This window comes from Tachysurus vachellii, chromosome 5 (assembly GCF_030014155.1).
Source record: "Tachysurus vachellii isolate PV-2020 chromosome 5, HZAU_Pvac_v1, whole genome shotgun sequence".
Classification (NCBI taxonomy): domain Eukaryota; kingdom Metazoa; phylum Chordata; class Actinopteri; order Siluriformes; family Bagridae; genus Tachysurus; species Tachysurus vachellii.
This window is the reverse complement of record NC_083464.1, coordinates 28,015,265-28,086,322: the sequence shown is the minus strand read 5'-3', so window position 1 is coordinate 28,086,322 and position 71,058 is coordinate 28,015,265. Positions and strand designations below refer to the sequence as shown.

The 71,058-nt window shown below is 42.6% G+C and overlaps 5 protein-coding genes across 12 annotated transcripts; all 5 read right to left on the bottom strand.

The window, feature by feature from the left end:
• Positions 1 to 823: 823 nt before the first annotated feature.
• On the bottom strand, positions 824 to 9,153 carry LOC132846292 (complement C1r subcomponent-like). Its single transcript, XM_060870957.1, has 13 exons — positions 8,996 to 9,153; positions 8,237 to 8,438; positions 7,652 to 7,832; positions 7,266 to 7,403; positions 6,246 to 6,448; positions 4,947 to 5,094; positions 4,623 to 4,741; positions 4,398 to 4,476; positions 4,041 to 4,175; positions 3,866 to 3,937; positions 1,722 to 1,918; positions 1,406 to 1,629; positions 824 to 1,315 (listed from the first exon to the last, which is right to left on the bottom strand). The coding sequence occupies exons 1-13, from the start codon at positions 9,019 to 9,021 to the stop codon at positions 958 to 960; spliced, it is 2,082 nt and encodes a 693-aa protein (XP_060726940.1). The 5' UTR covers positions 9,022 to 9,153; the 3' UTR covers positions 824 to 957.
• A 2,025-nt stretch (positions 9,154 to 11,178) lies between these two features.
• On the bottom strand, positions 11,179 to 13,016 carry rbp5 (retinol binding protein 1a, cellular). The gene is made up of 4 exons (XM_060871006.1): positions 12,826 to 13,016; positions 12,205 to 12,389; positions 11,940 to 12,041; positions 11,179 to 11,580 (listed from the first exon to the last, which is right to left on the bottom strand). Exons 1-4 carry the CDS (start codon positions 12,899 to 12,901, stop codon positions 11,527 to 11,529), a joined length of 417 nt encoding a protein of 138 aa, XP_060726989.1. The 5' UTR covers positions 12,902 to 13,016; the 3' UTR covers positions 11,179 to 11,526.
• A 2,553-nt stretch (positions 13,017 to 15,569) lies between these two features.
• ptpn6 (protein tyrosine phosphatase non-receptor type 6) lies at positions 15,570 to 39,487 on the bottom strand. Of its 4 annotated transcripts, none has more exons than XM_060870969.1 (17): positions 39,472 to 39,487; positions 39,163 to 39,237; positions 37,258 to 37,288; positions 36,114 to 36,236; positions 35,523 to 35,720; positions 26,773 to 26,953; positions 25,059 to 25,175; positions 24,611 to 24,742; positions 23,329 to 23,425; positions 23,161 to 23,240; positions 22,932 to 23,078; positions 22,544 to 22,675; positions 22,217 to 22,371; positions 20,935 to 21,002; positions 20,373 to 20,524; positions 18,398 to 18,468; positions 15,570 to 15,898 (listed from the first exon to the last, which is right to left on the bottom strand). In XM_060870969.1, the coding sequence occupies exons 3-17, from the start codon at positions 37,263 to 37,265 to the stop codon at positions 15,796 to 15,798; spliced, it is 1,764 nt and encodes a 587-aa protein (XP_060726952.1). In that variant the 5' UTR covers positions 37,266 to 37,288; positions 39,163 to 39,237; positions 39,472 to 39,487; the 3' UTR covers positions 15,570 to 15,795. The 4 variants fall into 4 exon arrangements, with proteins under 4 accessions (XP_060726952.1, XP_060726950.1, XP_060726953.1 ...); XM_060870967.1 differs by lacking the exon at positions 39,472 to 39,487 and adding an exon at positions 39,326 to 39,404; XM_060870970.1 differs by lacking the exon at positions 39,472 to 39,487 and adding an exon at positions 39,330 to 39,348.
• A 182-nt stretch (positions 39,488 to 39,669) lies between these two features.
• On the bottom strand, positions 39,670 to 60,054 carry chd4b (chromodomain helicase DNA binding protein 4b). 5 transcript variants are annotated; one of them, XM_060870938.1, is made up of 41 exons: positions 59,894 to 60,052; positions 59,671 to 59,714; positions 59,044 to 59,123; positions 58,806 to 58,921; positions 58,352 to 58,615; positions 58,016 to 58,134; positions 57,582 to 57,859; positions 57,318 to 57,430; positions 56,613 to 56,733; positions 56,267 to 56,436; positions 55,833 to 56,087; positions 55,515 to 55,718; positions 55,093 to 55,301; positions 53,912 to 54,043; positions 53,604 to 53,700; positions 53,330 to 53,521; positions 52,933 to 53,133; positions 52,542 to 52,679; positions 52,202 to 52,323; positions 51,875 to 52,048; positions 51,614 to 51,755; positions 51,373 to 51,504; positions 51,179 to 51,296; positions 50,936 to 51,060; positions 50,769 to 50,861; positions 50,497 to 50,638; positions 50,172 to 50,341; positions 49,832 to 50,006; positions 49,569 to 49,658; positions 49,343 to 49,434; positions 49,096 to 49,229; positions 48,738 to 48,882; positions 48,306 to 48,462; positions 47,967 to 48,067; positions 47,632 to 47,881; positions 47,393 to 47,455; positions 46,993 to 47,130; positions 46,808 to 46,916; positions 46,353 to 46,485; positions 46,031 to 46,226; positions 39,670 to 41,948 (listed from the first exon to the last, which is right to left on the bottom strand). In XM_060870938.1, exons 3-41 carry the CDS (start codon positions 59,096 to 59,098, stop codon positions 41,773 to 41,775), a joined length of 5,841 nt encoding a protein of 1,946 aa, XP_060726921.1. In that variant the 5' UTR covers positions 59,099 to 59,123; positions 59,671 to 59,714; positions 59,894 to 60,052; the 3' UTR covers positions 39,670 to 41,772. The 5 variants fall into 5 exon arrangements, with proteins under 5 accessions (XP_060726921.1, XP_060726920.1, XP_060726919.1 ...); XM_060870937.1 differs by lacking the exon at positions 59,671 to 59,714 and having other exon boundaries at positions 59,044 to 59,126; positions 59,770 to 60,054; XM_060870936.1 differs by lacking the exon at positions 59,671 to 59,714 and having other exon boundaries at positions 59,770 to 60,054.
• Positions 60,055 to 63,138: 3,084 nt separating this feature from the next.
• On the bottom strand, positions 63,139 to 68,510 carry wnt4b (wingless-type MMTV integration site family, member 4b). The gene is made up of 8 exons (XM_060870992.1): positions 67,890 to 68,510; positions 67,493 to 67,646; positions 67,004 to 67,088; positions 66,623 to 66,754; positions 64,209 to 64,351; positions 63,923 to 64,063; positions 63,598 to 63,760; positions 63,139 to 63,413 (listed from the first exon to the last, which is right to left on the bottom strand). The coding sequence occupies exons 1-8, from the start codon at positions 67,976 to 67,978 to the stop codon at positions 63,244 to 63,246; spliced, it is 1,077 nt and encodes a 358-aa protein (XP_060726975.1). The 5' UTR covers positions 67,979 to 68,510; the 3' UTR covers positions 63,139 to 63,243.
• Between the last annotated feature and the right edge of the window lie 2,548 nt (positions 68,511 to 71,058).

The window sequence follows — 71,058 nt, the reverse complement described above, 5'->3', positions numbered from 1 at the left end:
CACTCACAACTAAACACTCACATCTATACACTCACATCTCAACACTCACAACTAAACACTCACATCTATACACTCACAACTAAACACTCACATCTATGCACTCACATCTCAACACTCACATCTATATACTCACATCTATACACTCAAATCTCAACACTCACAACTAAACACTCATCTCAACACTCTAAACTAAACACTCACAGCTAAAGAAACACTCACATCTCAACATTCACAACTAAACACACATCTGATCAGACACTGAAATCTCTGATCTAACCCTGAAATCTCTGAACACTGAAATATCTGATCTAACACTGAAATATCTGATCTAACCCCACTGTTCTCAGAACTGTTCCGGTTTTTAAACTGAAATCTGACCAAGTGTGTGAAACATCAGTATTTTTGGGTGTGTGTATGTTTTTGGGTGCATGCATGTGCATGTTTGTGTTGGCACTTCTCTGTATGTGTGTGTGTGCATGTGTGCACACATGCGTGTGTACACGTGTGTGCTTGGGTTCTTGCATTTGCATGTGTGTTTGTGCGTTTATGTAGATGTGTGTGTGTTTGTGTGTGAGTGTGCATGTTTGTGTTGGTGCATGTCTGTATGTGTGTGCATGTGTGCGCACGTGTGTGCACATGCATGTGTGTATATGTGTGTGCTTGTGTTTTTTCATGTGCATATGTAGTGTGAGTGTGTGTTTGTGCATTTATGCAGATGTGTGTGTATGTGTGTGTGTGCCTCCTCAGAAGAGAACACTTTATTATCATGAAAACAGTTAAACAGTAAAAGCTGTTCTATTGATGACACGGAAACTAAACCAGCTTCTGGTGGTAAAATATTCATCTTTATTTTTCCATGAATCGATCACACAAAACTACCACAGATTATAAATGGAAGCTTTTGAAGCCGTCACTTGAGCATCTCATCTCGTTTCTATTCCATCTTCTCCTCAGCAGCTAGTTTTCCTCCATTATTTTCTTGATCCAGTTGGAGTATCGAGCTATGCGAGTGTACACGCCGTACCTTCCCGGTTTTCCACAGTCGACTCCCCAGCTAACGATCCCAGCTGCGTAAAACGCATCCTTGTTTTTCATGACAAAACCAGAGCCACTGTCTCCTTGACACGTGTCCTTCCCTCCTTCAGGAAGTCCAGCACAGAACATGTTCTCCGTCAGAGTAGACAAGTCTCTGTTGTTCTTTCTCAGCGCCTCGATGGACGAGTGACATGTCTTATGATCCACGATGGGAAGACGGATGTACCTGAGATAATTGGAAGTGTCAAACGTCTCTGTCACTCCAAATCCGGAAACCCACCTGCAGCAGAAACATTTTACACCATCAGGTTTCTCTCTGAAAAAACAAAACAAAAAACAAACAGCCATGGACGTGTTGAGACGTTCTTACCCAAAACTCTCCAGGTTGGTGTCCTGTGCAGGAATACACACCGGCATTACATGGGCATTAAAGGTGATGGGTGAAGCCAGCTTGATTAAAGCTATATCGTTGTTATAATTTGGGCTTTTATATCCCGGGTGAATGTGTAGAGACTTGACAGGAAGTGGGTGAATTACCACATGCGTACCATCTGGAGAAAGATAGCTGCTTACTTTGTTGCTTCCAACATACACCTAAAAACACCAATAATAAAATGTGTTAAAGATTAAAATTATAATCATACATCAGCATTAAGACACATTTATGCCGCAGGACACAAGGCCACCTTCACTTCAACTGTCGGCTCTTTTATTTTCTCCAGGTTGTGAGCCGCGGTGAGGAGCCATTTTTCTCCAATCACAATTGCTCCTCCTCTTCCTCCAGTGAGAAGAAAAACCTGCCAGGGAAACGAGTTGTTTGTCGCTTTGGTACCTCCTAAAACCCGCCCGAAACCTTCGATATCCACAACAGGACGCCCACACACTGAAATATTCAGAATAAGAATTAAAATATGTTTATCTTATTTCTTTACCATTTGCCTCATTGTTTTAAACATACTGTAATAAAGTCTTTCTTCTGCCCTTGTCTGGTTCTCTGCTGTGGGGACGCCGACATGTTATCTAACTCTTTAATGAGTCTATCAAAAGGCTTAAGAGGTTGTTTCAGTAAGTTTCTTTCTGGTTCCTGCTTTACAAAAACAAATGTCCTGCTTTTTTTATTGATGTCAAACCCCTTCCAATGTAAACTGCATAAACAGGAGTTTAATAAAGTGACTAAATAACAGTCCAGGAGTTGGAGCACCTCCAAGTCCGAGGCCATGGTTCTCAACCGGAAAAGGGTGGCTTGCCCCCTTCAGGTTGGTGGAGAGCTCCTGCCTCAAGTGGAGGAGTTTAAGTATCTTGGGGTCTTGTTCACGAGTGAGGGAAGGATGGAGCGGGAGATCGACAGGCGGATCGGTGCATCTTCTGCAGTGATGCGGTCGATATACCGGTCTGTTGTGGTGAAGAAAGAGCTGAGCCGCAAGGCGAAGCTCTCTATTTACCAGTCGATCTACGTTCCTACCCTCACCTATGGTCATGAGCTTTGGATCATGACCGAAAGGACAAGATCCCGGATACAGGCGGCCGAAATGAGTTTCCTCCGCAGGGTGGCTGGGCGCTCCCTTAGAGACAGGGTGAGGAGCTCGGTCACCCGGGAGGAGCTCAGAGTAGAGCCGCTGCTCCTCCACATCGAGAGGAGTCAGCTAAGGTGGCTCGGGCATCTGTTCCAGATGCCTCCTGGACGCCTCCCTGGGGAGGTGTTCCCGGGCATGCCCAACTGGGAGGAGGCCCCGGGGAAGACCTAGGACACGCTGGAGGGACTATGTCTCTCGGCTGGCCTGGGAACGCCTTGGTATTCCCCCGGAAGAGCTGGAGGAAGTGTCTGGGGAGAGGGAAGTCTGGGCTTCCCTGCTTAGACTGCTGCCCCCGCGACCCGGCCCCGGATAAGCGGTAGAAAATGGATGGATGGAGTTGGAGCCTGTTTTAGCGGTGTACGAGTCTCACTGGTCCTTTGTCAGGGTTTAGATGAGGACCATTCTCCTGTTTGACTGGTCAGAAGGAACTAAAAGACTTCAAGCTAATTTCACATTTAAATTAAATTAGCGTCCTCTATCCAGAGCACTTATGCCCCTTTTCCACCAGAAAGAACCGAGTACTGGTTCAGAGCTAGTGCTGGTGCTGGTTCAAGGTCGCTTCTAAGAACCGGTTTGTCTTTCCATGGGCTAGAGAGCCATCACAGTGCCAAGTGTTACATCACTGTATACGTCTCATCTTTCCCAGCAACGTTAGCGCAGCAGCGGCAAACACAAACACAACATCAACAATGGTGGATGTTGCTTTACTGTTAATACTCATAGCTTTGCAAACCTACATTGGCATTCAAACGCGGTGAATCCAGCGTATACATGCAGCTCCATGTAATCTGTATACACGAAGGTTGCAATCGAGAATAACGGAAAGTACATAACATTATTTTATCATTAACACAGAAAAAAAGTTAGCCTTAGTATGTAGCTACCTACTATCATGTGTGCTGATAATTTATCATATTGCTGTAAAGTAAAAGTGTATTAAACATTAGTATACTTAAGATACATTATCAAATGTGCTAACAGTAGCCCCGTCCACAGCCCCAGACACAAGCTGTTCTTATATCTAGACCAGCAACATTTTGGTGCTACTTAAGAACCACTTTTCCAGGTTCAGAACCGGTGCTTTGGGTTTCGAAAAAGAAAGAACTGATTTTAAATTAGGCTCTGGCTCAGAACCAGCACTCAAACTGCCTCGGTGGAGAAGGGGCAATAGAAACCCTTCCTGCACTTTCAGAAACTTCCTGTTAAAGCTTTTGGCTATGAATCTGGATGCGGTGGCTGCTGTGGGTTTATGTTACCTGGGAAACAAGGAGGTACTATGGCGTTTTCTTCTCCTCTCCATTTGCGATCAGCTCCACAGGTGAAATTCACTACAAATTAGATCGATTATTATTATTATTATTATTATTATTATTATTATTATTATTATTACTATTATTAATCATCAGAAGCTTCTTCCCTACACGGATGTACCTTCGTTCTTTTCGGTGAAAGAGTAAAAGGGTTGGTGACATTTATACTGGACCACAGACATGTACTGGTTGTTGGAACCAGACAGAAAATTAAATTCACCATTCAGTAAATTCTCCGGTTCTCCACAATCAATAACTGCAACGATAAAGAGACAAATTTACAAAAACACCAAGAGAGTATTCTTTATTGTTTTATTTCGATTAAAACATTTAACCTGAATAGTTTTCTTTGATGCTAAATAAACCCCATTTAATTTAAATGAAATCTTGTGTTGTCATGGACTTGAATCTCCTGTGCTAATAGAACTATAAAAAATAGAACTAATAAAACTCAATAATACGATTTGTTCTGACTCACTCCTGCACTCAGGTAAGGGTAAATGCCACCTCCCGTTCTCCTGACACATGGATTTGTAACTTTTTATTTCCTTTTCTCCCTAAAACACAAACAGAAATGAAGACAGAAACAACCTCAGGAGACAAACTACAGGTGACGGAAGAAACAGCAGAAATCTGGTCCTGTATTGTAATAAAATAAAGATTTAATGCATATACACGCGCACACACACACATGAAACCTCACCATCATGATCTTGTATCCCGTGTCACAGCGCACTTGAATGTAATCTCTGTAGAAATATTTCGGGAAATCGGGAGTGATTCTGCCATTTGGGATTGTTCCATCAATTTTACACTCCACTCCTTCAGACATGTTCACGTTCACACACACACACACACACACACACACACACACACACACACACACACACACACACACACACACACACACACACACACACGTACACTTGTGGGTTAGGAAACACATTTCAGATGCATATGCAATTTAAACAGTGTGTAAGGAAGTTCTGTCTAACTTCTACAGGAGCAGGTTGTGTTTCCCGCTTACTCTGGGTTGTGTAGCGAAGGCTAAATCCTCCACTTTGTCCATGTCCATCAGTGTGAAACTCCAGATCTACAGTGTGTGAGCCAGTGTGTATGATCCCAGGACTCTGATCTCCACAAAGCTTCTTTGGAGCTTCACCGGGGACAGACAGCTGAGAAAGAAAATAACTTCCATTAGCCATTAGCATTACATATGATTATATGACAGTAGCTCAGGTTTATATTAATGCACTCGCTATGATATGATAATGTTGCCATAGTTACAGCTCGTTCACATTGATGTGTTCAGTGTTAGATTATAGATTGCAGAATTTTCTGTTGATCTGTTTTTGCTAAATCAGAGGTAGCTATAACTTGAAGCTCTACTTCACTCCTCCTAAACACCAGAGGCAGTTTTCCAACACCTGTATATCATCTTGAGCATGTGCGGACTTTTATATTGTACTGGTGTTGACATCAGTCTGACCAGACAGCATGGTGGAGGACAGACATCAACCTGAAAGGTCAGAGGGGTCCTCCAGGAGATAAATGCCCTCATACACAACCAGCCTGACTGAAGGCATCTCACCACAATATCAAGACAATGAATATGCCCCAGGTGATGACCCCCATCTCCAGAAGTAGTGTTACAGATTTGGCAGAAATGAGGCAAAGTGCAGGTTGACGATGCAGCAACAATTTCATGTCTTCCGAAATGGACAGCGAGACCCTGGTTTCCTTGTTACAATGGGGTGTAAGGGAAGTCCTTCCAGACAATCTAGGAGTTGGTTCCTCATGAGCCACTCCAACGTGACCCATTTTTAAGGATTTAAGAACAATTGCCCCTGGTGGTTTGATGGGGTGAAACAGAATGTGAGGGTATGGGTGTAAGGCTGTTTTTTAAACACCAGATAATGGCTCCTGACAGTTTCCCTTGTTCATGAACGGGATTATATCCTCAACCCTGTGTTTTCCAATGGGTTTTCTCAATAACATGACAAACTGTGATTATTTTTTCTTCTTGTTGATTAAAATGACAACATGTAACTAAAGTAACTATACATGGATAAAATGTAAGAAGTGCTGATCTTAATTCAATTCAAAACTGAAATTATTGGTAAATTGCTGGGGAAAAAAGGAATAAAACACTTGAAGGTTTTCTGAAATAGTTTTGAGGTATTAACAGTAACTTCACCTATTTTCCTGTTATTTTCCTATACCCTCATGGAGCAAGAGTTTCATTCCTTACTTAGCCAATACGATTTCCTCATAATGCATTTGGAATAAATGTAAACTGGGACACACCCACAGTGTAATAATGTACCTGGAGCCAGTGGAACAAGCAGGACTGTCCCTGTGCATCAATCTGCTCAATCTGAAAGTTGTCGCTGAAGTTGAGAGTTATCTGGAACCCAGGCTGAACAGAGATACTGTACAAGCAGGTCACTCTAAGAGGAGCTGCATTCGGGTATCCAGGACTCAACAGAACTCCCTCAGGTTCTGTGAAAGCACCTCCACCGCAGTCCACTATGGAACCACGAGGAAACAACACCACAGAATAAAAACAGATATCCAGAAAGACTAGTATACATAACTATGCCAACAGTCTTAAAACATTTAAAAAAAAACACTTAAGGGTATGTGTGTGTGTTACATTTATATTTATGGCATTTAGCAGACACACTTGTCCAAAGTGATTTACAAAAGTGCTTAGAAGTCTCCATCGATAAATATATCCTCATGCTGGTTCACAAGAACAGGGACTGTGAACACCATCAGTCTTAAAGCTCTGTTGGGGATTTTATTTAGGGAAGAGCCTAAAATTACAGACTGCCTCAACAAAGATTCCACTCCAAGATACACCTTAGAAAGATGAACACAATCTACTTGATTTATTTTGTTACTGGAATAAATTTCTTCTTCATTAAGATTTTAGACGAACTCATCCTTTTATTTTCTTACAAGGCAGGTCGCTTGAAGACAGTGACTCAGTTGTTCAGACATCTAAGGGAAGTTCTTTCCACTAGCTCGGCACCAGAACAGAGAAGAGCCTTGATGCAGTTCTTCTTTGTACCCTGAGAGATGGTGGAGCAGTGCTGGCAGTCAGGGGGAGTGTGGTGCAGTGTGGTAAGAGCTTTGAGGTCATTAAGTGCTGGTCTGTTTGTTTCTCCTGGGATCCCTGACCCTGACATGGAGATGCATCTCCAGAGATGTATTACCAGGACTTAAGGTGCCATCCGTGATGAGATGTCTGTCAGAAATGTTGAAGTGTTGATAGCAGGGGAAACAAGAGGTGTGAAGCACAAGTGTGTGTATTGTCTGTATTGTTGGTGTGTACACTCACACACACAGGAATGCTGATCTGCCCGCAGCTTGTAGCCATGGTAACAGGCACACAGGTATGAGCCCAGAGTGTTGAGGCAGATCTGAGCACAATGTGGTTCTGAATCATCTGAATCAGGAGACGCGCATTCATCTATGTCTGAGAACCAAACCACAAACACATAGGAGTCAGTACATGTGAGTCACTAGAGGTGTTAATCAATAAAGTCAGTAGAGTAGCATCACTCAGTAAAGGTGCGATTCACCAGAGGTGCGAATCAGTAGAGTCAGTAGAGGCATGAGGCAGTAAAGTCAGTAGAGGTGCGAATCAGTAGAGTCAGAATATCTGTTAATACATCATCTCTCTCTGTCTATTATTACTGTGAAGAGATTGTTTATTTATCGTACCAACAGCCTGGTAAAAGGCGGAGAACCCGAGATGCTGATGTGTTTCTGTATTTGATTCATCCGTCAAAAACACCAGTTTGAGACTGTTGCTAGGAGACAAAATGGGCTTGTTGCCAGGGTGATGGGGATCTGTGGAATTCTGGCCACAGAACTTTCCCAAAATCTTCTTACCATGAAGAACCTGACAATCAGACAAATAAATCAAAATAATGAATAAAACATGACAAAATCTCCTACTAATGACCTGTTTTTAATATCCTGTGGCTTCACATATATCTGGTATAAAAAACAAGATATATAAATGACATATAATAAAAGAAATAAACTATATATAAATAAAATAACTGGATTCGTAAATATTAACAAAACCTTTGGACTTACAGCTCACAGAATTTTGAGGTAAAAAAAAAATTATTTTAATTATAAAAAATTAATAAAGTAATTATTACATAATAATAATAAAATATTTTATTATTTTAAACAGCTGCTCATTCCAGAACGCACTGACATGTAAATTTCATTAAGTGATATTACAGTATAGCAGAGATAATGATGATGATGATGATGATGAAGCTCCGCACTAACCGTCAGAGAGTCGTAGTAGCAGTTAAATGATGGTTCTATGTCCAGGTAATTGAAGGTGATCTGAAGTTGGTAACCTGGAGGAACTTCCAGATTCCACTGCTGATGGACGTTAGAGGGGTAGGGCTTTGGATACAGAGGAGACTTAACCTGACCGAACCTCTCCATGCCACACACACACACACTCACACACACACACAACAGACTGCAGAGACAAAAAGACCAAATTGTCAGCACAGAAATAATTATAATATTTTATTATGTTTTATTCTATTTTATTACCTAAAATGATTATGTGGCACGTGAGTCAAAATGAGCTCTTCTGTTTTTATTCTGCTCTGCACACATCTTAATCATCATGATCAATCTTCGCCTGTGTCTTTAATTTTTGTGATTTTACTCTACAGTGTGTTTGTCTTTACTTAAACACTCTTAGGACTGAGGAGAAGTGTGACTTTTCCCCAACCAGTGACATGCTATTACACGTTTCTACCAATAGGGGTTCATGTATTTGTATGATAAGGAGAAACACAAACGTTCACCCAAATGTGTTGAGGCAGACGAACGCTCACTTCACTGTGCGATATTTTATTATATCAACTGGAAGGATTCTTCCACAATAGAGAGCTAAGCCGTGGGGATTCACTGTTAGTCAGTTTAAACCATAAAGAAATGATTTCATCGTTTTATACATCTTATATATTTACGAAGCTTTCGTATGAGACAAAGTAAAATAGGAAAAAAATAAGTTTCTCCACGTACCTCAGTATTAGCTGTAATCTGACCATCGTTCTTCCAGCTACATGAGTAGAAATGAGCCGAGAGGAAAGACGAGGGTTTAAAAGTCAAAGAATATCAGGTGTGTTTGATTTGGCAGGAATAAAAGAGGGACCGATATAAAGAGAGACAGACAGACAGGCAGACAGACAGGCATGCAGACAGACAAGCGATGCCAATGTTTCTCGTAAATCATGTTGTGTTTAAGGTCAAACTCCAGTTTAATCAGATCAATACGTTATTATAAAACATTAATCATAAATATTCTTCAAAAGCATTCATATTATTCCAGAAAGAAAAGGTCAGTTACATACGATGAATAAATACACGGCTAATCTGTTAAATAACAAAATACAAGTCAATATTTTAAAAGGTAAAACAAATGAAAAGCAGCTACTGATTATAAAAAACTTTCATTTAATTAGAGATTTATACATTCAAAAGTTCCAATCGGCTTCATTTTGTGTGACACAAAATGAAATCTCAGAATTTTTAAGTAAGGAACAAAATATTTTGAAGAATTATGTTAAATAAACATAAAAAGGTTACACATTTGTGTGCGCGCATGCGTGTGTGTGTGTGTGTGTGTGTAAACAAGGGTAAATAATTAATCAATTTAATCAAATTCTTACTGTGCAAAACTCTTAAACAGTTTAGAATTCTCAGAAACATTCAAATAAAATTATATCGACATATATAGTATATCGACATGCTGATATAACAATAATACAAAAAAAACAAATAGGTCATAAAACAACACAATAATATTATAATAGCATATCGTGTCAAGCTGTAAATAAAAAATATGAAATCATTTAATTGTTTTGTGAAGTTCTGTGAAGTCTGCTTCAGGTGAGACTCATGTGAGACACAGGTGAAAGGTGAGGGTCATGTGAAACACACATGAGAGGTGAGACTCATGTGAGACACATGAGAAAGGTGAGACACAGATGAGAGGAGAGAAACAGCTGAGAAACAGGTGAGACAGGTGATAGTGAGACACAGGTGAGAGGTGAGACACAGGTGAGAGGTGAGAGACAGCTGAGAAACAGGTGAGAGGTGAGACACAGGTGAGAGGTAAGACACAGATGAGAGGTGAGACACAGATGAGAAACAGGTGGGACACAGATGAGAGGTGAGAGACAGCTGAGAAACAGGTAAGAGGTGAGACACAGGTGAGAGACAGGTAACATACTGGATATTGTGGTGTACATGTGAGCAGCTTCAAACGAGGTTCTGAACCTAAAAGGCATCTGAGATCTGCTCCTTCCACACAAACCTCTGCGGAATCAGTCAAGAACAGATCAGCGTTTCAGATCAGTCCGTGACTGTGGACCAGGACATTTCTCAGGTCATGACAGACTGAAGATTCGTCCGGTCCTTAACACAAAACACAAAGAGACTAAACACCACAATAATCACCATGGACACAACTGTCACCTCCTTTCTACAGCCAAGATGCTGCTGCTGGTGAAAAGGTTGCAGTCGAGTACAGTGTGTCAGGGGAACGATGTAAATCTATTCTTCCATTTATATTACATAAATAAACAGAACCAGTTAAATGTATTACAAATACCAATTCTCTCTTGCTCTCTCTCTCTCACACACACACTCTCATTCACACACACATTATGTGGAGATTGATATAGATGATGTAAATGTTTTACTTACAGTTCAGCACAAGCTCATGAACATCAGGAGCATCAAAACACCTCTGTAAGCTTCACTTCTTCACTCACCCCATCACAACAGCTCAACACCTTACACTGCCCCAAGTGGTGATTAGTAATTTAATACCTACCTACCTACATGCTTTTATAACTTCTGACCCCTTGCCTACATCCTGTCCAGATAAGTTTCTCTGCAGCATGATATTCTGTGTCTCTTTAGTCTATTAAGTGTGTCAGTAAGAGCTTAAAGCAGTTACATCTGCACCTGTATCCCTACCTGAGTGATGCCATCACCTGTTACTAAACAACCACGCATTGCTGTTCCAAGGGAAACCTTCAGCAGATTATTACCTTTAAAACGTGATTGGTCCAAAGCTGAGGAATCTATTAAGTGACGTCACAGTGTTTGTACATAGCCCCACCCCCAAACTACATTAATCCGAAAACTGCTTTAGCCAAATCAGTATATAAACATCAAATAAACATACAAAACAAAAAGAACTTGACAAAAAGATTTAATGGCCATGTAAATCTCATCAGTTTATTCTTTTAGTACATCAAAGTATTAAAACTTTCTAATGCACTGTGAAAGAGAACACACACACACACACACACACACACACACACACAAAAACAGCACTCTTCTGCCCTCCAGTGGACAAGCTAGAGACCTACAGCTCTGATGAAAATGTACTCATATTTATCCTTATTGTTAGCATGTTATATTGAAATAAACTCATTAAAATAACCTTTAGAAAAAAGAGTTAATAGCATCTGCTGATTGGCTGGTTGGCTCTCCCAGTTTTCCCACAGTGCTTTGGGCTCATTGTCCCAGGAACCAGCTGCTCATTCTGCTTTCTTGAAGACCTGCTTAGCCACAACATTATTCACACGCAGCTCCTAGAGAGGGAGGGAGGTGTGTGAGAGAAGGGATGGGGGGTGGGAAGAGAGGGGGGAGTGAGGGAGAGAGAAGTGTCGAGAGAGGGCAAGAGGGAGAGAGGGGAGGTTGAGAGAGAGATTTTCTTGTTTTAGACTTTTTCTCCTGAAAATGTTTCATTTTTATGGTTCTTTCTCTCGCTCTCTCACACTCACAAACACACACACTCACAATTTGTTTATTCAACTTTCATTCAGTTTTTGATCATCTTTTATACTGTTCTTTAAATGGATCAGTTTCCCTGTTAAACGTGTATTGTTTCTATAAATAATAAGTATTTTCTGAATAATTCTGAGTTTATAGTAAATGTTTTATTTTTTACCAGGTGAAGTAAGTTTCCTTCAAGCCAATGTGTCCATCCTCGTCCTTCTTTCTCTCCTTTCTGTACGCACAACAGTTTATCACCGTCCCAGTCCACTGTGGTCTACACACACACACACACACACACACACACACATTTTTAGTTTGTAGTTCGCTTGAACGTGTGAATATGATGTGATCAGGACACATGAGTATGATGTGAACCTTTAAGGTGTCCTTTATGATCTGTGTTCAGGTGTTGTGATGTGAATGCAGAAGTACCTCACCTGGCACTTCCTGCCGTCGACGGGTCCCAGGTCCTCAGTGAACTCCTGTCCCAGAGTGAAGTCCATGTCAAAGTTCTTAAACGTCGTGACGGTTTTAATCTTCATGTTTCCGGAATTATCATCGTGTTCAATGTGTTTACTGGGTCTCAGCATACACACCACCTTCCTCAACGCTATATTAATGTCTAACACACACACCCACACACATAGATACATAGATAGATACATACATACATACATACACATGCATACACACACATGCACATGCACATACACATACATATAAATACATACATACACACACACACATACACATGCACACACATACATATAAATACATACATACATACATACACACACACAGACACACACATATATATATATATATATATATATATATATATATATATATATATATATATATATACACATACACACATGCACACACATACAGTACATATAAATACATACACACACATACACACGAGTGATACAGAATTAATGAGCATCACAGATTTGTGTTGATTAATGAGTACACGATGTTAATGTTAACTTAACTTAAGTACAGTGATGAATTCGAACAGTCACCGTTAAAAGGAAAAGTTATGACGTCACACTCACCTAAAGCAGCCAGATAGGCTTCAAAGTTGTCCTGAGAGACCCAGTGATAAACTCCAGTGTAATTGGGTTTAGACATGATCACATCTATTTCCTGAAGAATCCACACTGTTAAGTTTATTTATTAGTAGAAAGTGAGTTTCCGTTCCTTCTCTCACTGACACACACACCGCTCACAATGACTGGGGCGGCGCGAGCGCGTGCCCGACCGCTAAAGCCACTCCGAGCGCGTGCACGAGACGAAAAAAGACAAAGTTCAAAAGTTCATCTTCTGTAGCTCGCGTTCAAAGTTCCTCCTGCTGCAGAGGCGGGTGGTGTTGGGGTATGATGTGGTGGAACATATCCACAGATAAGTTTCACTTCCAGCTCATTCAAATCACATTCCTGTGGGGATCATTTCCTTTTCCATCTTACTGAATGAATGCAGCCTTGTTGTGCTGGCCAACAGATCATTAGAGCTAACTTTCACCCAAATAACGTTACAAAAGGATAAGTCAGAAATATAAATGTGTGGAACTTTAGTGAAAAACCTGGTGAGGCCTGGTGCTGGTTCTGCACAGGTTCCTGTTCTAGTACTCCAGAGTTCACTCATCTAGGCACTCAAACACACATCTATACACTCACATCTATAAAATCACATCTCAACACTCGCAACTACACACTCACATCTCAACACTCGCATCTCAACACAACTAAACACTCACAACTATACACTCACATCTATACACTCACAAATAAACAATCACATCTATACACTCACATCTCAACACTCACAACTAAACACTCACAACTAAACACTCACATCCCAACACTCACATCTCAACACTCACATCTCAACACTCACATCTCAACACTCACAACTAAACACTCCCATCTCATCACTCACAACTAAACACTCACATCTATACACACAATTAAACACTCACATCTCAACACTCACATCTGTACACTCACATCTCAACACTCACAACTAAACACTCACAACTAAACACTTACAACTAAACACTCACATCTCAACACTCACAACTAAACACTCACATCTCAACACTCACAACTAAACACTCACATCTCAACACTCACAACTAAACACTCACAACTAAACACTCACATCTCAACACTCACAACTAAACACTCACAACTAAACACTCAACTAAACACTCAACTAAACACGCACAACTAAACACTCACAACTAAACACTCACATCTCAACACTCACATCTATACACTCAACTAAACACTCACATCTATACACTCACATCTCAACACTCACAAGTAAACACTCACAACTAAACACTCACATCTATACACTCAACTAAATACCCACATCTATACACTCACATCTCAACACTCACAACTAAACACCCACATCTATACACTCACATCTCAACACTCACAACTAAACACTCACATCTCAACACTCACATCTCAACACTCACAACTAAACACTCACATCTATACACTCAACTAAACACTCACAACTAAACACTCAACTAAACACTCAACTAAACACACATCTATACACTCACATCTATACACTCACAACTAAACACTCACATCCATACACTCACATCTATACACTCACATCTATACACTCAACTAAACACTCACATCTATACACTCACATCTCAACACTCAACTAAACACTTAACTAAACACTTAACTAAACACTCACATCGAAACACACATCTATATACTCACAACTAAACACTCACAACTAAACACTCACAACTAAACACTCACATCTATACACTCACAACTAAACACACATCTCAACACTCACAACTAAACACTCACATCTATACACTCATATCTATACACTCACATCTCAACACTCACAACTAAACACTCACATCTGTACACTCACATCTATATACTCACATCTATACACTCACATCTATACACTCAACTAAACACTCACATCTATACACTCACATCTCAACACTCACAACTAAACACTCACATCTATATACTCACATCTATACACTCACATCTATACACTCACAACTAAACACTCACAACTAAACACTCTCATCTATACACTCACATCTCAACACTCACAAGTAAACACTCACAACTAAACACTCACATCTCAACACTCATAACTAAACACTCACAACTAAACACTTACAACTAAACACTCACATCTCAACACTCACAACTAAACACTCACATCTATACACTCACAACTAAACACTCACATCTATACACTCACATCTCAACACTCAACTAAACACTTAACTAAACACTTAACTAAACACTCACATCGAAACACACATCTATATACTCACAACTAAACACTCACAACTAAACACACAACTAAACACTCACATCTATACACTCTCATCTATACACTCACATCTCAACACTCACAACTAAACACACATCTCAACACTCACAACTAAACACTCACATCTAAACACACAAGTGGTGTGTCTTGGAACTATGAACTATCAGGAGTTTGCATGGTTATACATCTAAACACCCAATCTGAGTCTCCTGTTAGTTTGTGTGTTCATTATAACTCAATTTCTTTTCATTTAATGTTAAAGTGTGCAGTGTGTTCAGTTCTTCATATAGAATCAATACTAGACTGAGATGTTCAACACACACACAAACACACACACCAGTGAATAACTCACTGTGTCCTGATTAGTCACAGCTCTGTCTGTGTGTGTGTGTGTGTGTGTGTGTGTGTGTGTGTGTGTGTTAGAGTGAATGTTATTGTATATTACAGTGTCACAGCATAATTTGAGAGAAAAACACTTTATTGTAAAAGCATTTGTATTAAAATCACAGTTTACAAAATAATTACTAAATCATGTAGTAAATCATGAATTATTTTCCTCTGTTAAATCTGACATAGTAACTTGAACAATAATTATAATAATAATAATAATAATAATAATAATAATAATAATAATAATAATAATAATGAGAACACGGTGAGAGCCTCATATTATTCCACTCTCGGTCTTATCGTTTCCTCACAGAGCCACTCTTCTTCTCCTCTGATTTCTGCTTTTTCACGTCTTTCTTCCCCTTTGCTCCCAGATTCTCATATACATCCTCTTTATTCCTGCAACACAGTTATCATCATCATCATCATCATCATCATCATCATCATCATAGGTCTGTGAAGGGTTTGTTTTTGTTAGGATTTTTATCTTCCTCATTAATTTTCTAACCCTTGTTGTCCTTTCTGTACAGAGTGGGTGGAGCTTGTTTACTCACAGCTGGATTTGCCTTTATAGATTTACAAAAAACCCTCAAATGCATGTATGGGAAAAGATGTGTAAAGTTTACGTGCGGTCACGTAAATTTATTAGTAAGTTTATTAGTGTTGGTCAGTGTATATTAGTGGTGGTTAGTGTATATTAGTGTTTATTAGTGTCGGGCAGTGTTTATTAGTGTGGGTCAGTGTTTATAGTGTTTATTAGTGCTAGTTAGTGTTCATGTGTGTTTATTAGTGCTAGTCAGTGTTCATGTGTGTTTATTAGTGCTTTTCAGTGTATATTAGTGTTTATTAGTGTTGGTCAATTAGTGCTCATTTGTGTTTATTAGTGCTGGTCAGTCTTCATTTGTGTTTTAGTGTGGTCAGTGTTTATTAGTGTTGGTCAGTGTTCATAGTGTTTATTACTCTTAGTCAATGTTTATAAGTGTTGGTCAGTGTTCATAGTGTTTATTAGTGCTGGTCAGTGTTCATTTGTGTTTTAGTGTAGTCAGTGTTTATTAGTGTGGTCAGTGTTCATTAGTGTTGGTCAGTGTTTATAGTGTTTATTACTGTTAGTCAATGTTTATAAGTGTTGGTCAGTGTTCATAGTGTTTATTAGTGCTGGTCAGTCTTCATTTGTGTTTTAGTGTAGTCAGTGTTTATTAGTGTGGTCAGTGTTCATTAGTGTTGGTTAGTGTTTATAGTGTTTATTACTGTTAGTCAATGTTTATAAGTGTTGGTCAGTGTTCATAGTGTTTATTAGTGCTGGTCAGTCTTCATTTGTGTTTTAGTGTAGTCAGTGTTTATTAGTGTGGTCAGTGTTCATTAGTGTTGGTTAGTGTTTATAGTGTTTATTACTGTTAGTCAATGTTTATAAGTGTTGGTCAGTGTTCATAGTGTTTATTAGTGCTGGTCATTCTTCATTTGTGTTTTAGCGTGGCCAGTGTTCATAGTGTTCATTAGAGTTGGTCAATGTTTATTAGTGTTGGTCAGTGCTGTTGGCTTGTTGTGCAGATGTTAAGGCTGTAAACGTTACTGTGAGCACTGGAAGATGATTGTTCTGCAGATAAAGCGTTTTATTTCTTTTTCTTCTGACCCAGTGACCATACACTTCCACCTACTGAGTGTGTGTGTGTGTGTGTGTGTGTGTGTGTGTGTGTGTGTGTGATGTGAAATGTCAGTTAAAATGTCACTTAATTTTTCAGTTAGATGAGATTTAAAACAGCATGGGAAGATATTTATATCTTGTGTGCTTTAACTCTCTTTATTTGAATATATTGTCTTCTGGTAAGGTAGGATTCTGACTTTTGTGTACTATCTGCTTAAACTACTGTTCTAGAGTAGTGTGATTTAAATGTTGTTATATTCTATAGCATTGTTCATCTTATATTTTTGGTCTTTGCTTAGTTGTTCTCTTGGCTTATAAATCAGGAGTAGTTTCAGTCTCCGTTAAGGTGTGAATTGTGGGCAGGGCTTTACTCATTTGACTTGAAGGTTCACCGCTACAGACACTACAGACCTCTATGTATCCCTCTTACCCTTTTTCTGTAGCTTCTGGAGCTTCATGTTCTGGGAACTTTTCTGTAGCTTCCTAGTGAACCAGAGTTCATACATTCAATGATAGCACTTTGTACCTGTACCACTTTTTTTTGTTTTGTCGGTTAAATGATGTAAAAGTAAATGTAAATACTACAAATATTATGTTAACCACAAATATTACAAACATGCAGCTCAGTGCAAAGGTTTACACCCCTTTAGGAGAAAATAAGGGAGACAGCTGATTTACAGCAGTAAGATATTGGGTGTGATTCATTTCACAGCCATACCTTAATAATCCTGTTCATGTCATGAGGCTGTAATCTTTTGTACATAGCTGTTATGAATGTATGGAACTTTACTGAGACTAGAAGCTGATGAGAACTCTGTGAAACTGTGTGTTTTAGTTTACAGAACAGAGCTGTTACTTAAAACAAACTGGAGTTAAAGGTCAGAGGTCACTGATTGCGAAAAAGGCACATGCAAACATTTTTATCTTCTATACACACACACAAGCTCAGTGAGAAATGAGTGCAATTTAATCCTCTCTAATCCAGTTCCTCACGCTTACCCACAATGCACTTTCTAACCACTAATTAGCCCACCAGCTAGCAGATTCTAATAACATAGACCACTAATCAATCTCTCTCTCTCTCTCTCTCTCTCTCTCTCTCTCTCTCTCTCTCGCACTCAGTGGGACATTGAACTGTCAGATAACTGTGTGTGTGTGTGTGTGTGTGTGTGTGTGTGTGTGTGTGTGTGCGTGTGTGTTCATGTGTGTGTGTGTGCATTTGGAACCATCCCCTCCCCTGCTCCCCTGTCACTTACTTGGACACTTTACGAGAAGCTTTAACATGTTTGGGTTGCAGAGACAGGTTTCCATACTCTGTCTCTGTGGCCTGAAAACACACACACACACACACACACACACACACACACACAGATGATAAACACAATTCTTTACTCCTATAAAGTGCTGAAATGGACTTCACAATAAACATCCCATAATAATGACGTTGAGCAAATCAATATAGAAAAATATTTACACTACACACAGCATGAACACTACACACAGCACCTGAACACTACACACAGCACCTGAGCACTGCACATAGCCCGAACACTACACATAGCCTGAACACTACACACAGCACCTGAACACTACACACAGCACCTCAACACCACATATAGCACCTGAACACTGCATATAGCCTGAACACTGCACATAGCCAGAACACTACACACAGCACCTGAACACTACACACGGCACCTGAATACCACATATAGCACCTGAACACTGCATATAGCCTGAACACTACACATAGCCTGAACACTACACATAGCCCAAACACCACACACAGCACCTGAACACTACACACAGCACCTGAATACCACATATAGCACCTGAACACTACACATAGACTGAACACTACACATAGACTGAACACTACACATAGCCTGAACACTACACACAGCACCTGAACACTACACACAGCACCTAAACACCACATATAGCACCTGAACACTGCATATAGCCTGAACACTACACATAGCCTGAACACTGCACATAGCCTGAACACTACACATAGCCCAAACACCAAACACAGCACCTGAACACTACACATAGCCAGAACACTACACACAGCACCTGAACACTACACATAGACTGAACACTACACACAGCACCTAAACACTACACATAGCCAGAACACTACACACATCACCTGAACACTACACACAGCACCTGAACACTACACACAGCACCTGAATACCACATATAGCACCTCAACACTACACATAGCCTGAACACTACACACAGCACATAAACACTACACACAACACCTAAACACTACACATAGTCAGAACACTACACACAGCACCTGAACACTACACATAGCCAGAACACTACTCACAGCACCTGAACACTACACACAGCACCTGAATACCACATATAGCACCTGAACACTGCATATAGCCTGAACACTGCACATAGCCTGAACACTACACATAGCCCAAACACCACACACAGCACCTGAATACCACATATAGCACCTGAACACTACACATAGACTGAACACTACACAGCACCTAAACACTACACATAGCCTGAACACTACACATAGCACCTGAACACTACACACAGCACCAGAACACCACATATAGAACCTGAACACTACACACAGCCTGAACACTACATGCAGTCTGAACACTACACACCGTCTGAGCACTACACACCGTCTGAACACTCTACAGTTCACACTGTATGGAGTATGGTCTTAGTAAACATGTGGAACAGGTTCTCTGATCTGATGAGACTCACACCTTATTTCAGGCCACAACTAATGTGCAATATGTAGAAGAACCCCAATGTTGCTCCTCAACCTAAGAACACCCTCCTCACTGTGTAGCACAGTGGTGGTAGTATCATGTTGTGAGGATGCTTAAAAGAAAGAAGACCGTGTCACGGTTAAAGATGTGATAAATAAAGACAAACACATGACAATTCTATTTGAAAATATTTGTTCAGGCTGTGAGACAATTCACTTGGAGTTGGATCTTCTAATGACCCTGAGCATACTGATGATGCCACACTGGAGTGGTTTAGTACAAAGACCCTGAAAGTGCTAGAACATGAACATGAATCTAATGAGAGACAAACTGTTTTATAATGTTTTGTACAGATAATAATGTTCCAGTTGAGAGAGTGTTTATATCATTTATTCCACCATCCCCTTTTCCCTCTACATCCCTCCCTCTATCCCTCCATCACCCAACCATATCTCCCTCCCTCGCTCCTCCTCACCATTCTAGCATGTTGTATGTCTTTCTGAGACTCGATGTACTTCAGCATGGCGAGGTAAATGAACCGGTACTGTGCCTCAGTCTGTACCATGCCCGACCTCTGTTCTCTCACCATCTGAATACACTTCTGTATGTCGATATCGCAGTCCACACCTGTATACACACACACACACACACACACACACACACACACACAGAGTGTGTTCACTCTGAATCTCTGTCATGTCTGTAATATTAGTGTGAACTCTCTCTCTTCCACAACACTCCAGAGGACTTAGACAAAACACTTTTCTCACTATAGGTAGTTTATATTAAATGACTTCTCCTCAAACTGTTTATTATTATTATTATTATTATTATTATTATTATTATTATTTCTGTTATTATTATTATTTCTGTTATTATTATTATTTACAGTGTTTATCTAATCAAATACATTAACTGAGAGAGGGAGACAGAGCCAGAGAGACAGACGGTTTGAGTGAGACAAGAGAGAGAGACACACAAGAGATAGACAAGAGATAGACAGAGAGTGAGACAGAGCGAGAGATAGACTGTTCCACCTTTATTGTCGATTGTCTCTATCAGCATGTCGATGACAATAATGGTTCCTGTTCTCCCGATTCCAGCACTAAAAATTTAAGAAAAATCAATATATGCACATTATTATTATTATTATTATTATTATTATTTCTGTTATTAGTAGTATGTTTGCAGTTGCAGTTAAATGAATGCTGAAAGTATCTCAGCACATCTTTTTCCTTCACCTGAAGGATTTTGTGTCTAGTTCTTTCATGCATAATCAACGCCTGACATTCATATGTAACGTCTGATGTTCCTGTGCCCCACCTGTAATTAACATATAACTGTAAAGGGGGAACCAAATGGCTGATTACATTGTGCTTGTGCCCCACTCATAGTTAACATAATGGCCTGTCTGTAAAGCAAATCAATACACAGGATGGCCCTTCTGTCCTGTCCAGTGAAAGTATTCCAGTAGGAGGTCCTCACTGTATCTGTCTATTGTTTGAAGGCCATTTGTTACCAGGTATAAAGTCTGGTCACACAGACAGTACCTTTGGGTTAAGTTCCAGAAGATTGCTATGCTACATGAACATCTTCAGTAAACACTTTTCTCCTGAACTTGGTCCAGCTAACTTTTCTTTTACGTACATTATTAGAAGCATTCTTGTATGTTAGCGAGCCACCCAAGGACCATGGAGCCAAATTCAAGGAAAATTTAACACACCCCTTATGAAATGAGTATAAATATCCTACTATCTTGCACTGTGAATAGTTTTCTTAATCTTCTTCTGCTTCTCTTCCTTCTCTGACTCTCTTCTCCTTCTGCTCTTCCCAGTGTCTCCATTCAGACAGGTTAATTGCATATCTGAATTTTCTGCAGGAATCATCATGTCCACCAAGTCCTCATGCCCACCAAGTCACCATGTCATCATGTCCACCAGGCTGTGGTAGGTTTTGGACTACCAATCAGAAGGCTGTGAGTTTCCGTGTGAGTTTGTGAGATGTGGCTGTCGTGGGAGGCTGCTACTGCTGGGCCCCTGAGCAAGGCCCTTAACCCACAATTGCTTAGTTGTATAAAAAAATAAATAAAATGTAAGTCGCTCTGGATAAGGGCGTCTGCTAAATGCTGGCAATACACCAATTGTCCATGTTCTCCAATTCCACCATGTCTCTTTGTCCACAATGTCACCTTGTCTACCATATCCACCATGTCACTATGTCCAGAATGTCACCATACCACCATGTCAACCATGTCCACCATACAACCATGTTGTCATACATGTGAATGTAACCTAGGTGGTGCAGTGGGGTGTGTCTTACCTGCAGTGGACAATCATGGGCCCAGCATTAGAAAATTCCTGCTGCTTGCTGTTGACCTGTGCAAGAAAACCAAGAACTTTGTCTGGCTCCTCAGGAACACCGTGATCTGGCCAGCTCAGGTATTGAAAGTGCCAGATCTCTCTCGGCATCTCATTCTAAAAAAAACCCCAAAACAAACAAACACGTTGTGTGTTGTGTTATGTTGTGTTGTATGATGTGTGGTGTGGTGGTGTGTTGTGTGGTGTTATGTGGTGTTGTATTGTATGATGGGTGGTGTTGTGATGTGGTGTTGTGTTGTATTTTGCCAGATTAAATCTCTGAGTGTACCCCGTTGATCGCTGTGACCTCCATCACTCTGACTTTGTAGTCTCCTGCTTCTCTCTCAGACAGGGACGTCACAACATAATTTCCAAACTCCTTGGTCTCGTCACTGCCGGGCCAATACGGAACACACTTATTCTGTAACAGAGACAGAACAACAGGACATCAGGACTGTGTCCCAAATCACACCCTACTCACTACACAGGCTGTAATAATAAAACACTTTTCCCTCACTTTATTCAGTGTTCATATTTCAGCATCCACTATTTTTCCAAAACACTAGACTGATGAACACTGACACTGGTGTTTGGGACATGACCTTTATTTTTCAGATCATTTGAAGTTATCATCAAGGTGGAATAAAACAACTGGCTTTTTTATCCACAATACAGACCCGTCCTTTCTCAACCTCCTTCGTCGTCATGATGATGACGCGTGTCTCCTCCTGCCACACCATTTGCCAGAAATCGTTGACGGTTGTTGCGAGACAGCCTTGACATGCAATGTAGACTTTTGGAGGACAGCTTTCACACATCCTATTCTACAGAGATGCAGAAGAACAGGCTTATTAAGAGTAAAATGAAGCTTACTCTTGTGTTTGTATTACTTTTTTTGATAAATACCTTCACATAATTGCCGTTAATATAATCAGAACCAACAATATTGTGGTCTCTGTCCTGCAGAATCACCCTGGTTTCATCAACTGAAGGGAAAGTGAGAAAAATAATGTAGTTCAAAGTGTAAGACATGCTAAATATCTGTAGAAGTTTATAAAGCTGGGTTTGTCTCACAAGGCAGGATGTTTTTGTATCTGTTTTTGCTTTTGTTCTCCGGACGCATGCCTTCATCTCTGCTCTTCTTCATTTTGGTGTCGATCTTCTGCAGAGCCTGCACAGAACCCCACCAAGAAGAACAGACCAGACATTTTATACAGAACAGAACTGCAGAAAACTGGTCCACCAAAACCATGCAGATACTTACCAATAACTAAGTGATTTAACACACACAAACATACACACATACACACACAGACAGACACACAAAAACACACAGAGACATACACACACAGACACACACACGCAGACATACACACAGACATACACACACAGACACACACACAGAGACAGACACACAGACACACACACAGAGACACACACAGAGACACACACAGACATACACACAGACACACACACAGACATACACACACATATACAGAGACACAGACAGACACACATAAACAATCACACACACACACACACACACTGACACACAGAGACACAGACAGACAGACACACAAACAATCACACACACACACACAGACACCCACACTGACACACACAGACACACACACAGACACACACACAGACACACACACAGACACACACACAGACACACACACAGACACACACACACAGACACCCACACTGACACCCACACTGACACAGACAGACACACACAGAAACACACACAGAAACGCACACAGACAGACACACAAACAATCACACACACACACACACACACACACAGACACCCACACACAGACACACACAGAGACACAGACAGACACCCACACACACAGACAGAGAGAAAGACAGACACATACACACAGACACACATACGCACACACACACACACACACAAAGACAATGTCCCAAATCACCAATTCGTTCACTTATTCTCTACTGAGGAAGGAATAATAGCAGCTGTTGAAATACATAAATATGATAATCATCCCTAAATCTTAAATCCTAATCTAGTCACCAAATCCTAAATCCCAGTCTAGACTATTCCCCATGTCTGACATCTATAATATGACATCTGTAATCCTTAACTCTCTCAGACTAGACAATCCTGAAAGTCTAAAACCTAATCAAACCCTGAAGATGAAAATTAATGGTGAAAACCAATCATACATACATCACTGGCCAAAAAGCAGGATGGAGAGTTTAGTCAGAACAAACTGGATGTTTAAAAAAGTGGTCCACCATGACAGACAGGACTGTGTCATTACAGTTCCCTTTAGAATAACCAATAAAACTAAACTAGACTCTGTAATATAAAGTGGACACTTACATCAAACTCCTCCCAGAATCCAGCTTTGATCTTTTTGTCTCCTCCTTCTTCGTTCTTTGGCTCAATGGACTTGTCCAGCTGCTTCACCCTGTGGTCAATCGCTGACGCAGTCACTCTGGTGGAGAAATATGGCTGAGAGACACAGAAACAGACAGAAACACTCAACATTTTAATTCACAGAAATGCAATATATTATATAATCACTGTGGGTGTGGGTGTGGGTGTGGGTGTGACGGTGGGTGGGGCTGTGGATGGGGCCAGAGTACAGAATGTTTTATCAATCATTATAACACTGCATTATAAAATGACTGATTGTCAGGTTGAGTTAGATCTAGAGAGTAAGTTACACAAGAATTGTGTTAAATAGTGTGTGTGTGTGTGTGTGTGTGTCTTTGTTATAGCTGATATGTCTAGCAGAACTCTGTAAAGATAAAGGCCTTTCTCTCACCTGTTTCAGGTAAACCTTGGTTCCGGTCACTTCCTCAATTGGTGTTTTTTTGTAAAACTCCACAAACTCAGACAGTGTCTCAAACACCTCTTTCCCCCCCACAGTGTAGCCATTATTCTGAAAAGAATAACAAACAGTGATTAAAAAATAATACACCACAGAGTTTAAAGCTTTATAGAAACCACACTGCTAGTTAGTACTGTATATGCAGCATCTCCAGTCAGGGCTAATCCCCAAAGGCTAGCTGGGTACAGAGGACTAGCTGATATTCAGGGCTCTGAAGTTTTGAAGACAGGCAAGGGTGACATCTACCCCCCAAAACAAACAAACAAACAAACAAACAAACAATAAAAAACAATAATGGGGGAGTAAGGATCACTGACCGCAATTTAACCAAATACAAAGTATTTGTTTAGTTTCCATTTATTAATTTTTGTGTGTGTGTGTGTGTGTGTGTGTGTGTGTGTGTGTGTGTGTGTGTGTGAGAGAGAGAGAGAGAGAGAGAGAGAGAGAGAGAGAGAGAGAGAGAGAGAGAGAGAGAGAGAGAGAGAGAGAGAGAGAGAGAGAGAGAGAGAGATTATGACTGGTGGTGTTTATTGTAAGTGTTTGTTGCCTTTTTGGACTCCTTTATCATTTGTAATGTTGCTCCCATATAAAACAGTTCGGCTCAAGCCCAGCCTTTTTTAGGGTCATGATTGAGGACAATGTCCCGTCCAGAGACAAGCTGTTTCGTGTTGAGGTTTTGTTCAGACCAACCATCGAAAATAACTTGACTAATATTTTTTTTCCTCATTGGTTGTTGCATTAAATCTTACCCAGATAGTGCTATTTTCTGATTGGCTATTGTGTAGCCTCTTTTTTTTTTTTGATTGGCTGATAAGTGTCAGGCTCAACTAAGAGCTCCAGGGGAGACGCACTTGATTCCTGCCCAGTTCCATAGAGACAACGGTGCGGACAGATAAATTTTGAGCGCTGCGGCATATTAAATATATGATAAATAGTCAAAATGTTTTTCTGCATGACAAATACAATGTGTGGTGGGAGAGTGTGACAAAAGACCCAAATGCGTGACTGTCACTCTCAATGCGTGACACTTGACAGCCCTGTGATATTATAGAGTAAAGTAGTTTGTCTGTGTGGTCAGGCTCATGTTAGTTGTGTTAACAGTCAAAGTGAAGTGGAACTAGCTGATTTCTCCAGACAGTGCCCCCTTCAGGGAGAATTAAGAGCCACAATCTTATAATAATATCAGTATCAGTAGCAGCTAATCCACTGACTCAATCACACACATACCAAAATTCACAGGTCTGTGTGTGTGTGTGTGTGTGTGTGTGTGTGTGTGTGTGTGTGTGTGTGTGTGTGTGTGTGTGTGTGAGAGAGAGAGAGAGAGAGAGAGAGAGAGAGAGAGAGAGAGTGATATGTGAGTGTTGTGTGAAGCAGTGATGTTGTGTGGTTGTATTTAGTACTACTAAAGTTTTTACTACTGCCGTAAAAAGGCAATTTTTAGTCTCAGTTTGTACAAAACCAATTCTGTTCTCAATCAGATCCTCACACACACACACACACACACAGACAGACACACACACACACACACACACACACAGACAGACACACACAGACACACACACAGACGGACACACACACAGACGGACACACACACAGACTGACACACACACACAGACACAGACACACACACTGGGTGAGTGAGTCTTACATTGTAGAGGATCTTGATGTGAGACACTCTCTTGCCCTTAGTGTTCTTCTCATCAGTGAGAGCAGACAGGACGTAGTTCCCTGGATTGGACAGAGACTCACGCACAAGGAACACCCCCACTTCATCACGCTCACGCAACAACTTCTCTGCATCTGGACCTGACAGGTGACCATGGTACCACCTACACACACACACACACACACACACACACACACACACACACACACAGACAGATACAGGTTTTAAACTTTGTCATTTTGCTGTACATCATATTTATTTCTTAAAAGTAAAAAAAGAAGACAGTAAATGGTATATGTGAACTGGGTATGCTACCATGGAAACAGGAAGCACCAGTGTCAGTAAGCTGTTAGCGATGGTTCTAAAGCAACATGACATGAACACGTTCAAATGAATGAATGAACCTAAACTCAACAGCAAACAGCAGCCAATAATGACATCTAAGCTAATATACAATCATGCAGGCTGGCAAGGTCTAAGACTGTTAGCAATGTAGCATTACTCCAGTAATATCACAGTAAGCAATGCTACATACTAATGTGTGTGTGTGTTTGAGAGAGAGAGAGAGAGAGAGAGAGAGAGAGATGTGTGTGTGTGTGAAGTGGTATTATTTCTGAATACACATGTACTTATTTCTAACTAATTAGGTCAATGTAAACATGCTAAAACAGTAGTGCGTGTGTGTGTGTGTGTGTGTGTGTGTGTGTGTGTGGGTGTGTGTGTATGTGTTCAATTTAGCTTCAGTTCTCAGTTTCTACAGCTCAACTTCCTGTACTGTGGTCGGAAAATTTTCCGATGACAGCTTGAGACATGAGTGTATTTTTAGCCATTCTCTTCCTCTTTAAGAAACAAGTGCAGTAAATAACACACATGCACACACACACAGTTTGTGCTGTGATGAGATTAGATTTGTTTCATTGCTAGCCCTTTTTCTAAGCTGTATTTCACGTTCTGGATCTTGAGACTTTAGTCAAAGAGGTTCTATGTGGACGATGAAACCCTGAACAGAGGGGAAACCTTTCTAGACATCACCTAAAAAAGTGTTTAAAAAAAAGACGTGTCCTTGATTTCATAAGTTAAAAACATTGACTTTTTTGTACGTGAGTAAATGTTAGCTTTGATATGAGTGAGATATTAAAGCCATGAACTCTCCTTTCACTTCAGTGGAGTTCCTGTAAGCGTGAGCTGTGACCTAACTCTGTTATTTAACAGGACTGACAGAAGGACAGCATTGTTCACACACAGTGTTCATCTCAGTCCAGAGCTACACACACAGAGCTGAACTACACACACACAGAGCTGAACTACAAACACACACACAGCTGAACTACAAACACACACACAGAGCTGAACTACAAACACACACACAGAGCTGAACTACACACACACACACAGAGTTGAACTACACACACACAGAGCTGAACTACACACACACAGAGCTGAACTACACACACATAGCTGAACTATACACACACAGAGCTGAACTACACACACAGAGCTGAACTACACACACAGAGCTGAACTACACACACACAGAGCTGAACTACACACACACAGAGCTGAACTACACACACAGAGCTAAACTACACACACAGTGCTAAACTACATACACAGAGCTGAACTACACACACACAGAGCTGAACTACACACACACAGAGCTGAACTACACACACACAGAGCTGAACTACACACACAAAGCTAAACTACACACAGAGCTGAACTACACACACAGAGCTGAACTACACACACAGAGCTGAACTACACACACACAGAGCTGAACTACACACACAGAGCTGAACTACACACACACAGAGCTGAACTACACACACAGAGCTGAACTACACACACAGAGCTGAACTACACACACAGAGCTAAAGTACGCACACAGTGCTAAAGTACACACACACACAGCGCTAAACTACATACACAGAGCTGAACTACACACACACCGAACCCTACAACTGCTCCCCGGGCATGTATGGCTGCCCACTGCGGGTGTGTGTTCACTGCTGTGTGTGTGCACTCTGGATGGGTTAAATGCAGAGAACAAATTCTGAGTATGGGACACCATACTTAGTCGTATGTCACGTCACTTTCACACACACAGAACTGAACTACACACACACACAGAGCTGAACTACACACACACACAGAGCTGAACTACACACACACAGAGCTGAACTACACACACACAGAGAGCTGAACTACACACACACAGAGCTGAACTACACACACACACAGAGCTGAACTACACACACGCAGAACTGAACTACACACACAGAGCTGAACTACACACACGCAGAACTGAACTAACACACGCAGAGCTGAACTACACACACACACAGAGCTGAACTACACACACACACAGAGCTGAACTACACACACACAGAGCTGAACTACACACACACAAAGACAGCGCTGGACTATACATACACTGAGCTAAACTACACAAACACACACAGAGCTGAACTACACACACACAGCTGAACTACACACACACAGAGCTGAACTACACACACACAGAGCTGAACTACACACACAGCGCTGAACTTCACACACACACACAACGCTGAACTTCACACACTCAACGCTGAATTTCACACACACACAGCGCTGAACTTTACACACACAGAGTTGAACTACACACACAGAGCTGAACTACACACCACACACAGAGCAGAACTACACACAGAGAGCTGAACTACACACACACAGAGCTGAACTACACACACAAAGACAGCGCTAGACTACACACACACTGAGCTTAACTACACACACACTGAGCTTAACTACACACACACAGAGCTGAACTACACACACACAAAGCTGAACTACACACACACAGAGCTAAACTACACACACAGAGCTGAACTACACACACAGAGCTGAACTACACACACAGAGCTGAAATACACACACAGAGCTGAACTACACACACAGAGCTGAAATACACACAGAGCTGAAATACACACAGAGCTGAAATACACACACATACAGCTAAACTACACACACATGCAGCTGAACTACACACACACAGAGCTGAAATACACACACAGAGCTGAAATACACACACAGAGCTGAAATACACACACAGAGCTGAAATACACACACAGAGGTGAACTACACACACAGAGCTGAACTACACACACATACAGCTAAACTACACACACATGCAGCTGAACTTCACACACACAAACAGAGCTGAACTACACACACACAGAGCTGAACTACACACAGACAAAGAGCCGCAGTACACAAACACAGGGCCAAAGTACACAAACAAAGGGCCAAGGTACACAATCACAGAGCCGAAGTTCACAATCACAGAGCTGAACTACACACAGATTTACTGTGTCTGGATGTAAAGTCTACACACAGACTCGACACACACAGTCTCAACACCCACAGCCAGACTCCACACACACACAAACAGCCAGACTTGACACACACAAACTTGACACACACAGCCAGACTCCACATGCACACACAAACACACACACAGCCAGACTCGACACACGAGGCCAGACTCGACACACGCGGCCAGACTCGACACACGCGGCCAGACTCGACACACGCGGCCAGACTCGACACACGCGGCCAGACTCGACACACGCGGCCAGACTCGACACACGCAGCCAGACTCGACACACACAGACTCGACACACGCGGCCAGACTCGACACACACAGACTCGACACACGCGGCCAGACTCGACACACACAGACTCGACACACGCAGCCCGACTCCACACAAGCGGCCAGACTCGACACACGCGGCCAGACTCGACACACACAGCCAGACCCTACACACTCAGACTCGACACACATCCAGACTCCACAAACACAGAATCAATACATACAGCCAGACTCTGCACACATAGACTCAACACACACGGCCAGACTCTACACACAGCCAGACTCCACAAACACATACAGTTGTGTTCAAAATGATTCAACCCCCACTGAAATTGATTGTTTTGGTCGGTTTGACATTGATTATGATCATTCAGTCATCCTGCTTACAATTAAATCAAAGAGGCACATGTAGGTCAGACAAATATAACATAACATTTATAATGAAATAACCACAAATGTCTTTTCTGAGCTCACATCATTATCAGTTTTATTCAACCCCCAAGTGACATTCAATCTTAGTACTTAGTACAACATCCTTTTACAGTTATAACAGCTTTTAAACGTGAAGCATAGCTTGACACAAGTGTCTTGCAGCGATCTACGGGTATTTTCGCCCATTCATCATGGGCAAAAACCTCCAGTTCAGTCACATTCTTAGGCTTGCGCACTGCAACTGCTTTCTTTAAGTCCCACCAGAGGTTCTCAATCGGATTTAAGTCTGGTGACTGCGATGGCCACTTCAAAATGTTCCAGCCTTTAATCTGCAACCATGCTCTAGTGGACTTGGAGGTATGCTTGGGATCATTGTCCTGTTGAAAGGTCCAACGTCTTCCAAGCCTCAGGTTTGTGACGGACTGCATCACATTGTCATCCAATATCTTCTGGTACTGAAGAGAATTCATGGTACCTTGCACACGCTGAAGCTTCCCAGTACCTGCAGAAGCAAAACAGCCCCAAAGCATGATTGACCCCCCGCCATGCTTCACAGTAGGCAAGGTGTTCTTTTCTTCATAGGCCTTGTTCTTCCTCCTCCAAACATAGCGTTGATCCATGGGCCCAAACAGTTCTAATTTTGTTTCATCAGTCCACAGAACACTATCCCAAAACTTCTGTGGTTTGTCCACATGACTTTTGGCATACTGCAGTCGACTCTTCTTATTCTTTGGGGACAGCAAGGGGGTGCGCCTGGGAGTTCTGGCATGGAGGCCTTCATTACGCAGGGTGCGCCGTATTGTCTGAGCAGAAACTTCAGTACCCACATCTGACAAATCTTTTCTCAGTTCCTCAGCAGTCACACGGGGACTTTTCTCCACTCTACGCTTCAGGTAGCGCACAGCAGTCGAAGTCAGCATCTTCTTTCTGCCACGACCAGGTAGCGTTTCAACAGTGCCCTTTGCCTTGAATTTGCGAATGATGCTTCCTATGGTGTCTCTTGGTATGTTTAACATCTTTGCAATCTTCTTATAGCCATTGCCCTTCCTGTGAAGAGTAATCACCTGTTCTCTTGTCTTCCTGGACCATTCTCTTGACCTCACCATGTTTGTAACCACACCAGTAAATGTCTAGAAGGAGCTGAGTATCACAGTCATTTTAAAGCTGCCTAATTGGTGCTTATTAGGCTTTATTGCTGCTCCCTGATATCCACAGGTGTTTTCAATACCTGATTGAAAACACTTCATTGAACCTCTGTTCTTCAGAGTGGTAGTCTTTAAGGGGTTGAATAATTATGTCAATGAAGAATTCACAAAAGAAACATTTACTACTGTATTACAAAACTAATTGATGTCATTTTAGTTGCATATGGTTCTTTAAGAAGTCCTTGTAGGATTTCATTCTGAATACAATTACAAATGTACACTAAATTCCCTAAAACCATTTACAGCATTGGGGGTTGAATAATTTTGAACACAACTGTACACACAGACACAGAATCAATACATACAGCCAGACTCTGCACACATAGACTCTACACACACGGCCAGACTCTACACACAGCCAGACTCCACAAACACATACACACAGACACAGAATCAATACATACAGCCAGACTCTGCACACATAGACTCTACACACACGGCCAGACTCTACACACAGCCAGACTCCACAAACACACACACAGACACAGAATCAATACACACAGCCAGACTCTACACACACACAGCCAGACTCTACACACATAGATTCTACACACACGGCCAGACTCTACAAACACACAGCCAGACTACACACATAGACTCTACACACAGACTACACACACAGCAAATATAAGACTCCACGTTCTAGGGACACCACATGAGAAGAAGAAGAAGAAGAAAGAGATGGTCAGTTTGCAAATGTGTCAAAACTGAAGTTTCCAACCGCAGAACAAAAGAGGAAGTTGAATGTGATGGGGGAGTGTTAGGTTATCACACAAACACACACACTCAAACTCAAATACACCATACAGCATACACCCCTAAATCATACACCATACCATACACCCTACACCCTAAACCCTACACAATTACTCATACACCCTACACAATAACTCATACACCCTTCACCCTAAACCCTACACAATAACTCATACACCCTACACCCTACACAATAACTCATACACCCTTCACCCTAAACCCTACACAATAACTCATACACCCTACACCCTACACAATAACTCATACACCCTACACCATAAACTCTACACAATTACTCATACACCCTTCACCCTAAACCTTTCCCGACAGACATTTTCCCGACAGACAATAAACAGAAGCAAGCACAAGTCAGAGTCTCGAGAAGAACTATTCAGATTCTCCAACAGTAACCAACAGTGTCAGTAACCCAGTCTCAGTAACTCAGTCTCAGTAACTCAGTCTCAGTAACCCAGTCTCAGTAACCCAGTAACTCAGTCTCAGTAACTCAATCTCAGTAACCCCGTAACTCAGTCTCAGTAACTCAGTCTCAGTAACCCAGTAACTCAGTCTCAGTAACCCAGTAACTCAGTCTCAGTAACTCAGTCTCAGTAACTCAGTCTCAGTAACTCAGTCTCAGTAACCCAGTAACTCAGTCTCAGTAACTCAGTCTCAGTAACCCAGTAACTCAGTCTCAGTAACCCAGTAACTCAGTCTCAGTAACACAGTAACTCAGTCTCAGTAACACAGTCTCAGTAACCCAGTCTCAGTAACTCAGTATCAGTAACTCAGTATCAGTAACCCAGTAACTCAGTCTCAGTAACTCAGTAACTCAGTCTCAGTAACCCCGTAACTCAGTCTCAGTAACTCAGTATCTCAGTCTCAGTAACTCAATCTCAGTAACTCAGTCTCAGTTTTAATGACCTTGGTAACTTTCATTAAGTTCTAGTTCTAGTTCAGCAAAAAGGACGATGAGACAGTATGAGTAAGTGTGTGTGCTTGTGTGTGTGGGTGCCTTTGTGCGTTTGTGTGTCTGTCTGTCTGTGTGTATGTTTGTGGGTGTGTGTGTGTGTGTGTGTGTGTGTGTGTGTGTGTGTGTGACAGTGTATGAGTGAGTAAGTGTGTGTGACAGTGTATAAGTGAGTGCGTGTTTGTGTATGTGTGCATGTTTGTGTGTTTGTGTGTGTGAGATACAGTGTATGAGTGTGTGTGTTTGTGTGTGTGTGAGACAGTGTATGAGTGAGTGTGTGTGACAATGTATGAGTGAGTGTGTGTGTTACAGTGTATGAGTGAGTGTGTGTATGTGAGACAGTGTATGAGTGAGTGTGTATGTGTGGCAGGTGTAGTGAATGAGTGTGTGTGTGTGTGTGTGTGTGTGTGTGTGTGTGTGTGTGAGAGAGTGAGTGATATGTGAGTGTTGTGTGAAGCAGTGATGTTGTGTGTTTGTATTTAGATGTGAACACTACTGCCGTAAAAAGGTCATTTTTAGTCTCAGTTTGTACAAAACCAATTCTGCTCTCAATCAGATCCTCACACACACACACACACACACACACACACACACACACACACACAGGGTAAGTGAGCCTTACATTCTAGAGGATCTTGATGTGAGCCACTCTCTTGCCCTTAGTGTTCTTCTCATCAGTGAGAGCAGACAGGATGAGCGAGTGTGTGTGACAGTGTGTGAGTGAGTGTGTGAGTGTGTGTGTGTGTGAGTGACAGTGTATGGCAGTGTATAAGTGAGTGTGTTTCTTTGTGTGAGTGTGTGTGTGTGTGTGTGTGTGTGAGTGACAGTGTATGGCAGTGTATAAGTGAGTGTGTCTCTTTGTGTGAGTGAGTGTGTGCGTGTGTGAAGCTAACCTTCATTGAGCTAACAGCTAACCGTCTCATGTGGAGTGTTTGTTGATGTGGTTGAGGATGGAACAGGTGACTTCCTGTCAGCTACACAAACTCAAATTAACCTTCAGTGTTAATAAAGCCGAAGAATGTTAATACACTAAACCCCTTTCCACAGTTATCTATTTCATCATGGGATTGATGAAGAGATTAAAAAGAGAGTGGTTTTAGTTCTTTGTTTGAATTATGGAAAGGATTTTGGGTCAAAGAGATCGGGTCTGTCTGAGCTAAAGAAACATTTTTATTGTTTTACATTTCTTATAACTGTAAATTGTAAAATAAGCATGCTCGAGAAACACGACACTCCTGCATACTACCATTAACATTTCTGCAATAATCTGAGCAGCACACAAGCTGTACTTCAGTCTGGAGTCATCCCGCTGTAGCAGCATCAGCATCAGAATTCCTCTGAGCCTCCGGGATGAAATCCTACACCTTTCTTTATGGATTGGTAGATTGTCTTTTCATGATCTTGTTATTGTTTTTAATTGAATTAGAATTTCTTCTAGTATTTCTTCTTTTTTTTTGTATTTTACAAAAAAAAGTAACCTATTTTCTTGATGAAGTCCACTGTTCCTTTACATCTTATAAGATTAAAAATGGATAAAAAAAAAAAAGAGTGTGTGTGTATGTGAGAATGAGTGTGTGTGAGATATAGATTGAGAGCATGAAAGTGTGTGTGTGTGTGTGTGTGTGTGTGTGTGTGACATTGAGAGAGTGAAAGTGTGTGTGTGTGATTGTGAGTGTGTGAGACATTGAGAGTATAAATTTGTGTGTGATTGTGAGTGTGAGTGTGTGTGTTACATCACCTTTCAGTGGTAGGGTCAGAGCAGTTGAGTGGGTATTTGAGCTGGATGATGGTTCCGTCTTTGTCCTGCAGAACCCCGTGTTGTTCTCCAGTGTAATACTCCACCAACTCCGACAGAGTCGCAAACTTCTCCCCTCCATACAGATCATAATAATCTCCTGTGTTCTGGATACGGATGTGTGTCACTCCATCGCCCACTCTGACACACACACACACACACACACACACACACTTCACATCTTTTCTCAGTGTTCTCTCTGAAAGCTGTTGCTCCTCTTGTGTTTGGTTTAAAATGCAGATTAACAGACAGCTATGATGAGAGAACCCATGCACGCAGATCTCTCAGGGTTCTCTATGAGGAACAGAAGAACTCAGCTGAGTTGTAGTGCAGAACTAATGTGCTGCTTAGTCAATTCCTAAAGATATTAATGTTTAACTGCTTTTATATTTTGTTAAATGATGTAAATAATATATGGCTTTAGAACAAATTCACTGAAACGCTATCAGAAATAAAGTAGGTGTGAAGCTGTAATAATGATGTGGTTATTAATAAATACACGGTGAGATGTTGGTGTGTGTTTTGTGTAAGTACCTGACTGACAGAGAGAAATCACCAACGTTTTTTCTACTCGGTCTCGCCAGGAAACTGCCGTCAACTCCGCGAGTCTTCAGGAGAGACTCTGCTTCCAAACCGGACAGATCTCTGTGGAACCACCTACATACACACACACACACACTCACCTACTTTAGCTAACTCTGTTCCATAATAAATCAGTGTGTGTGTATGTGTGATACTGTGTGGTAGTTTAAGAGCTCTGGTTAATAGCAAAGAGCTACAGCTAAATAATAATAAGAAAAAGAAGAACACACCAGAATATTTATAATAAAGTTATGTTTCACAAAATTAATTAAATTGCGGAAGTAATTTGATTTAAAAAAAATGATAATCAGAAAAACGTATATGAAATCATAAAATGGAATCACACAGACATGTACAGACGTGCAATCACACACAAGTGTAAACACACAGACGTGCAATCACAGATGTGTACAGACGTGTAATCACACATACGTGTAATCTCACAGACGTACACAGACGTGTAATCACACAGACGTGTACAGACGTGTAATCACAGATACGTGTAATCACACAGAAGTGTACAGACGTGTAATAACAAAGACGTGTACAGACGTGTAATCACACAGACGTGTACAGACGTGTAATAACAGACGTGTAATCACACAGACACGCACAGACATGTAATCACACAGACATACACAAATGTGTAATCACATACGTGTAATCACACAGACGTATACAGACGTGTAATCACACATACGTGTAATCTCACAGACGTGTAATCACAAAGATGTGCACAAACGTGTAATCACACAGATTTGTACAGACGTGTAATCACACAGACCTGTACAGACGTGTAATCACACAGACGTGTACAGACGTGTAATCACAGACCTGTAATCACACAGACGTGTACAAACGTGTAATCATAGACGTGTACAGATGTGTACAGACATGTAATCACAGAGACGTGTACAGAGGTGTGATCACAGACGTGTACAGACGTATAATCACACAGATGTGTACAGAGCATCAGTTTTACTCCTATGAAAAACAACCATATGCAAAAACCATATTTAAATGCTTGCAAACTTGACATTAAAAAAACACACACACACACACAAACACAAACACACAGAGTAGTGTCTACACTTACCGAACCATCTTTGTCTGTCTCTCTGAAAAAGCTGAAGAACAAATTAAACAGTTATTTACATAAACTAATAGACAGCATTCATACTGACACTTAACAATGCATGTGCAAATACGCTAACATGCTAACAGTGCTGCACTTCCTTTACTTATTTCTCTATTTCTCTATCCCTTTATCTGTCTCTCTCTACCTAAATCTGTCTTTCCCTTACTCTGTCTGTCTATCTTTTCATCTGTCTCACTCTACATCAATCTGTCAATGCCTGTGTCTCTCTATCTTTACCTCCATCATCGGTCAACATCTCCCCTGTCTGTCTTTACCTCCATTCTCTGTCTATTCCTTCATCTGTCTATCTCTCCATAGTCTGTTTACACCTCGCTCGACTACCTCTCCGTCTGTCTTTTTTTAATCCCTCCATCTCCTCTCTGTCCATCCGTCTGTCTTTCTACTACATTTGTCTTTCTATCCCTCCTTTTGTCCTTCATCTGTCTCCATGTCTCATCTGTCTCTCCCCCATCTGTCCCTCAGTTTCATCCTTTCTAAATTTCTACAGTCCTCTGTCTTTCTCCACCTGTTGCTTTCATTTTATCTTCCTGTCTGTCTGTCACTCTCTCTATCCCTCTGTTTGTTTCCCTAATCATCTATCCCTCTATCTGTCTCACCATCTTTTTTTTTTAACTCCACTCCAGTTCCTCTACTATAAAAGGACCATTGACAGACACCTGCAGTACATTTCTGTCTTCCTCTTTTTAATTTTTTTGGCCTCTGTGCTTTTCTATCTGTCTTTCCTTCTCTTTTTACTTTCTCTCTTCATCACTTTATCTGTCTCACTCTCATTTTTATGAGGCAAAAAGTAAACCACTTACTGTACTGTTCTCGCCGCTTTGTGAATGATCAACGGTCAACTTCTCTGACTATATATATACAGATTTATGTTCCTCCCTCCCTCTCTCTCTCTCTCTCTCTCTCTCTCTCCCTCTCTCTCTCGTGTTGTCACACTAAAAACTCCTTCCTTCTCTTCCTTCCGTTTTCTTTCTTTTTTTTTTCATAGCACATTGAAAGCGAGAGTGCAGTGAGACTGATGGTAGTGGTGGGGTTAAAGTAACACAGGCTAGAGAAATTTACTTCTATATGATCTCCCTCTCTCTCTGTCTCTCTCTTTCTCCCTCTCTCCCTCTCCGATTGGCTTTACTCTGAACAAAGTAGGAATAGAGTGAAGAGTCCTTGACCTTTGATACAAATAGAAATGACATTCTAGAGAAAAAAGGACACATCTGTCTTCTTTATATGTTCACCCACTTCTATCTCGTTAATTTTCTATCCTTCTCCTGACTGTCACTTTTTTTGCTTTCTTTCTCTCTCTTTACAGAGTATCTAGTAATTCAGTAAAGGACACAAAGTTCGAGCATACAATCACACTTCCTTATTACTGACAGAATGTCTACACCCGCACACACTCACACACAAAACTACAAGTTCCTATGCTTGTGTAAGCAGGCCGATTGCTCCAGTATCGTGTTTTCCCAGATTACAACAAACTGAGTTTTCACACAGCTAAAACAGTAAACTACATTTCCCACAATTCACAGCATTGTAATATTAGGAAGCAAAGTAAGGTGTGTTTGAATTGCAAATGTTAAGTAGACAGAGCAATACTCGATTTGAATATCTGCAAAAATACACAGCAGAAGATAACACTGCTGTTTCACCCACACACACACCCCCACACACCCCGACACAAACACCCCTCTTACACTGTGTATGCGTTTTTTTCATACCTGAGAACGCTACAGCTCAGTCAGCATGCGTCTTACTCAAACAAGTATTTACTCTCGTTGTCATGGTTACAGCAGGCTAATGTGTAGAAGGATCAGTGATAGAGTTTGAGAGCCTCAGTACACCACTCACCTGTTCACCCGGAGATAAACACACACAGAGCTGAGAAGTCTAATGGAAAGATTTTCCTGAACCACACCTCACCATCTAAAAAAAGAGAAAAAAAACCCACACACAAATAATCAAACAAACAAATTAACAAACATATCAGAAGATTATTGAATGTAAAACTCACCAACCCACAGACAGATGCCGTTTAGCTATCTCTCCTGTTAACTTTTATTTAAACTCCTGTATGGTCTCTCCTGACTGCGTGTGTGTCTGTCTGTCTGTCTGCACGGTCATAAACAAAAGTAAAAAACAGACTGGAGCAACACTCACCCACTCCAGAGCTGTCTCACTCTCAGTGTGTATATCCAAACCTGTCTGTGTGTGTGTGTGAGAGAGAGATACGTTATCTAACAGGATGATTACACTTCTCCACCCTGTAATTGTAATAATTGCTGTGCTGTCTGAGAGAAAAAAGCCTCTTTACACACACACACACACACACACACACACACACACACACACAAAATATTGTTCTTGTTAATGAGTTTTATTGCAGGTCTCAAAAAAAACAACAACAACAATATTAACGTATATAAACAATAACAGGGTAACAACCGTAATTACAAAGTGAGCTCATCAAAAGGGATTGGAGCTTTCTGGGTGACATCATCATTCATTGACAGGGGAAAAGACTGTTTATGAAAACAGAGTGTGTGGAATAAACAACAGCAATAACAACAACAACAACAACATCAGTGAGTGTGTGTCCCAGTCTCTACGTTCTGATTCCCACTGCACAAAAAAAGTACACTACCTAAGCAGTGTTAGGTAGCTAGCTAAAACAGAGAAGTAAAAATGCTTTGGCTGTTACCATGACAGCTCAGAACAGATGCATCCCAAATTGCAAAAGTAGTACACTAAATACTACGCTAACTGCTGGCCCCTTTTTCAGGGCTGTGTCCCAAACTAACCACAAGCTGTGCAGTAAACAGCATCTCGAAGCAATACACTGGTCTGGGATTTGTGATACAGCCACACTGGTCTAGAACTTTGTTGATGAACAATAAGTAAGCTCCATACTATATCAGATATAGTGGAGAACAGTTTAGGTGTGGATATGATTTGGGAGACAGTCATTTGTTTTTACTGCTGAACTGACCCCTACACACTGAACTAGGTAACACTCTAGCTCTGGTATCTCTGGTGATTTTCTATTCAGTATAGTGGTATGAGATTTGGGGCACAGCCCATGACCCAGTCCACAGATTCCATTCCAAACCACTGTAGTGTTAATGTGTCATAACTGCAGAATGCTACTGGGGGTTTGTGCACTATGGTACACACAACACATTGAAACACAGGCCAAAGCCATTACTAAGTGTTGCAGGTTTAGCTGCTCGGAAGACACAGTCTACACGTGAACCCGTGCTGGGATTTAAACTTACAACCTTTTTTAACCAGGGCTTCCTAACAAACTTTTAATCTCTAATTAATATTCTCTTTTATTATTGAATAACTTTCTTTTCTTTGATCAGGGGATAGAGAGTTTCAGTCGTACACAGGAAGTATAGAGACGCAGAAGGCGTCCGAAATAACACCAACCATCTGGAGCTCATTCACATAAAAATAAATATTTTGTGGTTTCACTGCAGCCAGCAGAACACATGACCTTTTTAAAGCAAACCCAAGATTAATTTTAGATTGAAACAATGGAAATGTTTTTTTTTACTTTGGTTGACAGTTTCCTACATTACCCACAATGCCATGTGCCTACAGTATACTGAGAGTGGTGCAGTGAGATTCAACCTTCATGTCATTTCTACCTAAAGATGGTGAAGGCACTAACTGGCCTCTGTGAGGTGGAGTCCAGCGTTTCCTCAGACACTTCAACCCTCCACTTTTTATGAAAATAACGCTGAACCTCACTGCAAATGAAAGACTTGGGTATGAAAAGAAGAACTTGCTCTTTTACAAGAAATAAAAGAAAAAAACAGGCGCTTTAGATGATAAACATGCAGTTTTTTTTCGCATGGACTACTGTTACCACAATTTACACTCAGACGAGACCACAACACAAGTTCAGCTTTACAGCCACGCCTCCACTCATTTGCATAGAAAAAAGAAAACATCAATCTGATTGGTCTGCTTTCACTGATGTCATAATCTCTGCTCAGAGTCTTCTTTAGTAAGCAAATAATCAGTGCCAGATCGAACACTTACTGATGTAACCCTGGTCTCCATCTCAACCCCTTTCTAACTGGGACTTGGGACACAGCCAGAAGAAAGGCTCACTAAAGTCAGTCTATCATTTGTTAATGTGAACGCACTCTGCATTACTACTCCAGCACAAAAGAAGGTTAGTTTGGATTGGAACACACCCAGATATACAGTACAGAGTAACTGGAGTCAAAATGTCTTTCTTTCCTTCGTTCTCCTTTTCTCTCATTCGGACTGGGGAGCAGCCTAATCTAGGGATAGGGTCAAAGGTTACATTGTCATTTGCTATTGTGAATATAGCATCTTATCTGTGTCACCTGGTCAGAAAGGGGGTGAGCTATAGGGAAGTGAATCTGGATTAGGACACAGCCTAAAGTAAGGAAGGACAATCGGGGTCAACAGGTTACTCGGGGGTCAGCGGGGTGCTTGAGTCTGAGTGGCCTCTGACCCCCGACTGGCTAGACGACTGAGGATGCTGCGTTCTGACATCTGCAATCGCACAGCAACTGGTGGTATCCGGGCGATGGTTGCTGGGAGACGAGTGACATCAGCTTTCATGTCGCTAAGCAACTCCTCCAACTGTTTAAGTACTGTGAGACAGACAGGTAGAAAAAAAGAAAAACGATGAGGTCAAATGATCAGGGCTGTACTTAATGCAAGTATAGTGTAGTTTCGTGTAGTGTAGTGTAGAGTACAATAGTGTACAGTAGAGTAGTGTAGTGTACTGTAGTGTAGAGTAGTGTTGCGTTGTGTAGAGTAGAGTAGAAGTGAGTGTAGTGTAGTGTAGAGTAGTGAGGAGCTATTGATGTTCTATTGATATTAGATATTAGAGTGGTGTAGTGTATTGTAGAGTAGTGTAGTGTAGAGTGGTGTAGTGTATTGTAAAATAGTATAGTGTAAAGTGGAGTAGTGTTGTATAGTGTAGTTTAGTGTAGTGTCATGTGCAGTGAAGAGTGTGCAGTGTAGTGCTGTATAGTGTGGTGTAGTGTGTTGTCTAGTGTTAAGTGGTAGAGTGTAGTTTGGTAGAGCGTAGTTTTGTGTAGTGTAGAGTGCTGTATAGAGTAGTGTAGTGTTGTATAGTGTTATAGTGTAGTTTAGTGTAGTGTGATGTATAGTGTAGATTGTGTTGTGTAGTGTAGTTTAGAATTGTGTAGTGTAGGGTAGAGTAGTGTAGTGTAGAGAGGTGTACTGTAGTGATGTTTGGAGTGGTGTAGTGTAATGTAGTTTAAAGTGGTGTAGTGTAGTATTATGTAGTGTAGTGTGGAGTAGTACATTGTAGTGTAGAGTAGCGTAGTGTAATGTAGTGTAGTGTAGTTCCCTTTAGAGGGAACTTGACGCTGTGTCAGGGCTGACGCTATAGGAATGCTTCTGTGCGGAAGTTGTGTCTGAAGCTTTGTGTGCACACATGGCAATTTCAGGAAACACTCCGTGTATGTTTTTGTCGATTGTCTGTCCGGACTGTCATTTTAAGGAGGTCCCTGCATCCATGTCCCCACTTTAGGGTCTGTGCCTGCTCCTCTTTCTTACACAGATCTGTACCCTAGGTTAGCACCTGCCAGTGAGCTGCTTCAGGGCCCCCTGGAGATTTGCAAGAGGTTGACACCACTCTCAGATAATCAGGCAGCATAGGAACTTCTGCCTCACTGGGTCCTGGATACCGTGGAAAAAAGGGTACCGGATCCAGTTCACCTCCAGTCCCCACGTGTTTTCAGGGTGTGCTGCCCATGATCGTTGGCAAACACCAGGCAGTGTTCCTCCAAGACTTCTCTCGCTTCTGTGGAAAGGGGCCATAGAACAATGTTCCCCTCCCAGAGCAGGATTCCGGCTTTTACAGCCGATAGGACTTATGTTGACCGCCCAAGCTAGTGGCGTAACTCCTCCTCCCTTTTTGTCTGTTTTGGGAGCCAGAACAGGGGTAATCCGGATTCCAAACAGCGTCGGAGGCACGTGGTCTGGCCTAGACTCTCGGCATCAGTGTTCACTCCACTAGCGGTATCGTCCAGTACCTTAGCCAGGGGTGTTCCCCTTAAAGATATTTGTGCTGTAGCGGGTTGGTCCTCTCTGCACACCTTTATCTGGTTCTATAACCTGGACCTGGAACCCACTCCAGGGTCCCAGGTCCTGCAGGGCTATTGATGTTCTGTTGCCATGTGTGGCGGCGTGGGTATTGGCGTTCCCATAGCAGCGTCAGCCCCGATGCATCGTTGAGTTCCCTCAATAGGAAACTACACCAGGTTACATATGTAATCCAGTTCCCTGAAAAGGGAACGAGACGCTGCGTCGCTTGCCACACCCCGGGCATCCTCTCACACTTCCTTCGGACAAATAGAAGGAGAATTGTGACATAGATGCCCTTATATGGACTTGCTGGCACGTAATCACTTCGTCACATGTCCTTCCCGAGACATTAAATTGGTGAGTGTGCATACAGAGCTTCAGACACAATTTCCTCACAGAAGCATTCCCTTAACATCAGCCCTGACACAGCATCTTGTTCCCTTCTAGTTTAGAGTGTAATGTAGTGTAGAGTAGTGTAATGTAGTTTAGAGTGGTGTAGAGTAGTGTAATGTAGAGTGGTGTAGAGTAGTGTAATGTACTTTAAAGTGGTAAAGTGTAGTGTTGTGTAGTGTAGAGTAGTGTAGGGTGGTGTAGAGAAGAGTAGTGTAGTGTAGAGCGGTGTAGTGTAGTGTATTGTAGAGTAGTGTAGTGTAGAGTGGTGTAGTGTATTGCAAAATAGTGTAGCGTAGCATGGTGTAGCGTTGTATAGTGTAGTTTAGTGTAGTGTGATGTGTAGTGTAGTTTAGAGTAGTGTAGTGTAGAGCAGTGTAATGTAGTGTAGAGTAGTGTAGTGTAGAGCAGTGTAATGTAGTGTAGAGTAGTGTAGTGTAGTGTAGTGTAGAGTGGTGTAGTGTAGTTTAGAGTGGTGTAGTGTAGTTTAGAGTGGTGTAGTGTAGTTTAGAGTGGTGTAGTGTATTGTAGAGTGGTGTGGTGTAGTGTAGTGTAGAGTGGTGTAGTGTATTGTAGAGTAGTGTAGCGTAGTGTAGAGTGGTGTAGTGTAGTGTAGTGTAGTGTAGTGTAGTGTAGAGTGGTGTAGTGTAGTTTAGAGTAGTGTAGTGTAGTGTAGTGTAGTGTAGAGCGGTGTAGTGTATTGTAGAGTAGTGTAGTGTAGAGCGGTGTGGTGTATTTTAGAGTAGTGTAGTGTAGAGTAGTGTAGTGTAGTGTAGAGTAGTGTAGTGTAGAGTAGTGTAGTGTAGTGTAGAGTAGTGTAGTGTAGAGTAGTGTAGTGTAGAGTAGTGTAGTGTAGTGTAGAGTAGTGTAGTGTAGTGTAGTGTAGAGTAGTGTAGAGTAGTGTAGAGTAGTGTAGTGTAGTGTAGTGTAGAGTAGTGTAGTGTAGAGTAGTGTAGTGTAGTGTAGAGTAGTGTAGTGTAGTGTAGTGTAGTGTAGTGTAGAGTAGTGTAGTGTAGTGTAGTGTAGAGTAGTGTAGTGTAGTGTAGTGTAGAGTAGTGTAGTGTAGAGTGGTGTAGTGTAGAGTAGTGTAGTGTAGTGTAGTGTAGTGTAGTGTAGTGTAGAGTGGTGTAGTGTAGAGTAGTGTAGTGTAGAGTAGTGTAGTGTAGTGTAGTGTAGTGTAGTGTAGAGTGGTGTAGTGTAGTATAGAATAGTGTAATGCAGTTTAGAGTGGTGTGGTGTAGAGTAGTGTAGTTTAGAGTGGTGCAGTGTAGAGTGGTGTAGTGTTGTATAGTGTGGTTAAGTGTAGTGTGAGGTGTAGTGAAAAGTCTGCAGTGTAGAGTTGTATAGTGTTTTGTAGTGTGTTGTCTAGTGTTAATGGTAGAGTGTAGTTTGGTAGAGCATAGTTTTGTGTAGTGTAGAGTGCCGTATAGCGTAGTGTAGTGTTGTATAGTGTTATAGTGTAGTTTAGTGTAATGTAATGTGTAGTGTAGAGTGTGTTGTGTAGTGTAGAATGTGTAGTGCAGAGTGTGTATTGTAGAGTGGTGTAGTGTAGTGTAGTGTGATGTGTAGTGTAGTGTGTATTGTAGAGTGGTGTAGTGTAGTGTTGTGTGATGTGTCGTGTAGTGTTGTTTAGTGTAGTCAAGTGTAGTGTAGTGTTGTATAGTGTTGTGTGATGTGTAGTGTAGTGTATTGTAGAGTGGTGTAGTGTAGTGTTGTGTGATGTGTCGTGTAGTGTTGTTTAGTGTAGTCAAGTGTAGTGTTGTATAGTGATGTGTGATGTGTAGTGTAGAGTGTGTATTGTAGAGTGGTGCAGTGTAGTGTTGTGTGATGTGTCGTGTAGTGTTGTTTAGTGTAGTCAAGTGTAGTGTTGTTTAGTGTAGTCAAGTGTAGTGTTGTATAGTGTTGTGTGATGTGTAGTGTAGAGTGTGTATTGTAGAGTGGTGTAGTGTAGTGTTGTGTGATGTGTCGTGTAGTGTTGTTTATCGTAGTCAAGTGTAGTGTAGTGTTGTATAGTGATGTGTGATGTGTAGTGTAGAGTGTGTATTGTAGAGTGGTGTAGTGTAGTGTTGTGTGATGTGTCGCGTAGTGTTGTTTAGTGGAGTCAAGTGTAGTGTAGTGTTGTATTGTGTTGTGTGATGTGTAGTGTAGTGTGTGTATTGTAGAGTGGTGTAGTGTAGTGTAGTGTTGTGTGATGTGTTGTTTAGTGTAGTCAAATGAAGTTTACCTTTGTGCAGTACAGCATTGGCAGGTTTATTTCCCATCATGCTCTCTTTGCTCAGGTGTTGATGAGACTCGGCTAAACATTCCACCTCACTGAAGCGTGTGTTCAGAGCCATGGAGGGGTGAGCTGGGTCCTCACTCATGTTCAGATAAGCGGCTCTGCGCAACTGCTCCTCTATTACCAATGCCTGCTCCAACAACTACACACACACACAGCAAGTACATACACACAGGAGGCGAGACAGACAGAGCATAAATAATGTGTTTGAAAAAGTTATTTACGTGCGTGTGTGTGTGTGTGTGTGCGCGTCTGCATGTGTGAGTACCTTGAACCTGCGAGCGAGGAATTTGTTTTTGATCTCCAGGAAGTTCCCTCGGCTCATCTCTCCTTTAAAGGGCTGATTGAGGATGGAGAAGCGCGGGTCGTTCTGAACATCCTGCCAACGGGCATAACCATGTCTGACATCACAGGGTCAAAGGTCAACATGCACACAGACTGTGTAGTGTCAGTTGTAGGACAGAGCCAAAATGGCTGACATTCTCATAAGAATCTGAAGGAAACGTGAATGGTTCGTGTCAGACAGCGCTGAAAGGACTGCTCTAATAAATGTATGTGATTATTAGGGTTCTGCTGTAGTTAGAAAACTGTGTGTTTGGGACAGAACCAAAATCTCTGACAGTCTCAGACAGAGTGAAGTTAACAGTTAACTTGCTAGCTGATGTGCACTGAATAAACTTTATTTAAACCTGCTGTAGAACAGTTATTGCAATGTGAGGATACTGTATGATCCCAGCCAGGAGCCAGTAGTCATGGCGACGGTGCCAAATATCATACGTCTTCTTAGTGACGGTTGCAGCTCTCTCCTCGTTTTGCCACAGAGAGTGGAGTTCTGCACACACACACACACACAAATCAGTATCAAACATACATGGAAACACACACAAACACACACACACACACACAACCTGTGAATCCTCCATCTGCGATGTTGAACATGAATCTCTGTTTAACGTGTTTCTTCTTCTCCTCACTGTCTACTCCTCCATCCTCTCCGTTCATCCGAGACTCCTCCACTTTCACACCATCCTTCTCCATCTTTACTTCTGAGAGAGAGAGAGATTGAGAGAGACTGTTAAGAGAAGACAAACACAGCTGTGTGCTCTGGCAGCATACTACATATATGCCTTGATGTGTCCGAGAGACAGTGGAGTGATTCTCTCCCTCTCTCTCTCTCTCTCTCTCTCTCACACACACACACAAAAACACACACACAGACAAACACAGGGAAGGAGAGAGAGAAACATCCTTTACTGAGTAAGTGTGATGTATAACACTAATGTGGTAGATATGTGTGTGTGTATACACCTCTCTTCTCCTCTGCTGTTAAATGGCTGTCCGTTTTCTCACTCTTTTCATCACGGCACTCTTCTAGAATTAAGACACACATACCATTATATTGCACTCCAGTCTGAGGCAGAGACAGTCAAACAGACATACTGACAGACTGTAGAGTGATAGACAAACAGACATAGAGACAGACAGATAGAGGACTGTATGGAGATATACTGACACGTATACAGGTAGACAGCAGAACTCTTTCTGACCTTTGGGCTGGGAAGAGTCTAAGGTGCTGGTGACCTCTGACTTTTCCCCTTTGACCTCTTCATTCTTTGGTGAACATGCAGAGCTTTCCTCTTTTTGTCCAGCTTTCTCTTTCTCTTTTTCTCCTGCTGCATCCTTCATCCCTTCATCTTTCTCCAGTGAGGGTGATGTGCTGTCTACCTCCGTCTCCTGTCCTGTTCCTGTCTTCTCTGGACTCAGGGAGGTCTCTCCATCATCTGGAATCTCAATCACCTGACAGACAGACAGACACACAGACAGGCAGCAGGTCACAGACAGAAGTAGGGACAGAGACAGACAGATGTCTGGTGGTCATTACCTCGTCATCCTGCATGTGAGTGCTCCTTCTGTCTTTCTCTCCCTCTCCCTCCATCCTGTCCTCCATCTCTCGTTCTGACTCCTCCCCTTTGGACAGCTCCTCTGATCGGGAAGAGGCGGGGTTTAATGGACACTTACTACATTATGGTTAACAGAGCAGACATATTAATAATGACTTCATAACCTTACTGGATTGTACTGCCATGTATTAGACAGTCTCTGGTGTGACTTCAGCATGGTGTCTAGTTAGCATAAGGTCTAAAGTTATTTTACTCTAGGTTAGTGTTACTTTAGCTGAATATTAGCAGGAGTCTAGAATGAAGTTAGGATCAGGTGGCACCTGGTGCAGGTGTGTTGGGTTGTGTGTCTCCAGGTGTTCCAGTAGAGGGTGTTTTGGGGTCTTCTCCCATGGCAACAGCAACTGCTCTTTTATTTTCCTCAATTTCCTTCATCCATGGCATTGACCACTGACCATTCACATGCTCAAATTCCTGAACCTGCAGGACAGAATCACAGGTCAGTAACTACACCAGTAACCAATCACATATCAGTAACTACACCAGCAGCCAATCACACAGCAGTAACTACACATCACACATTACACTCTGTCTCACACTCACACACACTCACACACACTCACACACACTCACACACACTCACACACACTCACACACACTCACACACACTCACACACACTCACACACACTCACACACACTCACACACACACACTCACACTCACACACACACACACACTCACACACAGACAAAGACCTTCTTCCGTATCAGGGACATCACACCGATGCGTGTTAGGACATGTTGCCGTGACAACCCTTCTCGAGGAACTCCATCAGCGAAAGTTTCTGCGCCATCAGCACCCGGTTCACAAAGATGGCGCATGAACAGAGAGACATACGCCCTGAGAGAGAGACAAAGAGAGAGAGACAAGCCCTTAGAAAGAGAGAAAGAGGGACATACAACCTGAGAGAGAGAGAGAGAGAGAGAGAGAGAGAGAGAACCCTATGCCCTGAGTTTCTGTCTATGTGACTGCCCTCCTTTAAATCCCTTCTGCAGTCCACCTCTCCTTGTCTACCCTTCATCTTTCTGTCTGCACCATCCCACACCCACATACTTGAACTCTTTCTCAGATTTGCCCCTCAGGTCTCGGACGAGCCACTGCGTGGTGAAAGCATCCTGTGGCGGCATCCCATAACGCATCACTGCATTCAGGAAGGCCTTCCTCTGACGGGAGTTAAAACCCAACACCTACAGGAAGAGAGTCACAGACAGAGAAACACAGGAGGAAGTAAGTAAGTGGAAGAAGAAGAAGAAGAAGAAGAAGAAGAAGAAGAAGAAAAAGAAGCAGCAGCAATGGAGACCTCAATGTTCCCGCCCACTCTGGCCAGCAGGGGGGGCAAAGGCTTCTCTTTATCGTTCCTAAGACCTTTACGACTCGGCCTACGGTTGTTTGCTACAAAGAGAGAAACAGACAGACAGACAGGTTTAGTGATTTATTATCTCTCACATGGGGGTTTGTGAATAATATCTGCTAAGAAGAGAGAAACAATCACACAAACGCGCACACACACACACACACACGCACACCTTCGGAGCGCTCATCAAAGTCCTCATCTCCCTCCTCTGAGGCCACGGAGTAATCTGATTGGTTGTCAGACTGGTCATCATGCCATTCTGCTTGAAGTTGAAAAAACATCTAATATTATTTTTAGAGTTAAAGAAATTAAGATTAAAAACTCAGTGTGCGTGTCTCTCTCTCTCTCTCTCTCTCTCTCTCTCTCTCACACACACACAAACACACCCACACACACGATAAGAGCAGGGTGAATATAGCAGACAGTAGGTTTTACCTTGTTCCTCCTGTGAACAGTCGTTGTAGTTGACAGGTTTGCGAGGTCTCTTGCCCTTCCCTAGGTGACTGGCTAACACCTCCTGCTGCTGTTCGTAATGATGACGCAGTAACTTCTCCCAATAATCCGGGTCCACGTTTTCCTCCTGCTTTATGATCTCCCTGTCCACCTCCTCCTACACACACACACACATATATATATATATACACAGAGGCTTGTTAATATATATTAAAAAAAAAAAGATGTTTGTTAATATAAAATGCAACAGAAATACACAAAATCCATGTTATTGTAATATAAAGTACTCCTAACATAGAAACAATACTGTTCTAACACACACCTCATCTTCCTCGTCTTTAACCACGTACTGGGCCACTTTAAAGGAGCTCAGGTATTCATTCATGCTCTGCAGCTCTGTGTCATCCGTAGCGTCCTGGTTTCGGTCCAGCAGTTTAGTAATGGCTTTATCATCATAGTGAATCACGCTGCTGTCCTCCTCCTTATTATCACCTGGAACAGGTACACCATTAACACCAAACAACCAAAACACTCACCAGGATTTATACATCTGTTATAAAGCTTCAAGTTGCTGAAGTATTTGTGACTGGACCGTAAACCGGCTGCTGTTTTAGTGAGAATGAACACACTCATTTATTCCTCCTCACCTTCTCCGGTGTCGTCTTTAAACAGCTCCTCCGTGCCAAATTTTAAGATGTCGTCCAGTTCCTGTTTGGACATGGAGCCCGCCTTTGACCCCAACCCGGGTCGTACCACTAAGTGAGTCAGCATCATCTTTTTCTTTGCCACCTGCACTCAGACATACACACACAAATTGCTGTAAGGAGTCATTTACAAATAAAAGTGAGTTTTCCAAGGAGTCATTTATAAATGAAAGTGAATCACTCAGTGAGTCATTTGAAAAATGTGAATCACTGACCTGAGTGATCCTCTCCTCCACAGAAGCCTTAGTGACAAACCGATAAATCATCACCTTCCTGTTCTGACCGATACGGTGAGCCCTGCTGAATGCCTGAAGAAGAACAGAAGATCATGATCACTGTGAGCGTGTGTGTGTGTGTGTTTACGGTGTCCTGTCCATTATACCTGAATGTCATTGTGTGGATTCCAGTCCGAATCATAGATGATGACTGTGTCTGCGGTTGCCAGGTTGATGCCTAAACCTCCTGCTCGTGTAGAGAGCAGAAACACAAACTGTGGAGCGCCAGGGGCTGAGAAGAAAAACACCATATGTGTTTTATTATTTAACGGTGCAGAGTACAGGAAGGTACATATTATACCACATTAGTCCATGAAACTTCTGCTTGTGTGTGTGTGTTTCTGTCTCACCATTGAACCTGTCGATGGCCTCCTGTCTCATCACCCCCGTCACTCCTCCATCAATCCGTTCATATTTATATCCCTCGTTCTCCAGGAAATCCTCCAACAGGTCCAACATTTTGGTCATCTGCACAAAACACACTTTGTGTTTGTGTGTATAAAGAGTGTATATATGTTATGGGAAAGTGTGTGTGTGTGTGTACCTGTGAGAAGATGAGCACTCTGTGTCCCCCCTCCTTCAGATTCCTCAACATCTTACACAGCAGCATCAATTTCCCAGAAGCCTTTGTGAGAGATCCACCTTCATACATCCCATTGGGCATTTTAGGGGCTTCCTGTCATCCACAGCCAAAAGAAAGCAAGCATTAGAGAAGGCACTTAATAATCCCCACTCTGGTGTGTAATGGTACAGTCCTGTGGAGTGAGAGAATGGGGGAAGCTTACAATAGCGGCTGTGGGGAAGAGATAGGGGTGATTGCAGCACTTCTTCAGATCCATCACCACGTTCAGGAGAGACACCTGATTCCCACCACCGCGTGTGTTCAGAGCCTCAAAGTTACGTGTGAGGATGTACTTATAGTACTTCCTGTACACACACAAAAACACACACACACACACACACACACACACGCGCACACACTCCTGTTATATCCAGCAAGAGCACTATAGAGTACGCACCATAGACAGTATGTGTGTGTGTCTCACTTCTGCATGGTGCTGAGCTCAACACGGACAATGAGTTCAGTTTTAGAAGGCATGTGCTTGAAAACGTCGGCTTTGAGACGCCGCAGCATGTGAGGTCCCAACATGTCGTGCAGTTTCTTAATCTGATCCTCCTTAGCTATGTCTGCAAACTCCTCCAGAAATCCTTCCAGGTTACTGCAACACACACACAGTGTGGTTACACCCCTGCAGGTGTATAGCTTCCAAGTACAGGTGAGCACAGACTGAGTGCACTGTTCAGTACAAATGTTGTGCGCACACACACACACACACACACACACACACACACACACACACACAAACACGTACTTGAACCTCTCAGGAGTGAGGAAGTTGAGCAGATGGAACAGTTCCTCCAGGTTGTTCTGTAGTGGAGTTCCCGTTAACAACAGTTTATGCTGCAGAGGATAATTATTCAACACCCGAAAAAACTGTGAGAGAAGGAGAGAGAGAAGGAGAGAGAGAAGGAGAGAGAGAGAGAGTGAGAGAGAGAGACAAAACAAGGTGTAGGTCAATTAAGTGTCTTCTAAAGTGTGTGCTTTCATAGGTTTGTGTTTACTTGGTGTGTGGTGGGTTTTTGTGTGTACTAAGCATGTGTGCATTATGAATGTGTATAATGTGTGTATATACTGTGTGTGTGTCTCCATACCTTGGACTGGTTGTTCTTTAGGCGGTGAGCTTCATCCACTACGAGACACGCCCAGTCTATAGATCCCAACACGGCCTGATCGATCGTGATCAACTCGTATGATGTCAACAAGACGTGGAACTTCACTGCTGCCTCTTTCTGTAACCAGACAACAAATACCACTGTCAACAACACTAAATAACACTGAGTTATGCCTGCTTACAATTGAATTGTCTCTACATTGCCTAGACCTGGGTAACGTTTACTCCGCTCAGAGGGGAGGTCATGTCTCATACCTGAGGCTGATGCTGGTGTGGTTTTTGTGTGATTTTTACTGCAGGTCATTTTCTCTCTGTGAATGTATCCTTTACACACTGAACACCTCCACAAGGCTGAGTGATGAGATACTCACCTTCATCTTGGAGGCTTTCTTTCCTCCACGGATGGCGTGATTCTCAAAGCTGAACTCATTTTCCCGGATCACGGCTCGGCTGTCTTTATCTCCCACATACGTGACGACGTACATATCTGGAGCCCACATTTCAAACTCCCGCTCCCAGTTAATGATAGTGGAGAGAGGAGCACTCACCAGGAATGGGCCTTTAGAATGACCCTACACCCACACACACACACACACACACTTTACAGTTTTTAACCTTAAAGGTTACACTGTTATAATGTAGATGTTACACCTCATACTGATATAAATGACACACTTTTACAGAGTAAATGTGACACACATTAATATAGATGTTAAACATCATGGTGGAATAACAGGAACATTCTGGAACAATCCTCTTTGAACACACCTCTTTGAAGAGCGAGTAGAGGAAGACGGCAGTCTGTACGGTTTTGCCGAGGCCCATCTCGTCAGCGAGGATAGTGTCTGTGCCCTGAGACCAGGAGAACCGTAGCCAGTTCAGTCCCTCCAGCTGATACGGGTGTAACGTCCCCCCAGTCACATCCAGATACTCCGGCTGTCTGTCAAACTTCACCGTTGGCTACAGACAGACAGACCTTTTTGTATATCCTACCTTTGTGTATGTGTGTGTGTGTGTGTGTGTGTGTGTGTGTGTGTCTTACATCCACCACAGGGTTTACAGGAGGCTTTTCTATCTTTCGCACTTTCACCTTCTTTAGTTTCTTTCCTGGACGGCCTTCATCACCAATCATCATCTCTCTGAGACAGAGAAAGAAGAGAGTTAATAAATTTGTCTTCATAATGAATGTAATGCCCCGTATTAACCCCGCCTATGTTGGCCCCGCCCTGTGTTGGCCCCGCCCTGAACTGTCACTTGTCTTATGATATTAGTCATGTCAGTCAATTAATTAAGACATATTCTGTTTGTGTGTGTGTGTGTGTGTGTGTGTGTGTGTGTGTGTGTGTGTACCTGTGGTTCCAATAGTGCTGTTTATACGTGTCATAATCAGGGATTTCCATGTCCTCACTCTCCCATGATGACTGATCATAGGGCAGATCTCTCCATTTTATCAGATAATGAACATTACTCTTCTTATCCACACTGAGAGAAAAGGAACAGAGGAAGATTGCAAAAATAAACAAGCAGATTTGATTTTTTTTTCAATAAAATGCCCCTAGATGTCTTTCTACAGTCAGTCCTTCTACAAGCATTCAGAATTTTCTATGATATTACTTTTGACTTCAAGACTACTGTACACTGTTCAGACGTCCCTGATAACAGAGATGAACAGAAACATTTTAAACTACAGGTTAAAGCTAAAAAATGATGAAGCCACACCCAGTTTCCACACTGACAGAATACATTTAAAACGTACCCGACAGCGTTCAGTGTGGGAGTGTGTACCCGACAGCGTTCAGTGTGGGAGTGTGTACCCGACAGCGTTCAGTGTGGGAGTGTGTACCCGACAGCGTTCAGTGTGGGAGTGTGTACCCGACAGCGTTCAGTGTGGGAGTGTGTACCCGACAGCGTTCAGTGTGGGAGTGTGTACCCGACAGCTTTCAGTGTGGGAGTGTGTACCCGACAGCTTTCAGTGTGGGAGTGTGTACCCGACAGCGTTCAGTGTGGGAGTGTGTACCCGACAGCGTTCAGTGTGGGAGTGTGTACCCGACAGCGTTCAGTGTGGGAGTGTGTACCCGACAGCGTTCAGTGTGGGAGTGTGTACCCGACAGCGTTCAGTGTGGGAGTGTGTACCCGACAGTGTTCAGTGTGGGAGTGTGTACCCGACAGCGTTCAGTGTGGGAGTGTGTACCCGACAGCGTTCAGTGTGGGAGTGTGTACCCGACAGTGTTCAGTGTGGGAGTGTGTACCCGACAGTGTTCAGTGTGGGAGTGTGTACCCGACAGTGTTCAGTGTGGGAGTGTGTACCCGACAGCTTTCAGTGTGGGAGTGTGTACCCGACAGCTTTCAGTGTGGGAGTGTGTACCCGACAGCGTTCAGTGTGGGAGTGTGTACCCGACAGCGTTCAGTGTGGGAGTGTGTACCCGACAGTGTTCAGTGTGGGAGTGTGTACCCGACAGTGTTCAGTGTGGGAGTGTGTACCCGACAGTGTTCAGTGTGGGAGTGTGTACCCGACAGCTTTCAGTGTGTACCTGTGGTTCAGGATGCGCTGGATGAGGAGCCACTCCATTTTCACTCCGTAGCGTCCGAACTGGTCGTCCATGCGGGCGTACAGCGGGTCTTTACTCTTCCTCCTCATGCTCTTATTATCATCACACTCAGACTGCTCCACACTTGGGGGCTCCTCCATATCAGTCTTACGCTGAAAGTTCCGGAACATCACCTGACAGTTCAGCTCCAACTGAGAGAGACAGAAAGAAAGAGAGAGACAGAGAGAAAGAGAGAGAGAGAGAGAGAGAGAGAGAGAGAGGGAGGAAGAGAGAGAGAGAGAGAGAGAGAGAGAGAGAGAGAGAGGGAGGAAGAGAGAGAGAGAGAGATTAAGTTCAGCACCAACTGGAGAGACAGACTGGAGAGACAGTTGTGTTGTGTTGTGTTGTGTTGTGTGTGTGTGTACCTGTAGCTCCTGTACCCATGAGCAGTGCCAGTATGACATGTTGCACCACTTTACAAAAAACTCCCTTTCCCTTCGGCCAACCAGAGGAGGTGGATCAGGGGCATCAGCTGGGAGGTCAGGTGGGCGGGGCACTGGAATTGGAGGCGGAGCTTCACCCCAGCGCCATGTAAGAACTTTCTGGACTTTTCCCTTCAGAGGAGGACACTGACGAACACACATTATGTTAACACAGATAAAATATACTGAAAGACAGACAGACAGCTAGAGAACCTAACACCAACACTCGCACACACACACGCACACACACACACATCTCACCCTGCAGCGGGGGCAGATCCACTCTCCGTTGGGGATGTCCGGTAGAGGGGGGTTGAGACAGTGCAGGTGATAAGATGATGGACACGTATCACAGCACAACAGCTCTCCTCCATCCTTACACACCCGACAGTACTCCATGTGGTGATCATCCTCCTCTTCTTCCTCCATCCCTCCATCGTCCCTCATCACTCTATCATTCTCCTCCTCACCCTCTGAGCTCTCCTCTCGTGCCTCCCACTGGATCCCCTCCTTCTCCTAACAGATATGCAGACAGACAGGCAGACACCAAGACAGGAAAAATAAACAAACTGCATAATAAATAAATTGTTAATGATAAAATCCATCTCTCTGACATAAGAACAATATTTTCGTCTTTACAAACATAGATATAAACAGATAGAGAGATGAGGAGACAGACAGGGTTGTGAACGTACACAGTGTGGACAGCTCCATGTGCCTTCAGGTGCTTTCTCCATGTCGGGGTCAAGACACACCATATGATAGGCTCTGGGACACGTGTCACACAGGATGATCTCCCCGCCCTGCTGACACACCTCACAGTAATCCTGATGGTCTGTCTCGTACCCATCTCCTTCCTCACTCACTGTGGGGGTGGTTGAGAAGGTATGGTGTGAGGTCAGGTTCAAGGGGCAAGGTCAGTGGGTCAGAAACACCCACTAGCTCTCAAATCACATCCTATACACTAACAGGAGTATACAATATTCCATACACATCACACTCTGTGTGTGTGAGTCAGATGAGTGCGTGTGTGTGTGAGACCTTTCTTCTTCTTCTTGGAGTTCTTCAACTTTTTGCTCTTAGTGCGGCTACTGCGGCTTGACCCATCACTCACCGAAAAACCGTCAAAACCATCACTCTCACCATCATCATCCTCACCACTCTGAGAGACAGACAGAGACAGAGAGGTGTAATCTATAATACACTGTAGAATGGTGCAAGTGGGGGCAGGGTTTATAATAAACTGTAGAAGGATATGAGTTGAGGGTGGGGTTTATAATAAACTGTAGAAGGCTGTGAGTTGGGGCGGGGTTTATAATAAACTGTAGAAGGATATGAGTTGGGGCGGAGTTTATAATAAACTGTAGAAGGATATGAGTTGGGGCGGAGTTTATAATAAACTGTAGAAGGCTGTGAGTTGGGGCGGGGTTTATAATAAACTGTAGAAGGATATGAGTTGGGGCGGAGTTTATAATAAACTGTAGAAGGATATGAGTTGGGGCGGGATTTATAATAAACTGTAGAAGGCTGTGAGTTGGTAGGTGGGGTTTATAATAAACTGTAGAAAGATGAGTTGGGGCAGGATTTGTAATAAACTGTAGAAGCATATGAGTTGGGGGCAGATTATATTAAACTGTAAAAGGTTGTGAGTTGGGGGTGGGGTTTCTAATAAACTGTTAAAGGATATGAGTTGGGGTTTATAATAAACTGTAGAAGGATACAAGTTGGGGTTTATAATAAACTTACTGATGGTCTTTTTCTCTTAAATGCAGCCAGTTTGATTTTGAGTGGTGCCACTTTCTTCGCTTTAGACTTCTTATCCTGTGGTTTGGGCTTTGTCTTTCTGCGAGCATTTGGACCTGGACACACACACATAATGATATATCTGTTAATTTCCAAAAATCTCAAATTATTAAAATAAGTGAAACCATCTACTCCATTATTGTTGACTGATTTATTCCTTCGTCTCTCTTTCACCTCTTTCTCTCCATCTTTCACCCTCTCTCTCACCTTTGCCCTCTTTGGTCTTGGCTTTGCGTAGTGGTGGTGCAGCGGGTGCTGGTTGTGTTGTTGTTGTTGTTACTAAGGATGTTGTTGTTGTTGCTAAGGGAGGACCTGTTAGCTCCACCCCTCTAGATGTACTCATGGTGTCAATGGTCAGAGGGATGGGGCCAGTGCTTGTAGATCCCCTGATGGGGTTATTGGTGCTGAACTCACGCCACTTGGCTCCCAGCACCATCATCATCTTTGACACAGCAATTTTTGGATTCCGTGCTGAAATCAGAGGCCTGTGGCAGAGAGAGAGAGAGAGAGAGAGAGAGAGAGAAAGAGAGAGTCTGTTAGCATCACTCCATATATCTATTCCTCCACCTCTTGCTCTCCATCACTCCTTCTGATTTAGAGTGAGGTCTGACATCAGGGAGTTGCTCTGATCAGGAATGTACCTGATCATCTGACTGAAGGCTTTGTAGTTGGTGAGTGTGTGATAGTCCTCCTGTGTGAAGGTGTAGTCAATGTCCTTCATCCCCCACTCCGACAGCAGCTGGGCCGAAGTCTTCGGCCCCTGGACACCGAAAATTAATGTTTAATGAATTAACAAAAAGGAGGAAAAACAGAACAGCTTCTAATTTAGTGTATTTATCCATTCTCATCACTCTCTCTCATCTCCCCATTAGTCTAACATTCCTTCTTCCCACCTTCATCTAAACATTTCCACACCTGATTATTTCTCTCATCCCTCACTTCATTTTATAAAAAAATCTCAACCTTAAACCTCTCACCTGTCCAATGTCTTCATCATCGTCTTCATCATCTTCTTCCTCTGGTTCTGGAATCTTCCGTTTGTTTTTTCCTCCCCCACTCTTCTCTGCTTTCTTCCTGTCTTTGGAGGAGGAACTGGATTTCTTCTTCTTCTTCTTACTGGGGGCGTAATCGCTCCCTTCACTGTCTGATCGCATGGGCCGCTCTTCCTCCTCCTCCTCCTCCTCCTCCTCGTCCACCAGACGCAGAGCCTCCAGAACTTCAGGAGAGTTTACCACCACCTCCTAGATGACAGGAGAGAGGAAAATGAACGCGCTCACATCGTTTGTCTTCTGTCTTTGTGACATTTTTACACTTACTGAGATTTGAAGCTGATCATTTGACTGAGTTTGGATTTGTGTGTGTGGCAGGCAGAACTGAGAGGCCTGTGTGTGTGTGTGTGTGTGTGTGTGTGTGTGTGTGTGTGTGTGAGACCTCTCTGAGGGCTTTCTGTCGTTTACTCCCCCTGCTCTCTTTACTCTTCTTTGCTTTTTTCTTCTTCTTGGATTTAGGAGTTTCCATCTCAGGTATGTGTTCCTCTGCTCCATCATCTACCAGCCACATGAAAACCGATAAAAATATTTTAGTAAACATTAACCATATAAGCATGAAGGGTTAGAGATACAGACAGAACTGAGCTTCCCATGAGAAGTTTTATATGAAACATCCTCACCATGTAACAGGCTCCTGGACCCCAAATGTTCTGCGTCCTCTTCACTTCCTGACATACTGAAAGATCAAACGCTCGCGCATCTGCTGACACATATTTCATTCTATATTTAATATTATTATTTAATGACATTTTATTTAGTTATATATAAATATCTACATTTTTTCCCTCTGATCTTGTTTCAACTTCCCCTCGTCTATGTCACTTGTGCACCCGTATTTTGATTCAGGCCGCCCTTTGTATGATGTAATTGGTCACCTAGTGTCCCGCCTCTAGCACTGTGATTGGCTAAAGGCTCAGGTTCGCGCGACAAGCAGCAACATGCACTAATAGTAACACAGAAGTCGAGCAATAACTAACCCAGGGGGCGTGGCTTTTTGAATACGGGTAGGGAAAAAAGACCTCAGGTGAAGTTTGGCTAGCAGGACGCGTTATCCTTATTAGCAGGTGACGGAAATAAATATAATCGATAATATTTATTTCTTACATAAACGTCAAATTAAATGTATTACCACTCGTCTTTGGTGCAATTAAGAGTGAGAATAACTTAAAATGGGGCAGCAGCTAGCTAAGCTAAGCTAAGTAAACTGTCAAAATGGTTGAGTCCAAGTCCATGACTATATTACTTACTGACAGTTTGTAAACAGAAACCGAAACATTTCCACTTCACTGCACTGCAAACATAGAGAAATATAAACACATGAAGCAGATTATAATCAGATTACTCACAGGTCAGCAGTCCGAGGAAAAGATAACACAAGCTTCTGCTGCCTTTATTTCGGCAGAGAATTGAATTAAATCCTCATTAAACTAATGTTAAACTTCCGGAAGAAAGAAAGAGCTGTTCACTTGCTGTAATGTTATTTAGACACGACGTCCAGTGTTCACCCCCTGCCTTTCCTCTTCAATCCCTCACACACACAAAGAGCTCGTGGGGGGGACATCCCATAATAATCCTGAACACGAACACACACACACACACACACACACACTGAACTCAGCACAGCCACCTCGCAACCTACAGACCATAATAGTCACCCTGCCTAATACACACACTCTCTGTCCCTGCCCCCATAGCAACCATGTTACCATAGAGATGGCACCCCACCCTCCCTCGCTCTGTTCTGACATCCCATAATAGTCCAGTGCCATCCCATAATATACACAACTCCTACAAACAAGGGAAGGTTGAATGTGTGTGTGTGTGTGTGTGTGTGTGTGTTGGTGGGGGGCATTACAGTCAGTGACATGGTCTCTAGGGAAACTCTGGTAGATAGCAACCAGACCATAATAATCTTAGCAGGGCCAAGTGTCCACCTGAGCAGGATTTTAATCTGAGATGAATGACCTGTAATCTGTAATACAACAAGTTTACAAAACACACACACACACAGAGACAACTAATATAATCCTTCTACTATTTCTACTACTACTAATGCTGCTAGCAATAATTATAACACAATTATTATTATTATTATTATTATTATTATTATTATTATTATTATTATTATTAGGTTTATGAGGATGACTGTGGGAATGGTACTTAAACAGGTCCTTAAGAGAAAGTAGTTTGATGGTTAATGTGGAGTATGTGTGTGTGAGAAAAGAGAGAGAGAGAGAGAGCGAGAGAGAGAGAGAGAGAGAGAGAGAGAGAGAGAGAGAGAGAGAGAGAGAGAGAGAGACATGTGTCAGTAACTGCTGAAGAAGCTTGGTTACTTGTCATCAACAATACCGTCATCATCAGCTGCTTGTGTACTGGTAACATGTACACAAGACCAGAGCAATAAAGATCATAAAGCTTCCAAAACACTCCAGCAGAGGACTGTTCTTCCATCAGACTGATCCTACAGCGGACTGTCCCTCCATCAGACTGATCCCACAGGTGACTGTCCCTCCATCAGACTGATCCCACAAAGGATGGTTCCTCCATCAGACTGATCCCACAGTGGACTGTCCTTCCATCAGACTGATCCCACAGCGAACTGTCCCTCCATCAGACTGACCCCACAGCGGACTGTCCCTCCATCAGACTGATCCTACAGTGGACTGTTCCTCCATCAGACTGATCGTACAGTGTACTGTCCCTCTATCAGAATGATCCCACAGCGGACTGTCCCTCCATCAGATTAATCCCACAGGGGACTGTTCCTCCATCAGACTGATCCCACAGGGGACTGTTCCTCCATCAGACTGATCGTACAGTGTACTGTCCCTCTATCAGAATGATCCCACAGCGGGTCCCTCCATCAGACTGATCCCACAGGGGACGGTTCCTCCATCAGACTGATCCCACAGCGGACTGTCCCTCCATCAGACTGATCCTACAGCGGACTGTGCCTCCAGCAGACTGATCCTACAGTGGTTTGTGCCTCCATCAAACTGATCCTACAGCAGACTGTTCCTCCATCAGACTGATCGTACAGTGTACTGTCCCTCTATCAGAATGATCCCACAGCGGACTGTCCCTCCATCAGACTGATCCTACAGCGGACTGTGCCTCCAGCAGACTGATCCTACAGTGGTCTGTGCCTCCATCAAACTGATCCTACAGCAGACTGTTCCTCTATCAGACTGATCTTACAGCAGACTGTTCCTCTATCAGACTGATCTTACAGCAGACTGTTCCTCTATCAGACTGATCTTACAGTAGACTGTTCCTCTATCAGACTGATCTTACAGTAGACTGTTCCTCTATCAGACTGATCTTACAGCAGACTGTTCCTCTATCAGACTGATCTTACAGTAGACTGTTCCTCTATCAGACTGATCTTACAGTAGACTGTTCCTCTATCAGACTGATCTTACAGTAGACTGTTCCTCCATCAGTCCTCTGCAACCACACTACCAAGACTGAGACGCAAAAGAGGAGCCTTTTCCCCAAATGCCATCAAATGAACTCCTGATTATTACTCCTGATACAGATGATGAAGGTTATGGGAAAGATATTCTAAATGTGGTAGATCATACATTACAGTTTACAGATTAGAAATGATGGATTAGTATTTACTAGTCATGACTGATGGGGTTACTGCATATGAATTATTATTTATATATAAATTCTTCTGCTTTCACCTCACTGTGCTTTCCTGCCATAGCAAGCATCCATAGCAAACATTCAACTGGCATAACAGTGACATGCTTAACGCCCCCCCCCCCCCCACACACACACACACACACACATTCCTTATCCATGTACACCGGTCACCATGGAGATTTGGTGTTGGTCACCAATCAGGGTCAGAGTTGAGGAAGTGGAGGAGTCACACACTCTCTCTCACACACACACACACACACAGAAAACATCCCATAATGCCTGTGTCATTCTCTGAAAAGGACTACATGAAAGCATGTAAACCATGATAGACACACTGTCGTGTGACCTACTTACTTTTACTCGCACACACACAAAACCCACTATGCATCTCAGTGGTGTGTGTATGTGTGTGTGAAGTAGTAGGAGGAGGGGCTAGCTCTCTATCCTATAATATTCTCTCAGATGTCCACAGTAACCCAGTTGCACAGAAACAGGTCAGCACTAATGAGTGAGTACTGTTATTATAACGCATTATAACCTCCAGAGAATCCTGTTCAGAACGCATGCAATTGGTCAGGTGTAATTCCAATCATTACAGTGAAGAAGTTCATTTGACATTTAAACTTATTATTTTATTTAAACAATTAATCTTAGGAAACTAGGCCAAAAAAAATTAAATTCATGTGTATCAAATAGAAACAAAAAGGATTAGTGTTTATACTAGAACTTGGATAATAAAATAACAACAACAACAACGACAACAACAACAACAACAACAACAACAACAACAACAATAATAATAATAATAACTAATAATAATAATAATAAATGTATAATAAATGGCTCCATCAGTGACCATGTGTGTACCAGAGAAACAGAAGTGTGTGTGTTTGAATTAGATGAACAAGCCAAACGCTGCTGTAACCATGGTGATGAGTTTATTAAGTTATGTACAGTGACACGTGTGTGTGTTGGTGAATACAGCAGCAGTACTGAGTCTGAAATAAATATGAGATTATTATGTTACACTGAATATTCCAAAGATGCCACATGTTCTACGTTTATTACACTTTTCCACACTACAGCTGGGGTTACAGGGTTATTCTCCGCCTTAAGGCATCGTCTCATGTAGTTAGTCATCTGTTTGTTTGTGTGTGTGTGTGTGTGTGTCACTCTCTGCAGGTGTGTATGAGCACTGTGTTTCTGCACTGCTGACACCGAACCGAGCAGCACCATGAGAATTTACAGGAACAGCGCTGAACCACTTCGGCTCGCCCCGAGCGGAAACCCGGACCACAGCACAGCAGCTCACAGCTGTCTGGGGCTAAACGTGATGTTCCTGTGTGGCAGGAGAGGGGTGGGAACAGAGGTGAGGGGTCAGAGCAAAAACAGAGAGAGCACAAGAGAGAGAGAGATAGGATAGGGCTGTAACAATGTGAGATTATTCTGAAGTACATCACACAGGAAAAGTTCAAAACTTTATGGAAATGAAGGGGCGGAGTATGGAGATGCTGGGGCAGTACCATTGCAGCGGCGGCCAGCTGTTCCCAGAATGCCGTTCTCAGGGTCCAAGCGACAGAAATCAGGAGAGGTGGCCAAGTAGACGAGATCTCGGGCAGCAGGCGGCTTCACATCAGGGTCCTTGGGCAGTAGAGCGGCACGAGAACCGATACGAGTCAAACGCACCTGAGAAAAATCAGGTGAGCGTTGACCTTACCAAACTTTAGAGATCAGTCCTGAACATTAGATTTTATGTTAGGTTCCCCACCACAAACCCATAATTCACTGCAAATGGATAAAGAAAAATGGATTTCTATCCTACATGTATGTCTCAGTTGTATGATGTACCTCTGTTGCTCCGTCGAACCTTTCCTTCAGTACAGCGCCGACTCTGCGGAAAGGAGGCATCACCTTCCAGCAGGTTCTGAGCTCACAGGACCCCGAAACACCATGACATTTACACTCCACCTGCATGTTGTGGAGGATAGCCTGGAGAGACAGACAGACAGAACGGCAGATAGACAGACAGAGAGAGACAGAAACACAGAGCAAGAGAAAAGGCGTTTAGTGAAATATGGAGTGACATTTCTGTCTATCAGAATCGATTTCATTTTGTCTGTCTGTATGTGCTCACCTTCCGTCCTGCTTCATTATTGTGGATATTCATTAGCGGTCGGCCCGATGATGTGCCCTTCAGTCGCTCAGGCTCATCGACGAACGTCTGAGAGAACGCAACACCGTATGACAGATTATCAGAACACCCCGACCACTGAAACCCTGCAGAGACACGCAGGGATATGAGGAGGTGAGGACAAGAGGAGGAGAGGAGAGGAGGATATGTAGACAGGGGAGGAGAGGACAGGAGAACAGGAGGAGGTGAGGACAGGAGGAGGTGAGGACAATAGAAGATGAGGACAGAAGGAGGTGAGGACAATAGAAGATGAGGACAGAAGGAGGTGAGGACAGGAGGAGATGAGGAAAGGAGGATGTGAGGACAGGAGGATGTGAGGACAGGAGGACAGGTGGAGATGAGGACAGAAGGAGGTGAGGACAAGAGGAGGTGAGGACAGGAGGACAGGAGGGGTTGACGACAGGAGGAGGTGAGGACAGGAGGATGTGAGGACATGAGGTGAGGACAGGAGGAGATGAGAAGAGGAGGATGTGAGGACAGAAGGACAGGAGGAGGTGAGGACAGGAGGAGGTGAGGACAGGAGGGCAGAAGTATGTGAGGACAGGAGGACAGGAATATGTGAGGACAGGAGGACAGGAATAGGTGAGAACAGGAGGAGGTGAGGTTGTCCCTCTTCAGTAAGGTTCAAATCCTGAGACTGCTGTTAAACTACAGATGATGCCATTGCCAGGGCCCTTGGCATTTAGCCCTCACCCACCTGGTCAATAAAGACACTTACATACAAATGCCGTTCATATACTTTGAGATTGAGATGCTGAGCCTGCTGGGACTGAACACCTTCCTCTGCAACTGGATCCTGGACTTGCTGAGTAAGAGACCTCAATCTGTCCGGATTGGGAACAGCATCTCCAGCACCATCACACTGAGCACTGTAGCCCCTCAGGGCTGCATGCTCAGTCCACTGCTGTTCACCTTGCTGACTCACAACTGTGTAGCAATGCACAGATCGAACCATATCACCAAGATCACTGATGACATGACCGTGGTGGATCTCATCAGCAAGAATGATGAGTCGGTATACAGAGCTCCTCAATGCGATGACAACAACCTGTCTCTGAATGATGATAAAATTAAAAGGATGGTTGTTGACTTCAGAGGAGCACAGTGAGACCACACTCTGCTGAACGTTGATGGTTCCTCGGTGGCGATTGTCAAGAGCACCAAATTCCTTGGTGTTCATCTGGTGAAGTTAAATTGGTCACTCAACACCAGCTCCATCACCAAGAAAGCCCAGCAATGTCTCTACTTTTTACAAAGGCTGAGAAAAGCCCATGTCCCTTCCCACATCCTGACTACATTTTACAGAGGGACCATTGAGAGCTTTCTGAGCAGCTGCATCACTCACTGGTTTGGGATCATCTTGGATCGCAAGACCCTGCAGCAGATAGTGAAGAAAGCTGAGAAGATCAATGGAGTCTCTCTTCCCTCTATCACAGACATTTACACCACATGCTGCGTCCACAAAGCCAACAGCATTGTGGATAACCCCACACACCCCTCACACACACTCTTCACCCTTCTGCCATCTCGGAAAAGGTACAGAAGTAATCAGGCCCTCACAACCAGAATGTGCAATAGTTTCTTCCCTCAAGCCATCAGGCTTCTCAATACCCATAACTGCACTGTTACCGAACTAATACATACTCATACACACACACATGCTTGAATATTCACTCAATTACTGTTTTTGCACATATTTTAAATTGCAGTTTTGCATATATGCTATAATTGATTTTGCATACCAAATTCCAATACCGCACCCAATTGCTGCTCTAACAGAAGTGTATATATGCTTGCATTAACCCTGTGTTTACAGCCCTCTTTTTTCACAGCGTTTACAACTCTATATCTTTTTTTGCACAATGTTTTGTACAATGTTCAGAATGCACACTGGTCGGTGCTATCTTGTTTTTTTTTTGTCTTGCACCAGGTTGCACACATTACACTTTTTTGTGGCTAAGACTAACTAACTTTTAGTCCTTAGCTGTGTTGTTCTATGTAACTGTCTGTTCTATATAGCACCACGGTCCTGGGGAACGTTTCATTTCACTATGTACTGTGTCAGCTATAAATGGTTGAAAGGACAATAAAAGCTTCTTGACTCTTGACTCTTGAAACACAGGTTTCAGGAGTTTTTATCCATTTCTGTGTAGCTTTGGATTTGACGTAACAATAGAAAGATCTTTATCACCCTGGAACATTAATAACATAAAAATGGAACACTGACAACTTTATTTTCTAATTATCTAACACTAGCTAGCACTGCCTGCCTGTCCGTCTGTGGTTGTCTGTGTGTGTGTATACACACCCTCAGGCTGTCTGTGTGTGTGTGTGAGTGTGTGTGTGTGTATACACACCCTCAGGACTAACTCCCCTGACCTTACGGTCACAGCCGCACCTCTCCAGCTCCCCTCGGCTGCAGCCTCGCGTCACTGCAACGGCGACAGCTGCAGAGGAGAGGGCATGGACAAAAGCTGCCTCCCGTGTCCCTGCAACACACAAACACACACACACACACACACACACACACAGAAAGCCTGATTTTGTGGAATGGGGTTCTCTGGGCTAACAAGGTTGGAGCTTAAGTAAGACATGTCATAACATAAAATACACACAATGTCTAATGCTAGGTGGCTAATTAGTGAGCTAAGTTAACATATCAGCTAACAGCAGCACAGTGATGGGTTTAGGTAAGGCTGCTAGATAAGTCCACTGTAAGGTGACTGTAAATATCTGACCTTGATACATAACACGGCCAAAGATATTAACACCACGAGGAGTAGTAGAGCAGTTCCACCTCCGATTACGGAATTGATGCTGACACTGAGAGAAAGACAGGGAGAGAGAGACAGTTTTCAATATATGGCTGTTCATGTCTTTCTCTCATGTGGGTTATAAAACCACTACATTGAGGAACATAAGAGGAAAATACCAAGAATTCCCAGCTGAGCTTCCGATGTGTGTGTAATAATTCCTATCAAAGACATTTATCATAAGAAACGATACTGTGGATAGAGATCACTTCTATTCCTTAGAATAAGGAGTGGAGAGTGGGTGGGGTTAAGAAATGTACTGCAGACAGCCACTAGAGGGCGTCAGAGATGTTTTAGCTTGGTTACAGCTTATGGGGCTTATAAGTTTATTTTTATTGAGTGTCTTTGCTCAAACGTGCTCCTGATTCCTGATTATTTTATTCTGATTCATGATCTGTCTTGTCTGTCTCTCACCTCGTCGATGACCATCTCAGACGCTCTGCGTACAGACTCCATCACTTCCGCTCGTGCCCTACACACTCCCACCTGCCCCACAGACAGACCCCGCAGACGAACACACACCCCTGAACCAGACACGGGCCGAGAGCGTGGCACACGCACCAGAGAACTGGTGTACAGACAGACAGACAGACAGTCAGTCAGACAGACAGACAGGTGGGGGGGCAACAAAGACAAGCAAAGTTCAGATACAGAAACATATTCATGTGATTTGACAGTAGCTGTATATAACAGCTGACTCTGCCCACAACCCCACCTCTAATTCTAACACAATGAACTTAGGTGGATTGTGTGGAACTTGCATGCATGAGACATTTTAGTGTTTGTGTGTGTGATGTCATCTTTCACTTACAGCCAGTTGGTTGCCATGGTGAGATGGGTTGCCCATAGCAACAACAGGAGGCATCGTCCTGGATGAATGACAGAAGAGACTGTGGGCATCAGACTGTCTATCCCTCTGTCAGTCCTTCTAGTGGTCTGTCTGCTTGTCTGTCTATCACTCTATCTATACTGAGTATATTTTAATCTGTCCGTCAGTTTGTATGAGCATCTAAGTGTCTGTCCATCTATCTATTATTCTGTCTATTTTTTGTCATTAGGTGTCTGTCCATCAGTCTGTCTGTCTCATTCTCTGGGGTGCAGTGCCGGGGATTTTCCCCTCATATCTGTCAAAAATGATTTGAAATCATTAGCAGTTCTGAAGTTATCACTCACACACACACAATGTGTTCTGAATTAATCTGAGTAATTACTAAAAGCACATTAAGGCAGTCTTAGACATGGACATGTATTATGACATCACCAGTAAGTGAAGTATAATGGAATGAGGAAGTAAAACTCACCTGTCCACAGCACCACGGCAACCATCCAATAATAATAACAACTAAATGTAACAAACCAATCCAATGATAATTAAAAGCTCTCCTGTGATTTATACTCAGGTTTCTGTCCAATCAGCTTCTGCTTCATTCAGTGTTTCACTCGTTATTATTAATAATAGAGTATCTTTTCTTTTTTTATTAGTAACACTTCTGACTGTCACTTGATCCCAAAACTCTAATTAAAAAAATATTCATCTTTAACTGGATTAATTTATTAAAAGTTGTAATTAAAATGTTAAAGTCCAAATAAAGGATTTTGATGCTGATGAAACTCCCTGTGCAGAGTGAGAGACTAGTGTGTATTCCTGTAGAGGACAATCCGGAGGAGTGTGAGGGGACGAGTGCAGATGTAGGAGGTGGGGCAGGGGCTATAAAGAGTTTGGGGGATTGGGAATGGGGGGGGCATCTGAGGAGCAGAGAGAGGGAGAGACAGAGATGAGCTCAGCCTCACTGTTAGTGTTATCACTGAATGTGTGTATGTGTGTGTGTATGTCTGTGTATATGTGTGTGAATGTGTAGGTTTCATAAAAATTGGTAAATGATATAATAGTGAATCATGAATGACCCATTAAATGACTCATTCGAGGGAACAAATGAATTGCAAATTCACACTAAACAAATCACACATTTATTACACACTAGAACACACACACACAAATGTGTGACTGCTGTAGAGCCCACCACCTCTCTTAGCTTAAGCACTACTAATTTGTGTGTATGAGAGAGAGCATGTAGGCGTTTCCTATTTGAATACTCATGACGTATGTGTGTTACCTAGTGTCTGTGAAGTCTGCGTCAGAAAATGTCACCCCTTTATATCCCTTACACAAACATCTTTTGCGTAAAAACGAGTGAAGCGAGTGATAAATAAACTGAGAAATAAATACAATGAGGGAGACAGACAGAGAAGGGACATGCCCCTGTCCCCTTTACATCTTGTTTAATTTTCCCAAACTTTGTTGCTGTTCTTTACGAGTGTGCCCCCTCCGTCACTCCCTTTCTCCCACACTCCCTCCATTCTGTCGTCCTTCACCCCCCCGTATTGTCTCGGAAGAAGGGATGACATTTAGACAAGAGGGGACCACAAATATTGAACCTGCTGGAAATAAATCACGTCCGGGACGGAGAGAGCTATAAGACCTGAAACTCCTGAAAACACAACAATAAAAATAATAACAATAATAATAATGAAAATTAAAGAGCCAAAGTACAAGTCTGAAGCAGAATAAAGTTAAATAAAAGAATGTGTTTTAAAGAAAAACGAAAGAAAAAAGGGGCACCAAGAACGACCGAACATATGAAAAGCAAAGTTAAAAACAGAAAAGCAAAAGAAATAAAATCTCACAGCAAAACTTCTTTTAAAACTACTTCTGCTCAGTTCATCAGCACAGTGGTGTTACACATACACCTACACACAGTGAGGAGGAACCTGCAGAAGAACCAGACTGACCCAGGAACCGCATCTCACCCGAGTGATACCGGATAGAAAGATTAGACACCAGTCCAGTGTGCAGATGTGGAGGAGGAAAGAAAAAAAACAACAGGAAGATAAATAGGTATTTCTATCTGTATAGATAAATGCTATAGAGAGTGTATTCAGTGGTACAGGGTACAAAGCCCCACCCAGTCTGGCCTCAGTGATTCTGGGCTACGGCGCCCCTCAGGCTTGAACTTAATTTTATTCAACCTCCACTTTCTGCTGAGTGACGTCTTGCAGAAAGCTGAATGACTCGATGTCCCTGTGAATGAGTGAGATCCTCCTACACCATGGACCTATCTCTCCATCCTCAGCTGGAGGTCTCGGAGCTCCTCTGGTCACTCACTCGGCTCCTGTCTTTACAGATCCTTATCGAATCCAGACTGAAACAAAGCTTCCTCACCTACAGTTTATTGTTCGAACTATCTGGTGACCATTTCAGCTCTGTTTATTTATTAGTGTTTATGATGTCCTGTCTATATTTTCAGTCTCACTGGTACTCTTTGGGTAAAGTGTAAATAAACAGTACGTTGTGTAGAACTCGAACTCTACACTTGAGGGTTCTACACGGTTCCACTCATTCTCTACAGTAATGACAACACAGAGTAATGATCACAGCACTCAGAACACACACACAGTTTCTATCTTACTCTCTTCATCTCTATGGTAACGCCATGGCGACCACCTGTGTTACGTCCGGCGCCTCTGTGTTTCTCCTCCCTCCATCATTCACTCGTCTCTCGTAAATAACAACCCTAAAAGCAGAACGGCTTCTTTCATGCTCCCTCTGCACCGGGAGACGGGTCAAAGAGTGTGTGTGTGTGTGTGTGTGAGAGATCCATTTTTTATCCATTTCTGTGTAGCTTTGGATTTGACGTAGATCTTTATCACACTGGAACATTAATAACATAAAAATGGAACACTGACAACTTTATTTTCTAATTATCTAACACTAGCTAGCACTCCCTGCCTGTCCATCTGTGGTTGTCTGTGTGTGTGTGTATATACACACCCTCAGGCTGTCTGTGTGTGTGTGTGTGTGTGTGTGTGAGAGAGAGACCATGCTCTAGAACATACTGAACATCTATCATATTAACAAGCCCCTTAATAGTATTCATTTTTCTTTATGAATACATTTTATTTAAATGTGTTTTCTTTAAAAC

Excerpts from the sequence above, each read along its gene's own strand:
- chd4b (XM_060870937.1), bottom strand. The coding sequence starts at position 59,098 with ATGTCAGGAAGTGAAGAGGACGCAGAACATTTGGGGTCCAGGAGCCTG. Across the intron at positions 51,505-51,613 it reads TCTTCCCCACAGCCGCTATT|GAAGCCCCTAAAATGCCCAA; the intron begins GTAAGCTTCCCC and ends TGTGGATGACAG. Across the intron at positions 46,486-46,807 it reads CTCCTGGCTGGGATCATACA|ACATGGTTATGCCCGTTGGC; the intron begins GTATCCTCACAT and ends CTGTGATGTCAG.
- wnt4b (XM_060870992.1), bottom strand. The coding sequence starts at position 67,978 with ATGCCCACAGTCTCTTCTGTCATTCATCCAGGACGATGCCTCCTGTTG. Across the intron at positions 64,352-66,622 it reads CAGGGGAGTTAGTCCTGAGG|GGTTTCAGTGGTCGGGGTGT; the intron begins GTGTGTATACAC and ends GTGTCTCTGCAG. Across the intron at positions 63,761-63,922 it reads GGTTCGACGGAGCAACAGAG|GTGCGTTTGACTCGTATCGG; the intron begins GTACATCATACA and ends GATTTTTCTCAG.
- rbp5 (XM_060871006.1), bottom strand. The coding sequence starts at position 12,901 with ATGTCTAAACCCAATTACACTGGAGTTTATCACTGGGTCTCTCAGGAC. Across the intron at positions 12,390-12,825 it reads AGCCTATCTGGCTGCTTTAG|ACATTAATATAGCGTTGAGG; the intron begins GTGAGTGTGACG and ends TGTGTGTGTTAG. Across the intron at positions 11,581-11,939 it reads AAGGAAACTTACTTCACCTG|GAGCTGCGTGTGAATAATGT; the intron begins GTAAAAAATAAA and ends CTCCCTCTCTAG.
- ptpn6 (XM_060870969.1), bottom strand. Across the intron at positions 23,079-23,160 it reads TTAACGGCAATTATGTGAAG|AATAGGATGTGTGAAAGCTG; the intron begins GTATTTATCAAA and ends GCATCTCTGTAG. Across the intron at positions 18,469-20,372 it reads ACATACAACATGCTAGAATG|GCCACAGAGACAGAGTATGG; the intron begins GTGAGGAGGAGC and ends GTGTGTTTTCAG.
- LOC132846292 (XM_060870957.1), bottom strand. The coding sequence starts at position 9,021 with ATGGTCAGATTACAGCTAATACTGAG. Across the intron at positions 7,833-8,236 it reads GCTACTACGACTCTCTGACG|GTTCTTCATGGTAAGAAGAT; the intron begins GTTAGTGCGGAG and ends TCTGATTGTCAG. Across the intron at positions 5,095-6,245 it reads GCTTGTTCCACTGGCTCCAG|CTGTCTGTCCCCGGTGAAGC; the intron begins GTACATTATTAC and ends TTTCTTTCTCAG.